Source organism: Nicotiana tabacum, chromosome 18, assembly GCF_000715075.1.
Source record: "Nicotiana tabacum cultivar K326 chromosome 18, ASM71507v2, whole genome shotgun sequence".
Lineage (NCBI taxonomy): Eukaryota > Viridiplantae > Streptophyta > Magnoliopsida > Solanales > Solanaceae > Nicotiana > Nicotiana tabacum.
In genome coordinates, this window is record NC_134097.1 from 127,072,787 (window position 1) to 127,144,875 (window position 72,089).

The following is a 72,089-nucleotide window of genomic DNA, read 5'->3' on the forward strand; positions in this document are numbered from 1 at the left end:
CTGTGACACACTCAACGCACCTGCGACACCGCACCTGTGGTCCCCAAACCGCAGGTGCGAAAACACCAGAAGCAACAAACTTCAGCAGCTGTAATAACCTTCCAACTTTTCCGTTAACCACCCGAAATCATCCCGAGGCCCCCGGGACCTCAACCAAAAGCACAAACATAATTCAATACCTTATTCAAACTCGTTCCAATCATCAAAACACCTCAAACAACATCAAATCTACCAAATCAAATCGGATTCAACCCTAAGTTTCTAAAAATTTCCGAAATACGTTTTCGATCAAAAACCTAACCAAACCACGTCCGAATGACCTGAAATTTTACACACACATCCCAAATGACACGACGAAGCTACTGCAACTCTCGGAATTCCATTCCGACCCCTATATCAAAATTTCGTCTACCAACCGAAAATCGCCAAAATATCAACTTCGCCAATTCAAAACTAATTCTACTTCGAACCTCCAAAACACATTCCGATCACACTCCTAAGCCATAAATCACCTTCTGAAGCTAACCGAACCATCAGAACTGGTATCCGAGCCCTCTAACATGTAAGTCAATATCCGATTGACTTTTCCAACTCAAACTCCCTTAAAAGAGACTATGTGTCTCAAACCTTACCAAAATTATTCCGGATTCGATCCGACCAACCCGATACCATAAAACACGGATAACGAAGCATAAAGAAGCAGAAATGGGAGAAACGGAGCGGTAACTCATAAGACGATTGGTCGGGTCGTCGTGCCTTTTAAACACCTTGTGCTGACATGGCAAATTAATTGTGCTTCACTAAGCATTGAGCGCGTGAGGACTCTAAATAATATTGTTTTCTTTTATTTTCAGCTCAAGTTATTTTTATGTGTGGCCCACACCACATTTTCCTTTTTTTCCTCCAAAAAACTTCATCGTCTCCCCCAAAAAATTCATCTCCACCAACCAATCTTTCTCCAACCTAACACCAGCAACTCCTACTCATTTTAGGGCCACCGTCTGCCATAAATCCACCACAAGATTAAGGAAACAAGCCAACATTCTCATGTGACCTCCGCCATAACAAAAAAGCAAAGAAAAAAAATTAGGCAAATGTATTGTTTTTCTATAATTACACAATCTATAAATAATAGCAAACTCATAATACCAAATTCAAAGTGTACAAAAAATTTCACCTTAAAAAGTAGAAATTCACGAAGAAGCATGCACTGCAATCATCTGAATTAAAGAATGAGAAAAGAATCAAATTGAATTCGCAGCAGAAGTAAATGACAAAAAGAATAAAATTTGGAAGAAGAAGAGGAAATAGAACAAAAACGGCAAAAAAATTCCTTTTTCCGGTGACGTTTGATTTTTCTGGCAAAAACCTTGTTATGGCTTATCATAATTCCATTCCACGAAGTTTGATTTTTTCGGAAAACAAGCATTACTTTAACTTAGGCTAAATCGATTTGAGTAAAAAAGATTAAATTTGGTATGGAGATTAAAAAAAGAGTGTTTGTGATGAAGGAGAGAGGAGGCCGTAAAGAAGAAGATGAGGGGGAGGGGAAATTCTGTGTTTGGAAGAATTGAAAAATTATGTTTTAGTATTTTTTAATTACATGTGAAATTATTTTTATTTAAAATTACATGTGTTCTTATCTAATTGGCTCATTTGTCATGTCAACAACAAGTGTATGTCATGCATGGGGTCTGCTTGACTTAAGTGTCAAATAAATACACTCCTGTCAAATAAAAGTGTCTAAATGCTCATTAGGTTAGTTTAAGTGTTCAAATGATCGTTGGGGACAACTTGAAGGGGCTATTTATGTATTTCATTTTTTCAAAATGCATCTTCAAGTGAAAATTGAAAATTTTATGAACAAATGCTGATTTCTAAAAAAAAATTAAAAAAAAATTGAAAAAAAAAGAGAAAAATTTCTTATGTCCAAACGGGCTCTAAAAACCCATTAAATTTTTGTAGTCGTAAACATCTCATTTCATTTATTAAAATAAGTATCATTATTGATAAAAGGAGAATATTTAAAAGAAAGTAAGATATATAAATTGAAATTGATAGGATAATAAATAAGATAATTGAGCAAGTTTCAAGAGAAGTTCATAACAAATGCTCATCTTAAAAATATTCTGTTTATAACAAGGAATCCTTTAATCACAAGAATCAAATGACTGTAACGGACTATAGTAATTGCAAAAGATAGGGAAGAAAAGTTTAATTTAAAGAACTAATTTTTCCCTTCATAATTTAAGCTTCAAGAATATGTCAGCGTTTTTAGGATCTAAACATTAATAGGTTTGATAAAAGAACATTAATAATTACTTGTCTAAAGTAATAAGCATCGACAAAGAACTTGTCTCCAATTTCCTTTTCTCTATCCTACTAGTATTTAAATTGGAAAAAAAAATTCAATTATTCATAAGATAAAATCTGTCGTTTGATAAGGTGTATAAGAATAATGCGGAATAAGGTATATTAGTAATGCATGGATTAATAATGCAAGCAGATATTATTTCTTATCTACTGTTTGATGTGGTGTATTAAAATTATAATGCATTGCATAATTTTTTTAAAAAATAGTTGTTTACAAAATGCCCTCCATATTCTCTAGCTTTAAGGTACTTTAAATACAATTATGTCTTTATATGTCTTTAACCATACATGAACTAAAAGCCTTAAAATTACTAATGTCATGATTTTCTATGCATTATTTATACATAGGATAATACCAAATATAATATATAACAAATACAAATACTTAATTATACACATATTAAAAAAATACCCCTTATTATCTTAGTTACTACCTTTAGGTTAAAATTCAACTCGGTTACTGTGGCAACAAGATATTCGATTAATTTTGGGCATAATTCAGTCAAGACTAACGAGGCATTTATATCTAAACTTGACCCGGAGTCAAGGACAAGCAAAAGTGTGGCCCAAATAAAAAATTAGACTGGACTTGGTGGGGTGCGCCAGGTCCGTGCAATTGTGCAACGCATGGCGACGCTCGAAAGCCCAGGTAACAAGTTACCTTGATGGACTTTTCCCCTTAAAGAATTGAGTTAATATCGTATGGGCCGATGACCTACATATCATATATTAAAAGAATTTTTATATTTCTATGTCATATAGAAAACTATATTACCCTCAATATTTAAGATTTGATATAATTACATTTAGTATACCTAATTATCAATTCTATACCATAAGGTGTTTTAACTGTACATTAATTATACCTTATATTACTCCTAAATTTATGGTACCGTATATTCCTCAAATCCCTACCCCCCACGTTTTTCTCTCCCAACCCCACACTCTCACCTACGTATCACCACACACCCACGTTTCAAACCATTATTCCCTCTGGTAAAACCAGAAAAACAATTGAAACCTTCTACCATTAACGTCCAAAATCAAGGTCTTTTCTTCTATAACCAGTCAAAATTGAAGTCAAATCTTCAAAGTTCATACACAGCAATAACTTTTGATGGTTATGATTTCGGGTTCCTTCAGTAATATAAGAAGGAAGGAAAAGAGAGTAGCAATTCCACCATTGACAACCATTAAAAAGCTTTGAATTCAAATTTGGGTTTTCAAAAATCATTATTTATTTGGATTGGGTGTTGTTGTAAATAATTGGGAATATGATTTGGAGTTTATATCTCAATTTTGAGGGGTTTTGGTGAAAATTAGACTTGGTTTTGGCTGAATTTCAGATTGAAATTCGAAGAAGAAGAAGACATGACATACATTATATTACAGTAATTGCAGATAAATTGTAGAAAAATTGTAGACTGTTGTTTATTTATTTTTGAGCTTTTGTAACTTTGTGTTAAAAGTTTTGATGAGGGCTTGTTATTCCACTTCGTCTGTTTTGGAGCTAACTTGTGCAGAGGAGAAGATGTTTTTTAAGTTATATATATTGCTATACCTTTAAATTCAAGAAAGTATGGTTGTATTGTATTTAAAGAGGCGTGAATTTGTAGAATAAGTTGAATGTGAGGAATGAGTCAAATAAGACTCACAATGGCTTGTTTTCTACATTTAATCTACAACAAAACTATATATCATTTGAAAAATTAATATGAAAATACAGAATTTCAATGTTTCTACAAATTATCTACAAACTGTTCTTAACAGAATTTATCTTTATTTACATACATGTTCGTCTGGAACACTAAAGTTACTTGATATGTCAACATCTCCCGTTATAGAGGAATACAACTTATCTATAATTTTCTACAACTTTCACACATTATTTTCACCCAGTGAAATACAATTACAATAACATAAAACTTGCATACAAATTTTATACAATATGTCTTTTGTATATTTTGTATCTGATTTATACATACTAAAAATAATTTTCATACAACTAATTATATATTATATAACTTATCTACAAATTATCTACAATTTTCGTACATTATTTCTACTAAGTTATATACAACTACAATATAATACCACTTAAATATAATTTTTATACAATGTTTGTCACACCCCTTTTCTACCCCCGCAAAAGAATGATATGTGTTAAGGATTGTGGGTTAAAGGGGTTTTCCAATTAAAGTGACAATTTTAAGGATTTGAAATGATATGTGTTAAGGATTGTTCAGAGTCGCCACTTGGAATTGGTTTTCGGTGTTCCAAGTCACCTTTTTATTTAAATCCCTAGTCAAAGGAAAGTTGACTCTATTTTTATCGGTCCGCGAAAATAAATTTCGGGTAAGGAATTATGTTGACCGGGGAGAAGGTGCAAGGCATTCCCCGAGTCCTGTGGTTCTAGCACGATCGCTTTATTGACTTAAAATTTGGCTTGAATTAATTTTGGACAAATTGATATTTATTTGCTTTTATATTTTTACCTTGCCACTTTGATATCCAGATTGTTAGGTAAATTAAAGAAAATTTTGAATAATAAGATGTCATAACCATATTACGCAAGCGAATGCGTGATCGAGACGAATTTTATTAATTTTAGTCATAACGGCGCAACGCAAGCAAATCCACAGTTATGACAAAGAATTATTAGCACGTTATTACTTTTGGATAATTTACTACATTTGAGAAAAGAGAGAAAAAAAGATAATGTTTGGAGTTTACTAAATGTCAAGTACCGTGCTACGCAAGCGAATCCCTGGTTATAAGAAAGGGATTAATTAATAATTAATTAAGCTATTGAAATCATTGAACTAATTTAATAAAAGTTAAATATCACGTTACACAAGCGAGTCCGTGAATGAAAAAGGGCTAAAGCGCGCCTACTAATTGCCTAGCGTTTAAATTAATTGTCAAAAAAAAAAAAGACTAAGTTATAAAGTTATTTAATTGTAAAAAAAAAAAAATCTAATTTGTTAATTGTCGAACAAAACTATGCACATGAAAGTTAGGCCCTAACTTGTTGTAAATTTGAGCCAACTAGTGAACTAACCTATTATTGTATTAGCGGGCCAACAATTTATTCAAAAGAAAAATTGGGCTATCAACTTTACTACACTATTCCTTGAGCCCAGTAGTTTTTTCAATTATTCTCGTAACTATACAACCCATTAACAATTACAAGAGCCTTTTTGCCAAATCCTCCAAGCACACACACGTCCAATTAGCAACTCATGCACCCAATTTAGGAGATTAACCAAGAATTGATAGCCTTCCATAATAAACTTCAAAAGTATTTGCTTTGAAAATATATTATACCCCAATCCTTCAGTTACCGACCACCCTTTACTTCTTAATAACATACTCCAAAAACTTTTAATTTGAATACAAGTTTATTTGACAAAATCATTAATCTATTAGAAAATCATGTCACCTAAAAACCTAGCATTCTAGCACTAACTTAATTATCCCAAAACTTTGTGTAAGATATAAATCACAAACAAGCATTTGAGGCTAAACTTCCGAAGCTAAATTGAAGTTTCAATGATACAAAGTGTTAACTTGTATATTGTAAGCATTTATTTTACATTGTCTTCAACATTAGGATAACCATACATGCAAGCAAAATTTATCTAGCATACTGACACTTGGCCTAATCTTCTTAAGTATTATTAATTATTAAGTATTAGACATTGATCATGAAGAAATAAAGAGCCACTGTTCTAATGATATTTTATTCTTTTGACAAATTAGCAAGGATTAAAGGGAAAAACTTCTCTGTTTTGGCATGGAGGAGATAAAAAAAAAGGATTAAACTTATTAATTACTACCAAAGCCTATAGCAAACTAAAGAAAATTCATGGCCTCCACATTGTAGTCCAATATAGCAATGTAAGAAAAACAACAACAAATAATAACTAACATGGCAAAAGTTTTTAACTAGAACAGAGAACAAAAGATGCATCCACGGTTTAGTGACATCGGAAAATCGATTCTTTTATCACTATATGCGTTTCTCTACTTGCACATAAACGTGGTGTGACGACCCCGGCCCGTCGTCACGTGAGTTACTACCCCGTTTTCCCCATTTTATGCTTCTTCATGTTTCGTTATTGGTATTCGGTGTGTTAGAGTTAAATCGGATTGGTTTAGATAGGAAAGACACTTAGTCTCTTTAAGGAAGACTTGTTTTGGAAAAGTCAACCGGATATTGACTATTGAGTTAGAGGGCTCGGATGTGATTTCCGGTGATTCGGTTAGCTTCGGGGGTTGATATGTGGCTTAGGAGTGTGATCGAAATCGATTTTGGAGGTCCGGAGTAGAATTAGGCTTGAATTGGCGAAGTTAGTATTTTGGCGAATTCCGGTTGGTAGGTAAGATTTTGATACGGGAGTCGGAATGGAATTTCGAGAGTTGCAGTAGCTTCGTTAGGTGATTTTGGATGAGTGTGCAAAATTTCAGATCATTCGGAGGTGTTTTGGTCGAGTTTTTGATCAAATGCGTATTTCGGAAGTTTTAAAGAAAATTTAGGCTTGAAGCCGATGTAATTTGATGGTTTTCGTGTTGTTGTGGTGTTTTGATGATTGGAACAAGTTTGAATGATGTTTTAGGACGGGTTGACACTTTTGGTTGAGGTCCCGGGGGCCTCGGGGTGATTTCAGATGGTCAAACGGACCAATTCTAACCTTTGGAAGTTGCAGATTTTTCAGCTGAAGTGTTGCAGACATTTGTTCTCTGCGATCGCAGGAGTGCAATTGCGATCGCATAGAAGGACTTTAGGGGATGTTTGGTTGTTCAATGCGATCGCATGATGGGGTTGCGATCGCACAGTGTTGTTTGGTAAGGCACTGCGATCGCATAGGGCCTGTTGCGATCGCATAGGGTAATTTGAGACCATGGAATTTTTGGTCTATGCGATCGCAGGGGCTTGAATGCGATCACATAGAGTTAGCTACAGTGATCCGGGCAGAATGTTAAAAATATTTCATCCGCGAACCCAAACCCATTTCCTCCATTTTTAAGTAACCTTGAGAGCTTTTGACGAGGATTAAAGAGGATTTTGACTGGGAATCGATTGGAGGTGAGTCCTATGGCCTAGAAACGTCATTTAATTGTAGATTCAACATCTAAATTCATGGAAATTTGATTAAAAAGGGAGGGCTTGACTTTTGAAATAGAAATTTGGGGGTTTGAGGGAGCATTTGAGCTCGGATTTTGGTAAATTTGATACGTATAGACTCATGGCGAGGTAAGGAATCCGGTGATGTAAATTTTCTGATTTTTTGAGAAGTGGGCTCGGGGCTCGGGTTTTGCCACCTTCGTGATTTTCGATATTTTTCGAGTCTTTTCGATTGGGTTGTATTCCCTTAGCCTATTGTAACGTATTACTTGTGGTTTTGATCAGATTCGACGCTCGAGGAGGTTGATTTGCGAGGCAAGGGGGTAGCGAGCTAGGATTTCGGCCTGCTTGAGGTGAGTAATGGTTATAAATGATGTTCTGAAGGTTTGAAACCCCAGATTTGCACAACGCGGTGCTATGTTGAGATGAGACACACGTTGTATGATGAGCGTGGGGTCTGTTACCACTGGGGATTTGGACTCGGTCCATCCCATTTGATGACTCTACTGTACTTTTGACTGAGACTTAATTAATATCATTATATTATGGGCTAGTTGCCATGTTTGGGGCCTTGTGCTGATCTGTAGAACCCTTAGGGGGCATTTGTATTGGTTGACCTCACCTTTTCTTGTCAAAACCATACTCTCAGTCATGTTCTTAACTGGTAAACATAATATGAACCAGCTTTAGAAATTGTTAAATCCTAATGAGAGTAACGTGTGGGTTGAGAACCCCGTCTTATCTTAGTGTGCCCGAGAGGCCAAGTCTATATTGACTGAGAGAGGTCGAGAACCCCATGGTGAGGGTATTTGATATGCTATGGATCGGGCTGCACGCCGCAGCAGTACATATATTTATGCGGATCGGATTGTACGCCGCAGTAGTATGTTATATGGATCGGACTGCACGCTGCAGTAGTATATTATATGGATCGGACTGCACGTCGCAGTAGTATATTATATGGATCGGATTGCACGCCACAGTAGTATAGCGCTTGGGCTGAAGGAGCCCCTCCGGAGTCTGCACACCCCTAGTGAGCGCAGTCGACTATTCTTGGATCGGGCTGCACGCCGCAGCAGTATATATACATATATATGGATCGGGCTGCGCGCCGTAGCAGTATACTATATGGATCGAGCTGCACGCCGCAGCAGTACAAATATGAATTCGGTTATCATGAGGAGTAAATAAAATGAATACTGGCTTAAAGGACTTTTAACTAACTTCTTCATTCAGTTGCTGTTTTTGATATTCTCACCATTTTAATATAGAACTGCGTAGTATTTTTACGAGTTTTATTTCCGTCAGTCATTATTTATTGCTATTACTCACTGAGTTGGAGTACTCACTTTACTCCATGCACCATGTGTGCAGATACAGGTATCCCGGAGGCATAGTTTGAGCTTTCTGCTGCTGTTCAGCTTATTCCGGAGTCATCGAGGTAGCTGCATGGCATCCGCAGGACCCGATTTCTCCCCTTATCCCCTTTACTTTCCGCATTCTAGACAACTCTATGTATAGGTTGCTACACAAACTTGTATTAGAGGCTCTTGGCTCGTGACACCAGATCGGTGGGATTTATATTGATATTTTATGGATTTTTCCGTACTGTTTATCTATTACTACAGAGTTGTAATCATGTTAATGGGTAATGAATTCTACATAAGGGATTGTAAGTGACGAATTAGTCGGGCTTGCCTAGTATCGTGTTGGGCGCCATCACGACCAGGAATTGGGGTCGTGACAAGTTGGTATCAGAGCCTAGGTTACTAGGTCTCGCGAGTCTTGAGCCGGTTTAGTACGAAGACGTATGTACTTATCCTCGGGTGGCTGCAGAACCTGTTAGGAAAATTGCACATTCTTGAAATTCTTGTCGTGCGAACTCGCTGATCAGAATACTAAATTTTTCTTTATTCTATTCTCTCACAGATGGTGAGGACTCGAGCTACCGGATGCACCATACGACCACCAGTACCACCTACTGAGGCTACTAGAGGCCGTGGACGCAGTCGTGGTCGTGGTAGAGGCAGAGCAGCAGGGGCAGAACTTGTGGATCCCTTAGTTTTCCCAGCTCAGGACCCGGCTCCAGCAGCACCAGTGCAGGCACCAGCTGTGCCCATTGTGATACCGGGTCTCCAGGAGGCCTTGGCACAGATCTTATCAATTTGCACTGGCCTGGCTCAGGCAGTTTCAGCCAGTACAGCAGTAGCTACTTCACAGTCCGGGGGAGCAATCAGACCCCCACTACTCGCACACTTGAGCAGGTAGTGTAGGGACTACAGACGCTGGGGGCATCTCCAGCTCAGCCAGTGGTACCCGTTCAGGAGTACAGGGTTCCAGTTATGCCAGACGATGAGCAGCGTCGTCTCGAGAGGTTCAGTAGACTCCAGCCTCCTTCTTTCAGTGGTGCTCAGGGCGAGGATGCCTAGGGTTTTCTCGACAAGTATCAGCATATGCCTCAGACAGCAGGGATTCTTGAGTCCAGCGGTGTGGCTTTTACTACATTTCAGTTTACTGGAGCGGCCTTCACTTGGTGGGAGGCGTATGAGCGGCGTAGGCCGGCAGGTGCAGCACCTTTGGCTTGGCAGGAGTTCTCCACTCTCTTCTTGGAGAAGTGGATACCGCAGTCTCAGAGGGAGGAGCTGCGTAGACAGTTTGAGTGGCTTCGCCAGGGAGATATGACTGTGTCTCAGTATAAGGTGAGCTTTTCTGAGTTGGCTCGTTATGCCTCATGGATAGTTCCGACTGATCGGGAGAGGATTAAGAGGTTTGTGGATGGTCTTAATTATCACCTTCGCATTCTGATGACTCGAGAGAGAGTTCTGGGTATTTCCTTCGAGGATACAGTTGATATTGCTCGTGATATTGAGATGGCTCGCCGTTAGGAGAGAGAGGAGAGGGAGGCCAAGAGGCCTCGAGGTTCTGGCAGTTTCAGTGGCGCTCCTTCGAGGGGCCAGTTCCAGCAGGGTCGGGGTCGTTCTTTCAGGCCCGCTCGGTCAGCTCGACCTGAGTACCGAGGTGGATCTTCTGGTCGTGGTTATCAGGGTTCTCAACAGAGTCAGCCATCTCTCAGCACTCTTCCAGCACAGAGTTCATCTCGTGCTCCATCTGCTTAGGGTTCTTCTAGGACGAGTGCATCAGCTAGCCACTCTGGCACGAGGGGTTCCCTTCAGTACCAGTTCCCAGCACCCGGGAGTTGCTATGAGTGTGGAGAGTTTGGGCATATGCGGAGGGAGTGTCCTCGCCGTGCTGCTAGCTCATCTCAGCAGAGGGGTCAGCCCTCGACTTTTGCTCCAGTTATTTCACCACCCACCCACCCAGCTAGGGGTGGAGGTCAGGCAGCCAGGGGTCACCCTAGAGGGTGAGGTCGATCATGGGGCGGTCAGGACCGTTTCTATGCACTTCCTGGCAGGCCAGATGCTATTGCTTCAGATGCTGTCATTACAGGTATTGTTTCAGTCTGCCACAGAGATGCCTCTGTATTATTTGATCCCGGTTCCACCTATTCCTATGTGTCTTCATATTTTGCTCATCATTTGGGTACGACCCGAGGATGTCTTGCCTTACCTGTTCATGTATCTACCCCGGCGGGTGATACCATTATTGTAGACCATGTATATTGGTCGTGTTTGGTGACTATTGGGGGTCTGGAGACCCGAGTTGATTTATTGCTATTGAGCATGGTGGATTTTGATGTCATTTTGGGCATGGATTGGCTATCCCCATGCCGTGCTATTCTAGACTGTCATGCTAAGATAGTCACTTTGGCTATACCAGGTGTTCCGAGGATCGAGTGACGTGGCGTGACTGACTATGTGCCTAGCAGGGTGATTTCTTTTCTAAAGGCCCAGCGTATGGTTGGGAAAGGTTGTCTATCATATTTGGCTCTTGTGAGGGATGTTGGAGTTGAGACTCCTAGCATTGATTCGGTTCCAGTTGTGAGGGAGTTTCCCGATGTGTTTCCTGCAGATCTACCGAGCATGCCACCGGACAGGGACATTGATTTTGGTATTGACCTGGTGCCGGGCACTCAGCCTATTTCCATTCCTCCATATCGTATGGCACCAGCAGAGTTGAAAGAATTGAAAGAACAGCTTCAGGAACTCCTAGATAAGGGGTTTGTTCGGCCTAGTGTATCCTCTTGGGGTGCACCGGTTCTAGTTATGAAAAAGAAGGATGGCACAATGAGAATGTGCATTGACTACAGGCAATTGAACAAATTAACAGTGAAGAACAAGTATCCCCTGCCCCGTATCGATGATTTATTTGACCAGCTTCAGGGGGCAAGGGTATTCTCCAAGATTGATCTTCGTTCAGGCTATCACCAGTTGAAGATCAGGGATTCAGATATTATGAAGACTGCTTTCAGGACTAGATATGGGCACTATGAGTTTCTTGTTATGTCCTTTGGGCTGACTAATGCCCCAGCCGCGTTCATGCATTTGATGAACAGTGTATTTTGGCCATATCTGGATTCCTTCATGATTGTTTTTATTGATGATATATTGGTGTACTCGCGTAGCCAGGAGGAGCACGCACAACATTTGCGAGTGGTATTACAGAGATTGAGGGAGGAGAAACTTTATGCAAAGTTCTCCAAGTGTGAGTTTTGGCTTGGGTCAGTGGCTTTCTTGGGACACGTGGTTTCCAACGAGGGTATTTAGGTTGATCCAAAGAAGATAGAGGCGGTTTAGAGTTGGCCTAGACCGTCCTCAGCCATAGAGATTCGTAGCTTTCTTGGGTTAGCAGGCTATTATCGCCGGTTTGTTCAGGGATTTTCATCCATTGCATCACCCTTGACCAAGTTGACGCATAAGGGTGCTCCGTTTGTATGGTCGGATGAGTGCGAGAAGAGCTTTCAGAAGCTCAAGACAGCTTTGACCACAACTCCGGTATTGGTATTACCATCAGCTTCAGGTTCTTATATCGTCTATTGTGACGCTTCGAGAGTTGGGATTGGTTGTGTGTTGATGCAGGAGGATAGAGTGATTGCATATGCTTCTCGTTAGTTGAAGCCCCACGAGAAGAACTACCATGTTCATGACTTAGAGTTGGCTGCCATAGTTCATGCTTTGAAGATTTGGAGGCACTATTTATATGGCGTATCTTGTGAGGCATTCACCGATTATCGCAGTCTTCAATATTTGTTCAAGCAAAAGGATCTTAATTTGAGGCAGCGGAGGTGGCTTGAGTTGCTCAAGGATTATGATATTACCATTTTGTATCACCCCGGGAAGGCCAATGTGGTGGCCGATGTGTTGAGCCGGAAGGCGGTTAGCATGGGGAGTTTGGCATACATTCCAGTTGGGGAGAGGCCCTTTGTAGTTGATGTTCAGGCTTTGGCCAATCAGATGGTGAGATTAGACATTTCAGAGCCTAGTCGGGTGTTGGCTTGTGTGGTTTCTCGGTCTTCCTTATATGACCGCATCAGAGAGCGCCAGTATGATGATCCACATTTGCTTGTCCTTAAGGACAGGGTTCAGCATGATGATGCCAGGGATGTGACAATTGATGGTGATGGCATGTTGAGGATGCAAGGACGGATTTGCGTGCCCAATGTGATGGGCTTCGGGAGTTGATATTGGAGGAGGCCCACAGCTCGCGGTATTTCATCCATCCAGGTACCGCGAAGATGTATTAGGATTTGACGCAGCACTACTGGTGGAGAAGGATGAAAAAGGATATATTAGGGTATGTGTCTCGGTGTCTCAACTGTCAGCAGGTAAAGTACGAGCATCAGAGATCGGGTGGCGAACTTCAGCGGATGATTATTCCTGAGTGAAAGTGGGAGAGAGTTACTATGGATTTTGTGAGTGGTCTTCCTCGGACTTTGAAGAAGTGTGATTCGATTTGGGTGATTGTGGACAGGCTGACCAAGTTCGCGCACTTCATTCCAGTATGTACTACCTATTCTTCGGAGCGACTGGCAGAGATCTTTATCCGGGAGATTGTTCGATTGCATGGGGTTCCAGTGTCTATTATCTCAGATAGGGATACTCAGTTTGCTTCGCAGTTTTGGAGAGCCGTGTAGAGAGAGTTGGGTACTCAGGTAGAGTTGAGCACAACGTTTCATCCTCAGACGGACGGACAATCCGAGCGCACCATTCAGATACTGGAAGACATGTTGCGCGCTTGTGTTATTGATTTCGGAGGTTCTTGGGATGAGTTTCTGCCACTTGCAGAGTTTGCCTACAACAACAGCTATCAGTCCAACATTCAAATGGCACCATATGAGGTCTTGTATGGGAGACAGTGTAGATCTCCATTTGGTTGGTTCGAGCCTGGCGAGGCTAGGATGTTGGGAACAGACTTGGTTTAGGATACCTTAGAGAAAGTGAAGGTGATTCAGGAAAGACTTCGTACAACTCAGTCACGTCAGAAGAGTTATGCGGACCGAAAGGTTCGAGATGTGTCCTATATGGTTGGTGAGAAGGTCTTGCAGAAGGTTTCGCCCATGAAGGGTGTTATGAGGTTTGGGAAGAAAGGCAAGTTGAGTCCGCGGTTCATTGGGCCTTTTGAGGTGCTTCGGAGGATTGGGGAGGTGACTTATGAGCTTGCTTTGCCATCCAGCTTGTCGAGTGTGCATCCGGTATTCCCTGTTTCTATGCTCCGAAAGTATGTTGGGGACCCGTCTCATGTTTTAGACTTCAGCATGGTCCAGTTGGATGATGATTTGACCTATGATGTGGAGCCAGTGGCTATTTTGGGTCGTCAGGTTCGTAGATTGAGATCAAAGGATATCGCTTCGGAGAAGGTGCAATGGAGAGGTCGGCCCGTGGAGGAGGCTACTTGGGAGACCGAGCGGGAGATGCGAAGCAGATATCCTCACCTTTTTGAGGCTCCAGGTATGTTTCTTGACCAGCTCGAGGACGAGCGTTCGTTTTAGTTGGGGAGGATGTGACGACCCGGCCCGTCGTCACATGAGTTACTACCCCGTTTCCCCCATTTTATGCTTCTTCATATTCCGTTATCGGTATTCGGTGTGTTAGAGTTAAATCGGATTGGTTTTGATAGGAAATGATACATTTAGTCTCTTTAAGGAAGGCTTGTTTAGGAAAAGTCAACCGGATGTTGACTATTGAGTTAGAGGGCTCGGATGTGATTTCCGGTGATTCGGTTAGCTTCGGGGGTTGATATGTGGCTTAGGAGTGTGATCAGAATCGATTTTGGAGGTCCGGAGTAGAATTAGGCTTGAATTGGCGAAGTTAGTATTTTGGCGAATTTCGGTTGGTAGGTGAGATTTTGATACGGGGGTTGGAATGGAATTTTGAGAGTTGCAGTAGCTTCGTTAGGTGATTTTGGATGAGTGTCCAAAATTTTAGATCATTCGGAGGTGTTTTGGTCGGGTTTTTGATCAAATGCGTATTTCGAAAGTTTTTAAGAAAATTTAGGCTTGAATCCGATGTAATTTGATGGTTTTCGTGTTGTTGTGGTGTTTTGATGATTGGAACAAGTGTGAATGATGTTTTAGGATGGGTTGGCACTTTTGGTTGAGGTCCCGGGGGCCTCGGGGTGATTTCGGATGGTCAAACGAACCAATTCTAACCTTTGGAAGTTGCAGATTTTTCAGCTGAAGTGTCGCAGACATTTGTTCTCTACGATCGCAGGAGTGCAATTGCGATCGCATAGAAGGATTTTAAGGGCTGTTTGGTTGTTCAATGCGATCGCATGATGGGGTTACGATCGCACAGTGTTGTTTGGTAAGGCACCGCGATCACATAGGGCCTGTTGCGACCGCATAGGGTAATTTGAGACCATGGAATTTTTGGTCTATGCGATCGCAGGGGCTTGAATGCGATCGCATAGAGTTAGCTACAGTGATCCGGGCAGAATGTTAAAAACATTTCATCCGCGAACCCAAATCCATTTCCTCCATTTTTGAGTAACCTTGAGAGCTTTTGACGAGGATTAAAGAGGGTTTTGACTGGGAATCGATTGGAGGTGAGTCCTATGGCCTAGAAACGTCATTTAATTGTAGATTCAACATCTAAATTCATGGAAATTTGATTAAAAAGGGAGGGCTTGACTTTTGAAATAGAAATTTGGGGGTTTGAGGAAGCATTTGAGCTCGGATTTTGGTAAATTTGATACGTATAGACTCGTGGCGAGGTAAGGAATCCGGTGATGTGAATTTTCTGATTTTTCGAGAAGTGGGCCCGGGGCTCGGGTTTTTCCACCTTCGTGATTTTCGATATTTTTCGAGTCTTTTCGATTGGGTTGTATTCCCTTAGCCTATTGTAACGTATTACTTGTAGTTTTGATCAGATTCGACGCTCGAGGAGGTTGATTTGCGAGGCAAGGGGGTAGCGAGCTAGGATTTCGGCCTGCTTGAGGTGAGTAATGGTTATAAATGATCTTCTGAAGGTTTGAAACCCCAGATTTGCACAACGCGGTGCTATGTTGAGATGATACACACGCTGTATGATGAGCGTGGGGTCTGTTACCACTGGGGATTTGGACTCGGTCCATCCCGTTTGATGACTCTACTGTACTTTTGACTGAGACTTAATTAATATCATTATATTATGGGCTAGTTGCCATGTTTGGGGCCTTGTGCCGATCTGTAGAACCCTTAGGGGGCATTTGTATTGGTTGACCTCACATTTTCTTGTCGAAACCATACCCTCAGTCATGTTCTTAACTGGTAAACATAATATGAACCAGCTTTAGAAATTGTTAAATCCTAATGAGAGTAACGTGTGGGTTGAGAACCCCGTCTTATCTTAGTGTGCCCGAGAGGCCAAGTCTATATTGACTGAGAGAGGTCGAGAACCCCATGGTGAGGGTATTTGATATGCTATGGATCGGGCTGCACGCCGCAGCAGTACATATATTTATGCGGATCGGATTGTACGCCGCAGTAGTATGTTATATGGATCGGACTGCACGCCGCAGTAGTATATTATATGGATCGGACTGCACGTCGCAGTACTATATTATATGGATCGGATTGCACGCCACAGTAGTATAGCGCTTGGGCTGAAGGAGCCCCTCTGGAGTCTGCACACCCCTAATGAGCGCAGTCGACTATTCTTGGATCGGGCTGCACGCCACAGCAGTATATATACATATATATGGATCGGGTTGCGCGCCACAGCAGTATACTATATGGATCGAGCTGCACGCCGCAACAATACAACTATGAATTCGGTTATCATGAGGAGTAAATAAAATGAATATTGGCTTAAAGGACTTTTAACTGACTTCTTCATTCAGTTGCTGTTTTTGATATTCTCACCGTTTTAATATAGAACTGCGTAGTATTTTTACGAGTTTTATTTCCGTCAGTCATTATTTATTGCTATTACTCACTGAGTTGGAGTACTCACTTTACTCCATGCACCATGTGTGCAGATACAGGTATCCCGGAGGCATAGTTTGAGCTTTCTGCTGCTGTTCAGCTTATTCCGGAGTCATCGAGGTAGCTGCATGGCGTCCGTAGGACCCGATTTCTCCCCTTATCCCCTTTACTTTTCGCATTCTAGACAACTCTATGTATAGGTTGCTACACAGACTTGTATTAGAGGCTCTTGGCTCGTGACACCAGATCGGTAGGATTTATATTGATATTTTATGGATTTTTCCGTACTGTTTATCTATTACTAAAGAGTTGTAATCATGTTAATGGGTAATGAATTCTACATAAGGGATTGTGAGTGACGAATTAGTCGGGCTTGCCTAGCATCGTGTTGGGCGCTATTACGACCGGGGATTGGGGTCGTGACACGTGGATAGCGAAAAAAAAAGATAATCTTAAGAGACCAACTCTATAACAGTCCGGAACCTTGTGATACGATATGTTTTAAAACAACTAATAGACTAACAAAATATTATTTCACCCAAAATATAAAGAGAAGTTAAAGTATTAACTAAGTTATTCCAGATTTTGTACACCGGAAACATACACGCATTATTCAAACACTCATTTCTTCATTAAGTCACAAAAAGCATGCTCAAATAATGGAGGCAGGTTGGCACCTTCCACATTCGACATTGAGAATTTGCAGTACAATAAGTTTAAAAGTTACCTGAATGGCAAAAAATCAAACTACAGCAAAGATGTAACTTCGAAAAAGCCGACCAACGAACACAATAAACTTTCAACAGCAAAGAAGGAACAACAACAGAACAGCCCAAACAACAGCGATCTTTTATAGCCGATACGAACCAGAAACTCAAACCAAATGCTCACCGACTTAGGAAATGAAGAAAGAACTCACAAACTTTCAGTTTTTTTCCAGCTTACTTTTTGATGTTCAACTGCTGACTTTCTTCAAAGTTTTGTGTTTTCTTCGAGTGTAACGGGTGATGGCTAAGTATGTTCGACTCCTCAAGTATGAAAGAATGGCCTCTTTAAGTAGGAAAAATAAGTCCTTTTGGACAAATTTTGATTCACCAAAAATCTGTCCAAAAGGACTGACTTTTGTGTGCCAAAACAGTCATATTTTCACCAAATTCTGACACAAAACAGAGCAGTTGCATTTTCAGCATGTTTAAACAGTAAAATACCCAACAAACACGTACTTTAAACTCAAGTTTTCAGCTTTTATCTATTCATGACTGAAATTCAGCTTATACACTCAAACTCCAACCAAATATGAACTAGCAAAGTAGAAACAAGACTCAAAATGCAATCGGACTAAGCATTCAGACAAACTAGATTAGAATGAATTCGATTTGTGCAAACCAACATGGAACAACAACTGAATTTCACAAACTATTGCTTGAAACAGAAATTAAATGAACATCGCTAAACTATCACAATTAAGAACAACTAAATATACGACTAACTATATAAACAATTGAACTAATCTTTTGGGTTTTTCATGAAATTAACATAAAGACTTAGCTATTCGACCGACTAGGTCGAAGAACTAAAAATTCAGACTTAACAACTCTATACAAAATAGTCGACCGATTAAGTCGAAGAACCAAAAATCAGAACTAACGGACAAACAAAAATAGTCGACTGGCTAGGTCGAAGAACTGAAAGTTCAAGCTTAATCAAATCCACACAAAATAGTCGAACGGCTAGGTCGAAGAACCAAAAATTCACGTTTATAAAGTAAAAATATAATTAAAAATTAATACTCATTGCACATAAATAACAGAAACATTAATGGAGATTAAACCTTAGAACTAATACTAAAACAAAAGCAAAAAATCAGAAAAGATAAAAATAGAGAAAGGAAATTGATGTTTTACCATACAGAAGGATTCGATGCCAAATCGAGCAACGAGACGGATGCCGGGGGCGATGAATGGTGGTTGTCCAACCTCAAAACGGATATTTCTTTTTAGCACACGCTGGATCCATTGGATTTTAGCGTCGTGCTAAAAAGAAACGATCGTCTGAGTCAGAAAAATGGCTTAAAATAGACCCTTCGCGGACAGGTGGTCACCAGCAAGCTTACCGGAAAATAGTGGTCGGAGTTTGGAACCGAAACTGACATAAAATCAATAGCTCTCCTAGAGATCTATCCAAATGTGTGTGTATTATGGAATGAGGATGGCTAGAAGCTGACCAATTTCAAAAGAAACAGGGGCTAGGGTTTCGGCCAAAATGGGATTCGTGAGGATGGACAGAGATTTAGGAAATTTGGGTGTTGGATTCAAAAAGAGGAGGTTGAGATGAGTAGGGGTGAAATTTTGGTAGTGTTTGGAGTTCGTCTGCCGGCGGTGGCGATTTCCGGCCGGCGAAATTGGGGCGGCGGGCGGCGGCTTGAGAAAGAGGAGAGATGAAGAGATGGGTCTCTAGGGTTTGGATTTTTAGAGAAAAAATGAAAAAAAAAAATCTGATTTTAAAAGGCTTTTATACCTCAAAGGGAATAAATGAGGGTCGTTGGATCAAAAATTATGGATGGATGAGATCAAGTCTTCAGGTTACTAAATGAAACGACGTAGTTTTTATCCAAAACTACGTTGTTTGGACCCTCCCCTGGCAAGACCTCTTGTGGACTGGGTTTGGACAAAATGAGCTCAAAGTTTGGGCCAATTTTGGCTCAATTTTAATTAAAATACACTAGTCCAATTCCTACCCCATTTATCAAACCATTAATCAACTCTTAAAACCTATACATACACAAAAAAGAAAAAACACACACACTCATACACACACGCACACATATATACATATATACATATATACATATATATACATATATACATATATACATATATACATATATACATATATATACATATATACATATATATACATATATACATACATATATATATATATATATATATATATATATATATATATATATATATATTATAATATAATGTAGAAGAAAAAATACAATTTTTTTACAATGTTGTTCAACTTTCATACAATAATTAATTGAATAAAAGAAAAATAAATAAACAAAAGAATACAATTTATCTACAATTTAACTATAATTTATTTACAATTTTTCTACAATTTCTGCAATATAATGTATGTCATGTCTTCTTTTTCTTCTTCGAGTTTCAATCCGAAATTCAGCCAAAACCAAGTCTAATCTTCACCAAAACTCCTCAAAATTAAGATATAAACACCAAACCATATTCCCAATTATTTGCAACAACACTCAATCTAAACAAATAATAATTTTTGAAAACCCAAATTTGAATTCAAAGCTTTTTAATGGCTGTCAATGGTGGAATTGCTGCTCTCTTTTCCTTTGCTTTGTATTACTGAAATTTGGACATAATTGCGTTTGATGTAGAAGAATTGTAGAAGATTTAGTCGTTTTTGATTTGTGAATTGTAAAAGAATAATCAATTTGTTTTTGAATTGTAGAAGAATAATCAATTCATTTTTGAATTATAGAAGAATAATTGTGTTTGATATAGAGACGCTACATTTGAAACGAAACTGACGATGAAGTTTAATGTGCGTGATTTGCATTTGGAAAATCTGGAAGAATATTTAATTCCTCAATTTTAGCGCGCCTAAATAAGAAAGCCTACAGCTACAATGATTCCTTATTTAAATGATTCCTTATTTAATGCATGGTCTATATTTTATAAAAATCCTTATTTAATGCATGATCTATATTTTGTAAAAATACTATTAGCATGAAGAGTAATATGCAAACTATGAACATATTTAATAATATAGTTTTCTATATGGTATAGGAACAAAAATTTTCCCATATTAAACTGATAAAAACAGATACTACACTTATATTAGCCAAAAGGCCGAGAAAGGTATGCTTTAAATTGTATCATCCGGCCCTTTATATACACTGCTCTTTGCTCCAGCCTTTATCTAAATACCGATGTGGGGAGCAGTGCAGAGAACAGAGAGTAAAATCATATGCTCAACAAAAGAAAATATTTATTCTCTTTTTTTTCTTTCTTTAGAATATATATATGTTGTCCTGCCTTATTTAGAAAATATGCTGAAATATATAAGTTTCAAATTTTCAATATGATTTTGGATATCATACAGTAAAATCGGGTGAGCTATACTTACATAGTTAATGTTTCATAGTTTTTCAAATACTTATGTCTGTATGTAGTTGATGTTTTTGCCTTTCTTTTCAACGTTATGAACTTTTGAAAGAGTGATGAAAATTGTCAAGGAATTTATTTTTCCTCTGTTTCATCTTGAAAACAGTGATGGAAAAGAAAAATGTAAGACATAGTTTTTATATTCTTGGTAAATTAAATATTAAGGTTTGGAAAATCGAATCAACAATTTTTCTCTGTTCAGCTTTAGACCCTAGTTTGTCATAAAGGGCTAAGTGGCTTTATAACAGCCCAATATGCAAGTAACTGACTTTTTTGGTAACTTCTGATTGGGTTTAGCAAAAAAAAAAAAAAAAGACATTTTTACATGCCTAACCCTTTATTTAGTATTATTTTCATTAATAATATTATTCTTCATTTATTTCATAAATGGTAATTTCTTTTATAATTCTAGCACATTTTAAAAATAAGCTGACCCTCAGATTAAGGAGTTAGTTTTATTCTAATAATATTGATATCATTTCTCTCTCGTCATTATAGTAAAATTTTCCTTTTTTCACTCTTTTGTAACGGCACTCCCCCCTCTTCCTTTATTGTTGCTACCTTCTATCTCCATTCTTGCATATAAAAATCAAATTTAAATATTTTTACTTATTATTTTATACAAGCAATATATATATATATATATTAAATTTAAATTGTTCATAATGATTATACGACAAATATACACAACAAATATACGTTATATATTTTCAACTAAAATATGCATACATTTTTTGTTTATATTTTGTATATTAATATTAATAATGTGATTAGCTGGAAATTTTTCTTATGGCATGTTCATGGTATGTATAAGATATAAAATATTCTATACCATAAATATAAAAATCTTCAAGAAAAAACCTATGCATATACTAGTATATTTGTAGAATATTTACAGTATAATACTTAATTACTCTAAATATACACTATATATATTTAATATATTTGTAAAATATTTACAATGCCAATTAATATACTTTTTATATATCATTAATATTAAAAATATACACACATGAAAGAATCAAAAATCAAATAATATAAAATTAGTCAAAATACATGTTAAATAATAGGATTAGTTACCTCCTATAGCAAAGGTTGATACCTTATTTATTTTAAATAAATACCATTTAAAAAAAATTATATTCTATAACTACCTTTTGATTTTTATAGCCAAATACCTATTTATGGTCACCTCCTACCCTTAAGCCATAAAATACGTTGCCCTCTCTCTCATAAAATACGCTGCCTCTCTGGCTTGACCCTAATAAAGGCAACGAAATCTCCATGGAACTCCAGTATGTTTCTTCTTCTTCTTCCTTTCCGATTTTGATTGTTTTCTTCTGCTAGTATATTTCTTCTTCTTCTTCTTCTTCTTCTTCTTCTTCTTCTTCCTCCTTTCCATGGCAAGGAATTTTTTGGGACTTTAACTTCTTGGCAATTTTTTCTTCAGTGGGTGCTAGCAATTTCTTCCGATTCGTTACCAGCGGGTGCTAGCCAAATTCAGTTCTGGGACTTTAACTTCTTCAGATGCGTTACGGATGCTAGCAAATTCTTCTTCAACGATCTTTCTCGTTTTCTTCTTCTTTCTCTCATCGCTGCTTATGGAATCATGGCCGGAATCCGATGGGTCATCGAAAAATCGTCGACTAAAATAGGTCGTCTGAAGTTTGGGGTTGAGCAATTTGAAGATTCTGTTACCTTTTTTTTAGAGCATTTCAATGTATCTCGCTGTATTTCTATGTATTTCATTGTATTCACTATCTTTTTTCCCATTGTAATTCAATGTATCTCGTTGTATTCGGTGTTCTTTTTCTCATTGTATTTCAATGTATCCCGTTGTATTCAATGTATTTCATTGTATTCACTGTCTCGCTATATGCCATGAATGTATTCATATGTTTTTTTAATTAATATAATTTATGTATTCAGATGTATTATATAATTCTCTGAAGATTGCTATATTTTTGGGGTATATTTCGGTTGAGAATCTTTTTTATAACTGAAAAATACAAAATTTATGTGTTATAATTGAGTTTGTTGAGTTATATTAGGAGTCTATTATGTTAATTGATTCACTTTCCGTTTTAAAAATAGTGTAATCACCTATTTCACGCGTGAATACAGTCGAATACAATAATCTGTCCAGCTTTAACCCCATGTTTCACTCCATGAATATAGTCGAATACACTCGAATACAACAACTGATTAGCTGGACTTCCCTGATTCACGTCTATTTTTGCTGTTGTATTCATGAATACAATAGCTTAAATACATCAAATACATCTTATAACCACATAAAAGGTATCTATAATCCGTAATATAGCAAATAATATCTATAAATGGCTAATTACTACTAAAAGATAGTCCTTTATAAAAATTTCTCTAAATAATATTATCCAAAACGCAAAAAGTAATGAAATCGGTAGTGTTGGGGGATTAAGGAAGTATAGGAGTTAAATAAGGAACAAATCCTTATGTTACAAAGGTGCGAGATTTTAGGCATATTGTTGGGGTTTCGGTTTTGGTTAGAATATGCTATAGAAGAAATATTTTTGCTGCTACTAGTGATATATTAAGTTTGTTGCTACCAAGATGTATTATGTTTTTAAATATTGCTTAGTTATGTAAAGAGCCCAAATTCCTAGCCCAATATTTGTTAGCTTTTAGCTCTGCATCCAATTGTTCTGATAAAATAGATTATTTCAACTGACTTTTAAATTGCCTAATTCTGTAACTTTATACTATCAATAGATAGAATTTAAACTCTATGATAAATAAAATCATAACAAGAGGGTTAATTATCAACAAAAACTTGTTCTCCAGAGTTGCTTCTGCTTCGGTTTTATAATTACCTTGTTGTTATTATTGCTTCTTTTTTCCCATTGATTTCTTCAATAGTGTATTTCTTTCTCCAACTGTTATGACTATGCTTGTCGTGAGTTGAGGTTCTATCAAAAACAGTTTCTCTATATATAGTAGGAGTAAGGCGCGTACACACTATCCTCCGCATACCCCATTTGTGTACGTTGTTGCTTGTTTTCCAGAGTTTGTATCCCTTTTGATTCAATTTATTATTAAGTTTAAATTTTATATTCGTCCTTTGCCATGTATCTCGGTCCTATTCTTTTCGCTTGACAAATAAATTAAAAACAAATATAGAAAGTCAAACTAGGTAAAAAAATCAATGCGACAAACATTCAAAGCAAAAAGTGGTTGCAACTGTATTTTAATTGAGCAGAAAAATAATCTCAGTTATCCACTTTCTTCTCTATTGATTCATATTAGCTGAATTATCTTCTTCTCTATTGATTGATCTTAGTTGAATTTTCTGCTCTACCAGCTCAGAGTTGAGAGCAATAAATAGTGGGTTTTGATTTATTTATTTATTTATTTTATTTTTTGGAAAATCACAAGGACCACTTTCCTACTAGGGACCAAACTAAGACATAAATATTCCTTCCCTTTTAACGTTTCACATGCATTTTCTTTTGTGAATACTGCTCGTATATTTTCCAATCTCCTCTTTTTTCTGTTTGTTCTTTTTCAATAACATGACCAAGTTTTGTCTGTTTTATCTATGATTGGAACTCTACAAAAAGATATTAATGTCTTGATCTTAAAATCTTTGTCATGTTCTATAAGAGAAACCTAAACTAGTAGTAAGATTTACACATTTGATGCACCGATGAATACAAACAACTTTTTCTGTTTTTTCCTTTTACTTATGTGGAATATTTTTATATTTTAACGTACTATTGAAGTGAAACTTTAATTAAAAATGAAATATTTTCAAGATTCCTTCTTTCTTTTCTTTTATGGAGAACTTGCGACACTTGAAGGGAAAAGATCAAAAGCTCATATCTCAATATTCAAAAACATACAAATCTGACATTTCCAGTCCTATAAAAATGAGCATAAGAAGCAATAATGCATGCATAAATTACTTATCTACAACAACAACAACAACAAAATTCGTGTAATCTCAAAAATGAGGTCCGGGAAAAAGGTAATGTGTATGCAAGTCTTACACCTACCTTATGAAAGCAAAGAGACTATTTTCAATAGACCCTTTTGACACATAAATTACTTATCTATATATGTACAGTAATAGAGAATTGAAAGTAGGTAAATACAAATTTCTTAGTGTATTTGGGAAAACAATTTTATTGGTTCTTGAGAGTAGTTGACCACAAAACTTCTATTTCTAGACGATTTCAATTAAGATTGCATCTTTTGAATTTTTATCCAAGAATGCAGTTCAAAATCCGTGAGCTAAATGGACCATGAAAGTAATGTTGCCAAGTAGCTACATTACAAATAAATTTATTAGAAAATCTCAAGATATCAATATAGATAATCTTGTACTGATCTACCAGCTCATAGAAAGTGAGGACAATTGTATAAACTAGAAGAGAAAAAATAAGGACAAATTGATGAAAAGGAGGGCTCATCAATCATGCATTGATCAAAGTGTAGCAAGTCAAATTGAATGAAGAAACTAACCCCTTCTTTTTATCAATAAAAGTCAGAAATTTCAGGCCAATTTTACGTTTTTTTGTTTTGTTTATTTATAGCATCATTCATCACAAGACCATGCAAATGATATGTGTTTACCTAATTCAAATGAAGAGAAAAATGCAAGTTTGGATACTGAGAAAAGAACAAGGCCTACTCATTAATTATTAGTGATAGCTATTAGCTCTACAGTTGCACGACACTTTGAAGGTGACCACTAGTCGATATTCATGACAATTGACCCCATTGGTACAAATGATTGTACCTTCATTAATGCTAGTTTAGCCGTTTGGTTAAAATAATTTGGAAAATATTGTACAGTACAAGATTTTATTTGTTTTTTGGATAATTAATTTAGGTACTAGCTGTAACAGGGAACAACTATGTAATAATGATACTAGCTATACGGATTTTATTAATTTCCATATAAATTTTTATGTATTATTGTTACGACCCAAAAAGCATCCTAACTTATACCTAAAGAGCTACAACCCAGTAAGCGAATCCAAGTATTTTTAAAGTAAGATTATGTTCCACGAATCTATAATAGAACTTCATGCTATAGATAATAATATTTCAACGTCCCATAAGTAGCTCTAAAAGTGCAATCTTACCTGCTCATTAGGGGAAAATCTTATATTTACCTTTAGGGTGGGCATCGTTTGGGCAAATCCTAAATTAAAACTAAAATTCGATTTCTTTAGATTTTTGAATTATGGATCAGAATTTGGATTTAATTTTTAAAAATTCTGAATTTCATATTTCAGATTGGATATTGATTTGGTACTTCAGATTTTTGGGTATCCGAAAATTTTTATACTTTATATTTAGTCTATTATACTATATGTCAATAGTAATAAGTTCAATACCCTATCTATTAGATATTATCTCATATACTCAATATTAATCAGTACTAAGTTACTATCAAAATATTTTCTATTTGAACATGATTTTACTATTGCTACTTCTTATCGGCCGTATTAATGTCTCTGTTGTATTTTTTTATAATAATTTCACTACTTGAATACTTTTTTTTGGATGATTGTGGCAAGAATGAGGAACTTTTCAGGTAATTGAACATGAGTACTTCATTGGATATTCATTTTTGTAAAAAGTAGAAACATCTCAACTTATACGTTCAAAATCGAAAATCCATAATGTTCAGACCGATTAGTCTGAAACCGAACTTAAAAAATCCGATCCAATCCGAGCTATTTGGATTTGATTTGAATTGACATTTCTTCAATCCGAAAATCCAAACCGAAATTCTCACATCCAATATGAACTACCCGAATGCCCACCCAATTTGCCTTTGGCTCAAGAAAAACTACAACCAGGGGATAATTTTAAATCATAGTCAAAATTAAGAAGTACATATGAATCTTTTCTCGAAAAATTTGGACATATGGTGTCCAGCCACGTCATGCCAGAGCTCTGTTAATGATAGGACAAATACAAAAATAATTTATTAACAATAAATATTATGAATTGACCATAAATTTAACGAATGATAGCCCACCCACGTCATGCTAGAGCTCTGTTAATGATGAGGACAAATACAAAAATAATTTATTAACATTAAATAGTATGAATTGACCAAAAATTTAATTAACGAATGATAAAATTAAATAATTTCAAATAGTACATGAACAAATTTTAACCTTTTCCCTCTAAAATAATCACATATTCGGACATTTAACGTGCGTTTCACATCAAAATGAGTCCACCAAACCTTTTCAATAATTCGCAACGTTTTCTGAATGAGTTTGCTTGGTACACTGTTTTAAGTTGGAGCTTGTATTAAGGCACTTTTTTGGAATGTTCTACGGAAGGAGCATAAAATTTCTACAGAAATTTCAATTACCAAACATTTATTTTCTAAAGCAAATTTTCTCTCCAAACATCTATCCGGCAAAATTTTCCAGAATATTTGTAGGGCCACAAGTCACCTAAATTAGAACAGTGGGAGGACTAATTGGGAGATTATCTGATGGCCAACATTTAAAGGGAAAAAAAAAAACACAAAAGAAAAAAATCGACTGTATTATTCACCGACAACTTTGGTTGTTGTCCATTAAAAAAATTGTGTGTTTTTATTTTTCATTCGATGTTCGATATATGCTTTTGAGATTTGATGTTTGATATTCGTTCTTGAGATTAGACTAATTCAAATTTGCACCGAAATTTTTTATGAAGTAAAGTATTCCCTACCTAAAACATTAAAGTACTAATTACTATTCATTGCGGCCTTTGATGGTTCATCAAAAACCTGTACCACAACTACTGGGTTCACATATTTTAATATTATACGGTTGAAAATCTAGTCCAAAAAAGTATTCGACAGTGACAAACCTAACCTCGATCCTGTTGTAAAAGAAAATAAAAATAAGTTGCGGTAAAAGAAGCTAGCAACCCTAAAATGGCAAGAATATTTCTCATTTTCAATTTCTAGGAAAATATGATGGAGTACGTTAAGACATAGATTAATTATTAGTTAATTGATGAGTTAGCTTGTTAGTTAGTAGTTTGTTAAGTTTGTTAGTTAGTTGTTGGTTGCCAGCTGTATGGCAAATAGCTGCCAACTGTATTAGTTGTAATATTTCCTCCTTAATTTGTATGTAACTCTCTATCTGAAGCATCAATAGATTGAGATTCATTTTCCCACTTCTTTCTTCTCCTTCTTATTGTCTCTTCTTCTTCACACAACTGCCACATCTAGAAGCTTCCATTGAATCTCCATTGGAGCTCAGCTCGAGCTCATCTCCAGTTGGCCATCCAAGTTTGATATGGTATCAGAGCGTGGAAACTTCATCTCCGATAATTATTGTTCTATTTTAGATCGACCAATTTTTTTATTCTACTCGATACATGCAAACCTAAATTCGAGTCATTTGGGATTCGTCTACTGCGATTCACAACTTTCAGTTGCAAATTACTGGTTTGTTCCTTGACACTTCAACTTAATCGATTTAGTCATGGCAATTTTGGATGAGAATGAACATTCTAGTGGTTTATAAGCCAATTTGCCAGCTGATTGTGGTCAGTCCGACGTGGATTTGAGTAGTCATTTCTACATGCATCCCTCGGACAATCTTGGTGTTATGTTAGTATCAGTTCCCTTTAGTGGTGTTGGTTACAGATCATGGAAGAGGAGTGTGTTACGTGCCTTTTCTGTGAAGAACAAAGTAGATTTCATCAATGGGGAATGTAAGAGGCCATATTCAAATTCACAGAAGCTTCGACTGTGGGATAGATGTGACGATATGGTAACCTCGTGAATTTTGAACTCATTATCTTAAGAAATTGCAGATAGCATCGAATATGTAAATAATGCGACAAAATTGTGGAAGGAGTTAGAAAACGATAGGACCAGACTAATGGTGCAAAGTTATATCAGATTCAGAAGTAAATCAATGATCTTTCCCAAGGATCCCTTGATATCACAGGGTATTACACTAAGATGAAGAAGTTGTGAGAAGAACTAAGCAATCTAAGTGCTAAAAATCAATGTACTTGTCATTGCACCTGTGGGGCAAAAGAGAGTATGCACAAGGCAGAACAAGATAGGCGACTAACATAATTCCTCATGGGCCTTAATGAGGTCTATATTGTGGTGCAAGGCAGCATTTTGATGATGAATCCATTGCCTTCAATGGCGCAGGCTTTCTCTTTGTTAGTCCAAGAGGAGAAACAAAGGGAAATTAGACCTAGTAATCAGCTTGCTTTGAAATCGACCTCCCTCAGTGTAAACACCTCAAAGCAGAAGAGTTACAGGACCAATTACTCCCCTAGCAACAATTATAATGGTGCAAACAGGCCGAGGCCAGTGTGTGTATAAGAAACAATGACACACCAAGGAAAAGTATTACAAACTACATGGATATCCTCATGGTTCAAATTAAAACTTCAAGAGGAATAACAACTTTGGCCAGCACAATTCAAATTAGAATTTCAAGCCCAACAGTGGCTTTAACATGGTGAACAGGACAGTTACAAATGTACATGGACCTCAGGTGAATATGCCACCACACGATGAACTTAGTGCACACAAGGATAGTCAAGGTGTTAATTTGACTCAGGAGCAGTATGGGCATATCATGAACCTACTACAACACTTTCGGATGGAAAATGGAGGAGAGAGCACAAGCAATATGAATCTAGCCTGTGCAACTACCAACTCTGCAGGTATTGTTGCATGCACATCTTTTATTGATTTTAGTAAACTATCATGTAATTGTTTCAAAAATAGAGCTGACTCATGGATATTAGATTATGTAGCTTCTACTCACATGACCTTTAACAAATCCTTATTGACCAAAATTATAACTTTGTCATACCCACTCTTGTCATTCTCCTAGATGGATATAAAGTAAGGGTAACACAGACTGGCAGTGTGACACTTGCACCTGAAATTATCCTGGAAAAAGTGTTGTTTATATCCTCTTTCAAATACAATTTGATTTCTGTTCACTCTCTAACTAAACCTGAACGCTTAGTTGCTTTCTCTAACAATTCATGTATGTTTCAGGTCCCTTCAATGAAGAGGCCTCTGGTGATTGGTAAAGCCATGTATGGCTTGTACTTGATATGCCAAAAATGTTTGAAGAGCAAACAATACAATACTACAGTCAGTGTTCTTCTTATGTCAGGTTGTTGTAGTGCTTGCAACACTCAGTGTCATCTTCAAAGAACTATAAATAAGTCATTATTCATGAATAAGTATTCCTCTTTCAACTGTAAATAGTTCATCTGCAAGCAATAAAGAACAATATTTTACTCATATACCTATTAGAAATGATGTGAATGTTCTGTGGCATAATAGACTTGGCCATGTGCCTTTTGTCAAAACGGGAAACATTACCTCAATACCTACTAGTTTTTCATCCAAACAGCCTTTCCTTTGCTCTATTTGCCCCATGGCCAGACAAGAAAGATTTTTCTTTTCCCCAAAAGACCAGCATTACCACCAAAATATTTGAATTGTTGCATGCTGACCTGTGGGGACCTTATCATGTTACAACACATGATAACTACAGGTACTTGATCACCATAGTGGATGACTACAGTAGATCCATCTCGACTCATCTTTTGTCATGTAAAAGTAATGCCCTCCAAACTATTAAAGCCTTTGTAGCCTTAATAGAAAACCAATTCAAAATTAGAAACAAAAGCATTAGATCAAATAATGGCATGGAGTTCACTAATAGAGAAGCCAACCTCTTTTTCCAATCCAAAGGTATAATACACCAAAGAACATGTCCCAATACACCTCAGCAAAATAGCATAGTGTAAAGAAAACATAAATACCTATTAGATATTGCTAAAGCCCTTCTTTTCCAATCAAAATTGCCAACTAGGTACTGGGGTGAGTGTATTCTTTGTGCAACCTACATCATAAATAGACTCCCTTCTAATAGCCTGAACAACAAATGTCCATATGAACTCCTATACAAAAGGAAACCTAAGTACTCACAGATGAGAAGTTTTGGGTGCATGTGCTACCCTACAATCCCTAAACCTCACAGAGACATGCTTGAACCAAGAACTACCTCTTATGTTTTTGTTGGCTATCCCTTCAACACAAAAGGATACAAGGTCTTGAATTTGGCCACCAGGAAAATACACATTTCTAGAGATGTCACCTTCAATGAGTCTTTTTTCCCTTTGCCATGCATAATGGCACTGCATCTTTTCCATCAGTCCTCAATTCCATTCCTTTCATTGATTGTTTGAAAATTGAGCCAGAATAACACACTGATCAGCAGAGGTTAGGTGTCAGACAACCTGCAATGCCCTCAAATCATTCCTCTCCTATCACATCCTCACACGACCAATTTCCTACATCTGACAGCTCCTCATCAACGGATCAGTGTTTCCCTACAAAAGGTGATCCTATGCCCAACAACCCTGCACCATCTGCACCACATATTGGACTTACAAAATCCCTTAGAGAATATAAAACACCTTCACACTTAAAGCGAAAGGATGTTGCCCCTACATGTCCTGATAAACTCTTTTTCACTTAATGCATTATTATCCAGTCACAACTCCATATCTATTAAAGCACTAACCCATGATAGTCAAGCTCTTATGAGAAACATTTGTCATGACAGGGAGCCAATTTCATAAGAGGAAGCTGTTATCAATCATGCCTGGCAGGAAGCAATGACTCAGGAATTTGATGCTTTATGCAGCAATCACACATGGGACCTAGTATCTTTGCCCCTTGGCAAGAAAGCCATAGGATGTAGATGGGTATATAAAATAAAGTATATGATAGATAGAAGTGTTGAGAGGTTCAAGGCAAGACTAGTTGTGAAGGGATACACACAGCAAGCTGGAATTAACTACACATCAACATTCTCTCCTGTGGTAAAGATGACCACAGTCAGAGCTTTGATTGCAACTGCAGTTAGGAAAGGATGGTTTTTGTCCTAACTTGATGTCAACAATGCATTTCTCCATGGTGATCTTCGTAAAAAGGTATACATGGAGATCCCACCAAGATTGGAGGTCACTAAGCCAGGACTAGTTTGCAAGTTAACCAAGTCCTTATATGGCCTAAAACAGGCAAGCAGGTAGTGGTATGCCAAGCTGAGTGAAACATTGTGCTCGAGAGGTTATACACATTCTATGCTTGATTATTCACTATTCTATAAGAAAGAAGGCATTAATGTAATTTATGTGGCAGTTTATGTAGATGATATAGTTGCAATAGGCACTGATGCAGTGGCATTGGATAGACTGAAGACTTCTATTCATGCCAACTTCAAAATTAAGGATCTTGGTAAGTTGCACTACTTCCTAGGAATGGAAATATTGTATAAGGCAGATGGTGTGGTGATATCACAAAGAAAATTTGCATTAGACCTATTGAAAGAGTATGATCGTTTATCCCAGAATGGTTTCTCTTCTCTATTGGATCCTACTGTCAAGTTGAAAGCCAAAGAGGGTGCCATATTACAAGATACCCCTTACTATAGAAAGTTGGTGGGTAAGCTCAATTTCTAACCAACACCATACTAGACATTGCCTATGGAGTTCAATACTTAAGCCAATTCATGCAGGACCCAGGGAACCTCATCTTAAGACAGCTTTTCACATGTTCAATATTTGAGAACTGATCCAACATTGGGGATATTTTTTTCCAAAGATGAGGACTACACTGTGAGAGCCTATTGTGATTCTGATTGGGCATCATGTCCAGATTCTAGAAAGTCTGTTAGTGGTTATATTGTCTTACTAGGCCACAATCCTGTCAGATGAAAATCCAAGAAGCAAGAAACTATTTCATTATCTTCTGCAGAGGCAGAATACACGTTACTTAGAAAAGTTGTAGAAGAATTGGTATGGTTGACCAGACTATTTGGAGAGTTGACTGTCCCTTTTCCATAACCAATTGATGTCTACCGTGACAGTCAATCTGCACACCATATAGCCAGGAACCCTATTTTTCATCAACAAGCCAAACATATCGAGGTCGCTTGCCACTTTGTGCGTGATAAACTTCAAGAAGGACTCATCTCCTTGCACCACATCACTACATGTGCTCAATTGGCAGACATCGTGACCAAGGCCTTCACAGGCATCAAACATTCTACCATATTGAACAAGTTGGATGTGTTTCCTTCACTTCCAACTTGGGGCCCCCCCCCCCCAAGACATAGATTAATTATTAGTTAATTGATGAATTAGCTTGTTAGTTAGTAGTTTGTTAAGTTTGTTAGTTAGTTGTTAATTGCCAACTGTATGGAAGTTAGCTGCCAGCTGTATTAGTTGTATTATTTCTATCTGAAGCATCAATAGATTGAGATTCATTTTCCCAATTATTTCTTCTCCTTCTTATTGTCTCTTCTTTTTCTTCTTCACACGACTGCCACATCTAGAAGCTTCCATTGAATCTCCATTGGAGCTCAGCTCGAGCTCATCTCCAGTTGGCCATCCAAGTTTGATAGAGTAGTTTCTTATTTTTAAAATATTTTCCATAAATCCAAACGACAAAACTTTTGGCTACTATAGTCTTTTGAGCCGATGACATAAAATATTTTGATTTATTGAAGAAATTATAAAGAAATAAGAAAGAAATTGTATCACTATAACGGAGTAAGTATTTGCACGGAAAGAAATGATAACAGAAGGCAGAGACAGAGAGCCGCCCACTCAGACATACCTAAAAAATTAGTGATGAGCCAAAAAATTTATTAAGGGGTGTCAAAATATAGAAAAGTAAACATCACGAAAAAATCAAAGGATATAACGAATATTTTACCTACCTACACAGTATATTTTTCGCACAAAAAAGGTGTCAATTAACACTCCTTGCTATAAGGTAGCTCCGCCACGGTACGAAATTAATGATAAACTGGAGAAAACTAAAAAACTGAAAACACTACATATTAGAATTGTATGAATGCAAAACCTACAATGTCAACAAAAACAAATCGATTTAAGTATTTGAACAAGATAGATTATGTACACAATAATTTAAGGGGTCGTTTGGTTAGTGATAAGTTTTATCGAAATTATAATGGCGAAGTTATATCGGATTGAATTGATCTCCCAGCTCATAGAAGAAGAGGAGAAATCAGAAAATGATGGCTAATGAGTCATCATGCAAATCAAAGTGTAGCAAGTAAAATTGTATGAAGAAACTAAATTAATTCTTTTACTTATTTTCAACAAAAAGCAGCAATATATTCCACTTACATCCTTTTATTTATTGTTATTTATCATGATCGATCACAAGACCATGCTAATGATATGCGTTACCAAACTCAAATGGATAGAAAATTCAATATATAAAAGGACAAGGCAAGCACATTAACGATACTCCTATCTATTAGCCAAACTAAAGGATAATGCAAGTCGCAGTCAAGGTCACCATCAAAGGTTGTGAGAACGGTAAGTACTGCTCTATCTTGAACTAGAGAATTTGGGTATGAACTTTGGTTATGAAGTCATCTTTGATAAGAAGCAATTTGTTTGCATAAACTTTTTCAGCACGAATTTAAATTAATTAGGTCCCAATGCGAAAATAAAAAATATTGGGTTGAAAACTAAATAAAGTATATAAAAAAGTCGCATTCAAGACCAGCTGCACGACCCGTTGAGTGCGACTCTGGTCGGTCTTTATGATACCATAGGTCTTATATCATTATGCCTTTCATTAATGCTACTTTACTATTCAGTTATTAATCTGTCAATTAGAGGCTAATTCATTGTCGACGAATAATGCATAGCCAATCACCTTATCGACGATTAATTTTGCTAAGATTAAACCAATAATAGGGACTAAATTACCAATCAGTTGGGGATGCAAAATTAATCTTGTAGTGATCAATAACATTCCACATTGAGTTACGAGTCTTAAAAATTATACTAAGTGACAGTGAATACAAGTAATTATAAAGAGATCTCGATTATCCATTTGGAAATGTTTTAGCAAAGAGAAACTTAATCTTGTGATTAACAAGTAAAGGAAGAAACACGCACCTATATAACCTAGTATAACCTAGTGGTCAACAAATGAGCAGAAAATTATGAAATTTTAAATTAAAAATCTAACGGACATAAAATTTATTGGGTTATTTCTTTTTATCAGTTTAAGTTTTAACGACAGAATTATCTGATACTTATACTAATAAAAAATTAATAGGTATCCGGTAAATTTAATTGAAATCCACGCAAACTCGTTCATACATTAACATTATAATTTATAAGGAAAAAAACACTGAGATAGTAGGTAAAGGTGGAACAAGTGAGCTTACATACTGACTTTCTAGAATGTGTGGAATCATTACCACTAACCAAATGTTGTACTACTACTTAACAAATAAGTTGGCATTTGTTGTTATTACCCACCGACAGCTATGGGTGCTGTTCACCAAGACGATATTTGTGTATTTTAATATTATAAGGGTTGACACATAGTCAAAATGCACTAATATTGTAATCAACCTTAACCAAATCTATATCTGATTGAGTAATTATAACTATCTGATACACTACACTTTTATTCAAATTTCAAATGTCGAATCTCGGGATTCTTAATAGAAAACTCTCATTGAATTTTCCAAAAAGAAAAAAAGGCAAAAAGGGGTCTTGGGATTACTTGGGTAAGAATTTTGTCGAGCTGTTCGAACACTTTTTCTTCTTTCTTCAATTTTTTATTGTTATGATCAAGAATGCAGAATTAATGTAATTCTTGTTCTAAAATAAAAGCAATGCAGTAAAATATAAATAAGAAGAGATAGAAAAAAGGGAAAATTGTTTTCTTCTTTCACTTTGGTGTATTTTTCCATTGCAATTACATGACCTTTTATATGCATAAAAAGCAAAGATGATGGACATAAAATAGGAGATTTAATCTTTAAGTTATTCAAAACATGGGCATCCAATGTAGCATCCAATGTACAAACTATTCATAACACTCCCCCTTGGATGTCCATGTAAGATAATGTGTCTCATTAAGAACTTACAAAAAAATATTGGGATATACATAGTTATTTATAATATGCATTGCTTGCTGCCTCATCAAAAACCTTACCAGGAAAACCCAGTGGGACAAAACCTTGGTTAAGGAAAAGAGTGCAGCGTGTAGTTACTCCCCTGATGAAAAATCACTTAATATCTCGAAGACGACGCATTCCAATCTTATATATCAGCTTTTCAAATATTGAGGTTGGTAATGCCTTAGTGAACAGATCAGCCAAATTATCACTTGAACGAACTTGTTGTACATCTATTTCACCATTCTTCTGAAGATCATGAGTGAAAAAGAATTTTGGTGAAATGTGTTTTGTTCTATCTCCTTTGATATATCCTCCTTTCAATTGAGCTATGCATGCAGCATTGTCTTCATACAATATTGTTGGAATATTCTCTTTTGAAGAAAGACCACATGTTTGCTGAATGTGTTGAGTTACAAATCTCAACCAAACACATTCTCGACTTGCTTCGTGAATAGCTATTATCTCTGCATGATTTGAAGAAGTAGCAACCATAGTTTGTTTTGTCGAACGCCATGATATGGTTGTCCCTCCACTTGTAAATAAATAGTCTGTCTGAGATCGACCTTTGTGTGGATCAGACAAATATCCTGCATCTGCATAACCAATCAATGATGGCTTGGATTCATTTGAATAAAATAAACCCATATCAATGGCCCATTGGAGGTATCTGAATATATGTTTAATACCATTCTGGTGTCTTTGTGTTGGCGAAGAACTAAATCTTGCCAATAAGCTTACTGAGAAAGCTATATCTAGTCGGGAATTATTGGCAAGATACATCAATGCCCCAATTACACTAAGATATGGTACTTCGGCACCAAGAAACTCTTCATCATTTTCATGAGGTCGGAATGGATCTTTCTTTATATCAAGTGATCTCACAACCATCGGGGTACTCAATGAATATGCTTTATCCATATAGAATCGCTTTAAAATCTTTTCGGTGTATGTTGATTGATGGACAAATATTCCATCTTTCATATATTCAATTTGTAGACCAAGACAAAATTTTGTCTTTCCAAGATCTTTCATTTCAAATTCTTTCTTCAAACAGTCTACTGTTTTTGGAAGCTCCCTAGGAGTTCCAATGATATTTGAATTATCAACATACACGACGATTATAACAAATTCAGATCCAGACTTTTTATAAAGATACAAGGACAAATTGGATCATTCTTGTACCTTTCTATCAACAGGTATTCACTCAGGCGATTGTACCACATACGACCTAATTGTTTCAATCCATATAAAGATTTCTGAAGCTTTATTGAACAAGTTTATCGAAAACTTTTATATGCTTCTGGCACTTTAAATCCCTCAGGTACTTTCATAAAAATTTCGTTGTCTAATGATCCATACAAATAGGCTATAACAACATCCCATTAGATGCATATCAAGTTTTTCTTGCACTACCATATTTATGAGATACCTGAAGATGATAGCATCCACTACAGGAGAATATGTCTCCATATAATCAATTCCAGGCCTTTGGGAAAAACCTTGTGCCATAAGTCGTGCTTTATATCTAACGACTTCATTTTTATCATTTCGTTTTCGCACAAAAACTCATTTATACCCTACTGGCTTTATGCCTTCAGGTGTTCAAACTATGGGTCTGAAGACTTCACGTTTTCCAAGTGAAGTTAACTCTGCCTGGATAGCATCTTTCCATTTTGGCCAATCATTTCTCTATCTACATTTATTGACAGATTTTGGTTCAAGATCCTCATCTTGTTGCATTATTTCAACAGCAACATTATAAGCAAAAATGTTATCGATAACAATATTATTTCGGTTCCATCTTTTTCCGGTTGAGACGTAACTTATTGATATCTCTTAATTCTTATTATTTTTAGGTACTTGAACCTTCCATAAGGTCTTATCATTTGTTATGTCTTGGGGCTCTTCTTGAGCCACTACCTCTGTGTTATGTTCACTTTGATCACTTGCTCCTTTTCTTCTTCGAGGATTTTTATCTTTAGAACCGATTGGTCTACCACGTTTCAAGCATGACTTAGACTCATTTGCTTTAATTAATTGTCCTGCTGGGATATCAACTCGAATTGGAGCATTAGCAGCTGGAATATGTGACTTAATCACCCTTGGTAGGTCAGTGAATGCATCTGGCAATTGATTTGCAATATTTTGTAAATGAATAATCTTTTGAACCTCTTGTTCACATTGATTTGTTCGAGGATCTAAATGAAACAGTGATAATGCATTCCAATCTATCTTATTTTTTAGTTGCTTATTTTCTCCCCCTAATGTTGGATATAATGATTCATCAAAATGGCAATCAGAAAATCTTGCCGTAAATAAATCTCCAATCATCCGCTCTAGATATTTTATAATAGAAAGAGATTCATATCTAACATATATCCCCAACATTCTTTGAGGACCCATCTTTGTGTGTTGTGGTAGAGCAATTGGAACATATATCGCACAACCAAAGATCCTAAGATGGGAAATATTTGGCTCCTGACCAAAAGCCAATTACAATGGGGAGACTTTATGATAACTTGTGGGCTTTATCCGCACAAGTGCTGCTACGTGCAAAATAGCATGACCCCATACCGAAACGGAAAGTTTTGTTCTCATAAGCATTGGTCTAGCAATTAATTGGAGGCGTTTGATCAATTATTCTGGTAGACCATTTTGTGTATGACATGAGCAACCGGATACTCAATTGTTATCCCAGTTGAAATACAATAATCATTAAAGGCTTGAGATGTAAACTCACCAGCATTATCAAGACGAATTGTCTTAATTGCATAATCTGGAAATTATGCTCTTAGCTTTATTATTTGAGCCAACAATCTCGCCAATGCCATATTGCGAGTTGATAGTAAGCACACATGTGACCATCTTGTAGATGCATCTACCAAAATCATATAATATTTGAATGGTCCACATGGAGGGTGAATGGGCCCACATATATCACCATGTATACGTTCCAGAAATGCAGGGGATTCTATCCTAACTTTAATAGTTGATGGTCTAATAATTAATTTTCCTTGAGAACATGCAGCACAAGAGAATTCCTTAAATTGAAGAATCTTCTGATTCTTTATTGAATGTCCACGTGAATTCTCAATTATTTTACGCATCATATTAGAACCAGGATGGCCCAACCGGTCATGCCAAATAATAAAATTATCTTGATTAGTAAACTTCTCGTTTACTACGGCATGTGTTTCAATCCTACTAATACTTGTGTAGTATAAGCCGGAGGAAAGAGCAGGTAACATTTCAAGCATATATTTCTTACCGGACATTATTGTAGTAATATAAAGATATTCAATCTTTTCATCATTTGTAGTCTCAATATGATAGCCATTTTGGCGAATATCTTTGAAACTTAATAAGTTTCTTTGAGATTTACTACAATATAGTGCTTCATCAATAGCCAAATTTGTTCCTCCTGGTAGTAATAAATTGGCTCTTCCAGAACCTTCAATTAATCTTGTACTACCGGATATTGTATTAACATTCACTTCTTTCATTACCAAATAAGAGAAATTTCTCTTATCTTTTAAAATAGTGTGTGTTGTAGCACTATCCAGAAGACATATATCATTTTTATTAATCTTGAGTCCAATTGAAGACTGGGAAATTTTCATATTCTTCATAAAAAAAAAAAGACAAATAATACATCATAAGAAATATGAAAGACAAGCAGAAAAAAAATTAAGAAATACATTAGGAATGTAAAAAATAGCAATACATGATGCATTAGGAAAATACACTCAAGAAAAATAAACTAGTTGCAAACATAAAAATAACAACTTTTATAGCTTCATTCCCTAGTAAGATGATTAGTTCTTCAGTCAATATCCTCAAAGAAGTCTCCAGCTTCTAAATGAGTAATATTTGTTAGACCTTCAAAATTATCATCTTTATATGCAAGATGTGCCTTAGAATCATATTTGTTTGAGGGACAGGCTTCATCATCATTATTTTAAAAGGTCAAGTGTGCCTCCACATTATTTTCTTTTTTCCTGAAGGAGGCTTGATAAAGTTTGACAAAATATTCTGGCATACGACAAATGCGTGCCCAATGACCTCTCATACTACATCGGTGACACATACTAGTTTTACCTTTTGAATGATTAATTTGAGAACCCTTATTGTTCTCCAATTTATTTCTACCATAATAACGATAATTGTTTCGCCCCCTGCCACGTCCACGTTTACGACCATGTCCACGACCACGGTAATTATTTTATTTTCTTTCAAACTTATCATATGCTGCTACAACATTCACTTCCGGAAATTAAGCTGACCCAGTGGGACGGACTTCATGATTTTTCATTAATAGAGTATTATTCTGCTCTGCCACAAGTAGGCATGTGATTAACTTAGAATATTTCTTAAAACCTTTTTTTACGGTATTGTTGTTGTAGCACCACATTTGAAGCGTGAAAAGTAGAAAATATTTTTTCCAATAAGTCCTCATCTGTGATAGTATCTCCACATAATTTTAATAGAGAACTTACTTTAAAGATAGCAGAATTATACTCACTTACGGTTTTAAAGTCTTGCAACCTTAAATGTATCCATTCATACCGAGCTTTCGGTAATACCGTAAGTTTTAGGTGGTCATACCAATCCTTCAAATTAATCCATAATTCAAGTGGATCTTTTACGGTTAAATATTCAGTTTTTAACCCTTTATGTAGATTATGACGAAGGAAAATCATGGTCTTCGCTTTATCCTGATTTGATGCTTCATTTCCTTGTATAATAGTATTTCCAAGACCTTTAGCGTCAAGGTGAATTTCAGCATCAAGGACCCATGATAAATAGTTCCTCCCGATGATGTCAAGTGCCACAAATTCAAGTTTTGATAAATTTGACATAGTGAAAACTATCATAAAAGATGAATAAGTTAGAGAAATAATTATAATAATAAACAATTAATAAAAACAAAACGATTAAGGTAAAAGAAATGAAAATAGAGCTATATCATGTTAACAATCTACTATTTCATTTTATTCTTGCCATAAAATAGAAATTACATACTTATTTCATTTCACTTTATATTATTGATATATATGTGTTAATAGAATTGAACATGACTAACATTATTTATATGTTCCAATAAATATAAAGTAATTAAACTATAAAATTATTGCTTATCAATTCATTTCTCATAGTTCTTCAAAATGCCTTAAAGATATGTTTTGATTGAGGGAGTCCATGAAAATTATGACATTAGTGCATAGTTAGTTTGATGACTTTGAGGTCCTCTAAGAGTTGAGCACGGAAGAAAATAGTTATTTTATCACTGCAATGTACTTAAACTATTTAAGATGTCCAAGCGCACAAGTAATCTGCAAACAATGAGCATATGATATGTATTGCTATAAATAAAATGATTATAATGATACATACCTTAATAAAATATGGCTCAACTTAGCGGGAGTTAAGAATAAAATTAGAGCTTCGTGCTGATAACGTGTTCTAAAATAAAAGCAATGCAGTAAAATGTAAATAAGAAGAGATAGAAAGAAGGGAGAAGTGTTTTCTTCTTTCACTTTGGTGTATCTTTCCATTGCAATTATATGACCTTTTATAGGCATAAAAAGCAAAGATGATGGAGATAAAGTAGGAGATTTAATCTTTAAGTTATTCACAACATGGACATCCAATGAAGCATCCAATGTGACATCCAATGTACAAACTATTCATAACAATTCTGTCTATTCCTTGACTTTTGTCTTAATTTATGATTTTCTTCTTTTATTCAAATGCAAGAACAAAATGCTATCATATTCGAGATTCTTTTGGTAAACCAATTTGAAAAGGCTAAAATCTAGTACCTGGTAAGAATTTTCTCGTTCGCTTCACAAGAACGTGATTTGTGTGTAAGATGGAATTTGACAGCACAGAAATGGCAGAATTATTACTTCATCCATTTTAAGTCATGTGAACTTTTTTTTTTTTTAATTTATGCCAAAAAAATGATCTATTTCTATCTTGGAAATAATTTATCCTTATGTAGTGATTTATAGTATGCGCATTATTTTACACCATAATTTTAAAAATCTTTTACTCTATACTCAGTTAAATATGCTTACATAAATTAAGCCGTAGAGAAATTATTTATCACCTGGGGAAAAGAAAGAAGGGAAGAGGTCTCAATTTTCTGTATAATTCTTGTTAACAAATAGTTTCATATTTGTCCTTGTAAGTTGTAACTAATGTCCTCTTAACGTGAAATGGATGAATTCTGAGTGTTCAAATTTTTCGAGAAAAGAGATCCAATGTATACATGACAAAAGAGGGGCGGACTCCCAATGTTGGTTGCGAATTTGTCTGAACCCATTAGCTTTTGTTCAAACCCTATATTTGTATTAAAAAATCTAATGAATATGAATAAATTATTAATTTAGAACTCATTAACTTAAAATAATTATAATCCACAATCTATAAGATTCAAATTCTAACTCCGCCTTTCATAACAATCATTAAATTCCACAAGTTGCAAAACTTTTTGTGTAATTTTATTCAAAACACATGATTTCGTCATAGTTCTAATGATTGGAATACCGATAAGAAAATAACGTAGTTCCCGCGATCAAAGGTTTATAGATTAATCGTTTAAATATAAAATTAAGATTCCATATTACTTTTTTTCCCTCCATATTACTTCAAATACTGTTATTTTGAAGTTTCACATCAAATAATAAAAAGAATTAGTCTCTGTTTTGTCACGCAGATTTCAATCTTGTACGTAGGGGGCGTTCGTGGTTGGGTTTGAGTTGTTTTTTTTAAAAAAGAAACCAAACCAATTAAGTTAAGTTTTCAAATATTAAAATCAAATTACCAAACCAATTAAGTCAAACTTTTATTGGTTTGGTTATATCGTTTTATCGGTTTTATTGGTTTTTATTTTTTTATATTTTTTCGAGTATGAGACATACACAACCAAGTACATATTTCATGATTATATTTTAATACAACACTATCAAACCAATTATTTTTGATATTATGTGTCATTTACTAAGATATCCCAATAGTATTTGAATTAAATAGTGATGAATAATTAATGGGTCAATTAAAAATACGTTATTTTTAACATAAAATAAGTTTTTGGACTTAGAAAAATAAAACTATCAATTAAATTAGAATACAAAGGTAAAGTACTAGATTACTATAAAGGCAAAGCACTAGACTACGAATCAAGAGAGTGCAAACGGTTAATATAGTAGTACCATACATTTTAAATTTTTCTTATTAAAATGTACATATATGTATGTTGTATGTAATAATAAATTTTAAATAGGTATTAAAATAGTTGGTATGATTCAATTTTGTTTCGTTTTTGCTTAAATTCAAACGCCAAATTAAATTTGATCAATTTTTAAAATTCAAAACTAAAATCAAATCAAATGAAATATAATTTTTTTATATCATTTGATTCGATTCTTGGTTTGATTCAGTATCTCTATTTTACGTTAATCTTTTATATATATATATATGGTTCAAATGATAATATTGTCACATAACAAATTTTGCTAGATTATTCCAACTGAGTATTTTGAGGATTATATAGTGTAAGGAACATACACATGTCTATTTGAAATTAATGTTGCAAAATGCCAAAAATTTCATCTGCCATCTACCAAGTAAAATTTCATTATCTTACCATTGAAGAGTGTAATTAAAGGTGTTAATCGGGCCGGGCTGACCCGCTAACAACTCGGGCCAGCTCGGTCCAGCCCGTTACTGTGCATATGTGTGCGGGTTGGGACGGATTGGACGGGGGGCGGGCTAGTAACGTTAAGTTTTCGCCAAACGGGTACCCGAACCCGCCACAACCCGTTAAGGGCTTAACGGGTTCTTAACGGGCCTCAGCCCGCGACAGCCCGCAAACCCGCCTAAATTTTTTTTTTAAAATTAAATCTGACTGTTGCCAACGGTCAAATTTCAAAAATGACCGTTGGCCAACGGCCAAATCTGTCAAAAACAGCCAAAATTTGGTATGACCGTTGGCCAACGGCCAAATCTGTCAAAAACAGCCAAAATTTGGTATTTTATTTATATTTTAGCTCTCCCTTTATAATTTGTAAATTGCAATTGAATTCTTTTAAAAAACTATAAATACCCCCTTTATTTTTCATTATTCCTCACAATTATCTCTCAATTCTCTCTAATTATCTCTCAATTCTCTCTTGATAATATTCTCAATTGCTCATATTTCAAGCTTTCAAGTTTCAACTTACAAGTTTCATACTTTCATTACAAAAGTATTATTATCATAAATTTCTAATTCAATTATTCAAGTGAAGTGTGACATCAATTATCAAGTTATCAAATATCAATTGAAGATTTGAAGTTTGAGTTTCTACTTTCTCGTTTCTATATCAAATTTAGTGCGGCATTCGGAATCCCGGTACACTCGTTCCATCCCTTTCTCTTTATTATTTAGAATTATTATTTGAATTTTTTGTTTTAAATTAGATAATGGATTTACTTAGAGCGGCCAAAAAAGCTTGCACTAGTAAAGGTGGTAGTAAAAAAAAATCCAAAAGAGTAAGAGGTGGTTCTTCTAGTAGTGCAACACATGTTTCTAAAAGTTCACCCGAAAACGTAAATGTAGATTATGAGTTACTTCAAAAAAAATTTGGTATTGATGATGATTTAGATGATATTTTAGATGATATTCAATCACCCGATAATCTTGAAACACCACCACCTACACCCGGTAATGCTAGTCAAAATATTAGAGGTGGAAGTGTAAGTAAGCCTCCTTTGCCTATTAAGAAGAATAGAAGATTAAGAAGTAAGTGTTGGAATTGTTTTGATAGACTAGAAAATGAGAAAAATTATGTAAAATGTAAAATATGTAATGAAGTTTATAAACACGAGCCCGGTAAGAATGGGGGAACGGGTCAACTTCGTAGGCACATGGAAGAAATTCATCCTATTGATTGGGGAGTAGGCGATGAAGCTGGGCAACAAAAACTTAACCCGGTCACTGGGGGGTTAATGGGTAAATACGATATTAAAAAAGATCGAGAAGAATTAGCTAAAATGATTGTTTTAGGTTGTTTACCTTTTAGTTTTGCTTCTTCACCATATCTTGTTATTTATATTCAAAGAATTTATAACCCTATGTTTTAAGGTATTCCTAGAAGTACTTGTAGATATGATATCTTTAGGCTTTATGAACAATATCATACATATATACGTTATTTGTTCGCTAGTCTTTCTTGAAAAGTTTCTCTTACTTATGATATTGGTCGTGCTGTAAATGGAAATGATTATTTAACTGTTACATGTCATTGGATAGATGATAATTTTTGTATGCAAAAACGTATTATTGCTTTTAAATATGATGAAGATTAAAGTCATACCGGTGCATTTATAAGTGCTACTATCCATGAAGTTGCTTTATTTTATAATCTTTCTGAAAAAGTTTTGTGTATGTCATTTGATAATGCTTCTAACAACACTTTTGCTATTATATTACTAAAATTGCATCTACGCCCACCACTTCCTGAAATATTTCATATTAGATGTGCATGTCATATTTATAACTTGATTGTGAAGAGTGGCCTTGACTTATTTCACAATGACATCACTTTAGTTAGAAGAGCTGTTGGTGTAATTCAAGGAAATAATAGAAGTGCTAGATTAAATGCATTTAAGGAAAAATGGGTACACTATGGACTAAAACCAAGACTCATGCCTGAAGAAATAGTTACTAGGTGGAATTATACTTATTTGTTCCTAAGATGTTGTTATAAATATAGAATGCCTATAACTGAAGTTGCTAATTCTCATTGTACCGATCCTAACCGTCTGTTAACATCTAAAAATTGGGATGTCATTCATGATGTTGTACAATTTTTACAAAAATTTTATGTGGCTACACTTCAGTTTTCTAGAGCTTATTATCCTACTATTGTAAATGGTTTAGTTTACATTGCTGAAATTTCTCTTTTACTACATAAGTTGAAAGCGAAAGAGGGATATACTAATGTTGTTGAAACCATGCTAGATAAGTTTAAAAAATATTTCTTCCCAATTCCCCCTATTTACCTAATTGGTGCTATTTTAAACCCTACTATCAAAATGATAAAGTGTCGCCAATTAATCAGTGCTTTATATACTTATATGGATATTGGACCAACTGAAACTCCTGATATTGAGACTTGTATTTCTGATCTGCACAAACATTTATAAATTTTATATAATTATTATGCTAACATTGTTGATGCTTCTTCGGTTGTAGATGCAAATATTCCTTCAAGTAATACTTCAACATCTGGAACAAATTTGGAAGATGATGATAATGTTCAAGATTATTTGATTTGGTCTACACTAGGAGAGCATCAACAAACCAGTAGCCGGAATATTGATGAACTCTAATTCTACTTGCAAAAGTCACCGGAGCCCCTCACAAAGGATTTTTTACCTCTGAGTTGGTGGAGGAGCAACGCAAATCAGTTTCCTGTTCTTTCGGCCATGGCTCGAGACATTCTAAATGTGCCTATTTCAACAGTCGTACCAGAGAGCGCATTTAGCCAAGCAAGACAGCAGCTAAGAGATACCCGTCATTCATTGGGCAGCAATGCTTTGGAAGTTCTAGTGTGCTTCAGAGATTGGATTAGATCAGAACGGCGAAATCAAGGGCGCGACGAGGTAGATGAAGAGGAAGACCAAGAAATTTGAGATATAATGGTTTATGGTACCGATTATAATACCGAAAACCAAGCACCTCACATTGACATGGAAGAGCTTACAAAGATGATGCAAAACATTTGATTTACTATTACTTCTTTTTTTTTTAACAATTGTTGTAAACTTTTAATTTGCAAGTTCAAATATTTAAAAAATCAAAAAAGAACTTGCAAATTAATTAGAAGTACTATATATTATTCAATAAAAATATCAAAGTTACTTAAATATTGTGAATTTTTTATATTGCATAATGTCTTATACTCTTATTCAATATTTTTTATATAGACTTATGCATTTATGTTAATATGTTTTATGTTCTAGACTTTTAGTTTCCAAATTTTAGACTTTTAGTTTGTTCTTTTAATTCTAACTCTTAAAAGTTCAATTCTAATCTTTAATTTTAACCCTTAAAAGTTTGAAAACACTTAAGTACTTAACTATCAATAACATTGAAAAAGAAAAATATAAGATAGTTAAAAATAAAAAATAAAAAAACGAAAGCCCGACCCGCCCGAACCCACTAGGCCCGAACCCATACGGGCCCTATAGGACCCGAAAAATCCCAGCCCGCCACCAGCCCGTTAACTCCAGCCCGCTAACAACCCGCCCGTAACCCTAACGGGCTGATCATTTTTGTGTCCCGCCCGTCCCAGCCCGCCCGATAAACACCTTTAAGTGTAATTAATGAGATACGTAATTAGAATCTAGCTTTACAAGAGATATCGAGAACAAATCATTGTCCTTTTCACACGTGTCTACCAATCCCAGAAATGAATTCTCACTCACATCACAAACAGTACGTAAATCGAGGTGGATTTAAATTTTACGAATTAATTTTTAAGATTTTTAGTATTAAATTAATCTCTCTCTCTCTCTATATATATATATATATATATATATATATATATATATATATATATATATATATATATATATATATATAAACTATTTTTATCAACTTTAATAATTTTTACACATAAATTATGCTCCGTATAAAAAATTATGGATTCAATTGAACCCGTTATTTTAATACTACATACACTTGACCAATGGCGGAGCCACCTTATAGCAAGAAATTATAACGACCTGATCGGTCGTTTTAAGAATTAATGCCCCGATCTCCCTATTTACTGCTTTCCCCGTGTTTGTTTATGCTATTTTAATTTGCCGGGAAGATTTGTTTTGAGTTTCGGAGTATTTTGGGACACTTAGTCCCTAAAAGAGAGCTTAAGCTTTAGAATTTGGATCGTAGTCGGAGCAGTGTGAAGACGGCATTGGAATGGAATTCTGCCGGTTCCGTTAGCTCCGTTGGGTGATTTCGGGCTTAGGGGCGTGTTCGGATTGTGTTTTGGAGGTCCGTAGCTTAATAGACTTGAAATGCCGAAAGTTGAATTTTTGAAGTTTCCGGTTTGGTAGTGAGATTTTGATATCGGGGTCGGAATCGAATTCCGGAAGTTGGAGTAGCTCCGTAGTGTTGAATGTGACGTGCGTGCAAAATTTTAGGTCATTCGGACGAGATTTGATAGACTTGTTTATCGATAGCGGAACTTGGGAGTTTTTGAAGTTCTTAGGCTTGAATCCGATGTTAATTTGATGTTTTGATGTTGTTTTGAGTGTTCCGAAGGTTTGAACAAGTTTGAATGCTGTTTTAGGATTGGTTGGCATGTTTGGTTGAGGTTTTGGGGGCCTCGAGTGTGTTTCAGATGTTCAACGGGTTATTTTTAGACTTAGAGAATTGCAGAAAATGCAGCAGATCTCCAGTTCTGGTTTCCTTCTTCGCGTTCGCGAGTGGGGTTTCGTATTCGCGAAGAGGAGCTGGGGCTGGTGGAAGCTTAACGCTTCGCGTTCGCGATGATGAGAGGTCTGATGCCTACGCGCTCGCGAAGAAGGTCCCGCGCTCGCATAGGAGGGAGAAAGTTGTTATCGCGTTCGCGATGAAGGAATTCTGGGCCAAGCGAAGTTGTGTTTCGCGAACACGATGGGCTTTCCGCGTTCGCGAACAAGATTTACCTAGGCAGATTATAAAATTTCAAAATCGAGGGTTTAACCATTTTTATCAAAACTAGAGTTTGGGAGCTCAGATTTAAACGAGTTTTTGAGGGTTTTTCAGAGATATCAATTGGGTAACGATTCCTAACTCCTTTTTGTTTATAACCCATTAATCTAAACGTGAATTCATCATCTAATTTCGTATTTGGGGTGAGAAATTGAGGGAAAATTTGGAAAAGTTCTTAGGACTAATTTTCGAGTTTTGATTGGGAATTTGACATTAGATTTGGATAATTTTGGTATGGTTAGACTCGTGAGTGAATGAGGGTTCATAATCCATAACTTTTACCCGATTCCGGGATGTGGACCCAGAGGACTTTTTGGGCAATTTTCTTAATTTCGCATGTTAGCTTCGAATAACTTAGTGGAATTAGTTACTTGAAGTTATATTTACATTATGCAATTGATTTGAATAGATTTGGGCCATTTGGAGTCGAGTACTCGTGACAAGAGCGTGATTTCGGGTTGATTTTTGAGCCGGTTCGAGGTAAGTGACTTGCCTAACCTTGTGTGAGGAACTCCCCTTAGGATTTGGTACTGTTGATATATGAAATGCCTTGTACGTGAGGTGACGAGTGCGTACATGTGCTAATTATTGAAAATCCTGTTTTCATTAAGTAACAATAACTGTGTTTTCTTCCGTGTTTATACTACTTATAATTTAAGCCTACTGTTAGCGTAGGGAAGCATGTTTAATTGACTTAATTGCTTTACTTGCTCAAACTGCTTTATTTGAATTCTGTGCAGCATGCTAGGTTAGAACTACCTATTTTACTTTGGTATAAAAAACATTCCACGTTGAGTTACGAGTCTTAAAAATTATACTAAGTGATAGCGTATACAAGTAATTATAAAGAGATCTCAATTATCCATTTGGAAATGTTTAAGCCAAGAGAAACTTAATCTTGTGATTAAAATTTACATATATGTATGTAATAATAAATTTTAAATAGGTATTAAAATAATTGGTATGATTCAATTTTCTTTCGTTTTTGCTTAAATTCAAAAGTCAAATCAAATTTGATCAGTTTTTAAAATTCAAAACTAAAATCAAATCAATTGAAATATAATTTTTTTATATCATTTGATTCAATTCTTGGTTTGATTCAGTTTCTCTATTTTACTTGAACACTCCTAATTGTACGTTAATCTTTTATATATATGGTTCAAATGATAATATTGTCACATAACAAATTTTGCTAGATTATTTCCAACTGAGTATTTTGTGGATTATATAGTGTAAGGGACATACACATGTCTATTTGAAATTAATGTTGCAAAATGCCAAAAATTTCATCTGCTATTGTTTTACCAAAATTTCATGCGAATATTTTGAATTTCCAATGGAAAAATCCGCAAGTAATTTACGTGCGAATTTAAAACCCTAGGTAATTTACATGCGGATTCAAAATTCCCAAGTAACTTACCTGTGGATTTTTAAAATTCGCAAGTAATAATTAACTACGAATGTTTTTCCATCGAAATCTTTTCGGAAGGAAAATCCGTAGGAAACTTATTTTCTTGCGAATTTTCCTATATTGGCGAAATGGCTTTGTGGCCACTTAAATTTGTATGAGATTTTAAAGCCGATATTTAAACTTTGAATTTTTCTATTTTAGCACCTCAATTCAATCAATTGAGTATAAATAAACCCGCGTGTAACTCAATTGCCTCAAAGAAGAACACGTCAAATGTTAAGACCATTTATTATTTTATATGTGTCATCTGTGGGTCCCTTTTTTAAAGTTAATTTATCAAAATTTCTCTTCTTATTTTACTTCTTTCACTATTTCTTCTACATATTTTAGCACTGCCATCGGAAAAAAAATCACAACCACCACTTGACTGACTCAATCAGCCATGAACTTCCATAAAATTCATTCCATCTTTCACTTCTAACAAAATTCACAAAATCCATACCCCAAGTCAAAGAGTCGATGAGTCACCTACTAAAATTCCGTCAAGGCAACAAAAGAGCCGGCGAAGCTATGCCAAAGAAGGATACGAATGGTGAAATCAGAAAGAGAGAAGAAGTCGGATTGCATAAGTAGAATTTTTCAACCAAAATTCGTCAATTTTCCGATAGTCTTTCTCTTTTCTCTTGCTATCTTCCAATTTGAGATCGATACAAAAAGGAGAGAGGGAGAGGGAGTTAATGTGAAAGAAAGGATTGACAAATTTTTTTGACAAAATCTATTGTTTTTCTTTACTATTGGGATTTGGAACAAAAAGAGGAAGAAGCGGGGAAAGATTGGAGGGGGGGGGGGGGGAGAAAGAAAAGAAAAGGGGAGGTGGGGATTACTTGCAGACGTCAATGGGGAAAGGGGAAAAGAAACATAAAGGGGCCAGGGGAATAAGGGTATTACTTATTTTAAATGGGGGCTTATTTTTTTCTTTTTTATTTGTAATTTTTTTTCTTCTGATTTTATATTTTTTTAATCAAAATTATTGTAGTTACGCGCTTAGTTTACGTGACTTGCACACACTTTGTCCACGTCACCTCTGTCACTGCACATGTGCATGGTCATCAGTCAAATATGTTTATTACTTACCAAATATGTAAGTTTGAGTATTCAAATGGGAACAATATAAGTTCGTGTATCGACTTTACAAATGAAAGCAAGTTTAAGTGGCCACGAGGCCATTTTGTCTAGTTTTTTTACACATAAATTTATATTCCGCATAAAAAATTATGAATTCAATTGAACCCGTTACCTTAATACTACATACACCTGACCAATGGCGGAGCCACCTTATAGCAAGGAATGTCGCCTTTACCCCAAAAAATATACTGAAGGTAGGTGAGAAATTCTTTTATTTATATATATTACTATAGGTTGAACCCCTTAATTTTTCGTAATATTTACTTTTTTATTTATTATCACCCTTAATAAAAATTCTGGACTAGTCATTCTGTCAGCACTATCAGCGGTAACATAATTTCCACTGTTCATGCAAAACATTCAGTAATATTATTTCCTAAATAATACCCAGAAATCTAAACGGCAAAAATGCCTACTCTTATAGTGTTTCGAGCCGACGATATTAATAGTAGTACGGTTTATATTGAATAAAAAAATTAAAAAAAAACAAAAACAAAAATCTTATCTCTCTAGCCAAATAATGCCATTTTGCATTGAAAGAATTGATATAAGCTCATCCTCTGTGATAATGCTAACTGCTTAAAGCCGTCCCACTTACAGAGAATGATGAACACCACGACGACATTACAACGTCATAATTAATTATCACAGAACAAATCTTAACGTTAACAGTGTACAGGTGTCGTGTCGTCTCCGGCCTATAATAACTTCATCCTCTTCTCTATATTTTGATTCCCTTTTCAGTTTTCATATTAATTCTTTTAAGCAAACTACTACAGTAATAATATACCTGAAAAGTGTCTGCTTTTATTGTATTTTGTGTATAAAGAAGAAAGAATTTTGATTAAAAGCATCATCTGAACTGAAGCAACCGTAAAAGCTGCAAAAGCAAAACCCCAAAAACTCTGCTTCTAAGAAACAGATTTAATACTTACATTGTTAGTATAAATATTAGGAGTTTAGTTCCGGTGATAAATGAGTTGATCGGAAAATCTATAATTTGGTCGGAAAATCAAGAATGATGGGTTTATCGGTAATGCTAGTGTTTGGAGGGGTGGTGTTGCATTGTTTGGTGATGACGTCATTTGCCGCCAATGTGACGTATGATCACCGGGCGTTGGTCATTGACGGCCAGCGTAGAGTTCTGATCTCCGGCTCCATACATTACCCTCGCAGTACTCCTGATGTGAGCCTTTCTAACTACTTTTTCTCTCTTCTGTGTGTGTGTGTGTGTGTGTAGTTGCATTTTTTATAATTAAAAAAAATCATTTTTTTCTTTTGAAATAATATGCAGATGTGGCCAGACCTTATACAGAAATCTAAAGATGGAGGATTGGATGTAATAGAGACATATGTTTTCTGGAACATACATGAACCTGTTAGAAATCAGGTAATTTTATTTCAGTTTTAGTTTTTTTTTTCTTGTTTGCTATTCTTTGCTTCAGTATGGACCAACAAGAAAAGAATGAAACTTCCTACCTTTTTTACTGTTTCTTTATCTTGAGTGCCAAGTACTTGATTTCATTGAACATATAATATAAAGTAGTGAATTGTTTTTCTCAGGTTTCTTTTCTTTTTAATAAATTTAGAAATGTTGAACTAAACAAAATCTATGTTGCTCGGGCTTTTCGAAAATGTTGCCGGCCCTGTTGGGTCCTTCCAGAAATACACTACTTTTGGGTCCTTGCCGGCGACATTTTTGAAGAATCCGAGCAACATAAGATAAAATTGATTGAAAACTTGAGAAGTCCATTTGAGTATCAAGGAGTGATTTTCCATTTGAAGAAAAGAACAGAAAAGGATGGAAAATGGAAGAACTGATAAGATGAATACATTTGCAGTATGATTTTGAAGGAAGGAAAGATTTGGTTAAATTTGTGAAGTTGGTGGGGAAAGCTGGCTTATATGCTCATATAAGGATTGGGCCTTATGTTTGTGCAGAATGGAACTATGGGTAATTTTTCTTTTTTCCTATTTTTCAAATCAATGATTGTATTGTTTGTAATTTATTGATTTTGTTTTTTTGTTCTTCCTTTACTGATAATCAGTGGTTTTAATCTATTTTGAGACAGTGGGTTTCCTCTTTGGTTGCATTTCATTCCTGGAGTTGAATTTCGAACTGATAATGAACCATTCAAGGTTTTCCCTTATCCTTATTAGTTATTTTCCTCGGGATACTGGTTTGCTGAGTTCATTAACATGAGGGCTTCCTGTTGCAGGCAGAAATGAAGCGATTTACAGCCAAAATTGTTGACATGATCAAGCAAGAAAATCTTTATGCATCCCAAGGGGGACCGGTTATTTTGTCTCAGGTTAGTTTATCATAGTGATTTAGTACACTTCGGAGTACTAAGAAGCTATTCGATATTGGTTGCTCTTTGATATAGTTTGAGTAAAGATGCTTCATTGACCAAGCAGATAGAAAATGAATATGGCAATGGTGATATTGAGTCTCGTTATGGTCCTCGTGCCAAACCTTATGTCAACTGGGCAGCAAAAATGGCTACATCGTTGGATACAGGAGTGCCATGGGTTATGTGCCAGCAACCAGATGCCCCTGATCCCATAGTGAGTTTCCCGTCCTTCCCTTGTGCTTTATTCATAAAAAAAACACCTTGAGAACTTTTGATAGACTACCAAATAATTTTGAGTTGAACAGATTGCCAATAAGGTAAATTAACTTTGTGCGTGCTTTGATAATGACAGATAAACACTTGCAATGGATTCTATTGTGACCAATTCAAGCAGAATTCTGATAAGACACCCAAGATGTGGACGGAGAATTGGACTGGATGGTAATGCATTTGGTTTTTAGTCCTTTAATATGCAGGTCCAATACTTGCTGATACTAATTTAAAATGTATCTGAAATTGCCCTTATTGAGTGAGTCCTCTCTTTTTGAATTTTTGGGAACATTAGGTTTCTTTCTTTTGGTGGTGCTGTCCCTTACAGACCTGTGGAAGACATTGCTTTTGCTGTGGCTCGATTTTTCCAGCGAGGTGGAACCTTTCAGAATTATTACATGGTACTGTATCAATTTCTAACCAAGTGACTCCAGCTTCTTTATCTGTAGCACTCTACTGCAATGACAGCTGAACTGAATCTTAAAATGATATTTACTGCCTTTGAACAGTACCACGGGGGAACTAACTTCGGCCGGACCAGTGGTGGACCCTTTATTTCAACTAGCTATGACTATGATGCTCCTTTAGATGAGTACGGTATGTTTACTCTTAATGGCTTATCACTTCACTTGCATATGTTCAAGTGTATTCTCCATCGCTTATATCACGATGTCAAACCATTCCATTCTTTGATTTTGATACATAGCTAAGGCTTAAGTTTAATTGAGAAATGCAGGCCTTATAAGACAACCAAAGTGGGGTCACTTGAAAGATCTCCATAAAGCCATAAAGCTGTGCGAGGCTGCAATGGTGGCAACTGATCCAACTATCACTTCTCCAGGCTCTAACATAGAGGTATATTCAGAATGAATTGTACAGATAACATTACATTTTCAGGAGAGCTTCACAGTATATCTTACAAACTTCGTTTTCTCTTTCAGGTCAGTGTTTATAAAACTGGATCGGTGTGTGCTGCATTTCTTGCCAATGTGGGTACGCAGTCTGATGCAGCCGTGACTTTCAATGGAAATTCATATCATTTGCCTCCTTGGTCCGTGAGCATCTTACCTGATTGCAAAAATGTGGCATTTAGTACTGCAAAGGTTTGGTTCATAATCTTGTCCACTTTGAAACTTCGAAACTTAGCTATGTGCTTGTTGCCAATCAATCTGCTTCCATGAATTGTCTGTCTTTCCTTCTCGATTTCTTATTGGCGTCCGCACGTGAAAGTTGATAAAGTTGCAGTTCCATTCACTTTCTTTCCATAAGTTAAAATTAAAGCAAGTACAATCTTTCCTTCCACATCCTATTGTAAAGCCTAGTGGATGATAATGCCAGATTAGCATTCTTTGCCTTGTGAGGTTAAAGGTTTGCGCATTTCATTTCATAATGGCCAGTCTGGAGGTCAATGGTTTCGAGCATGTGTTGTCTTTGTATTCTTTCATTCGCTCTTTTCTTTTTAACAGGATATATAAAGGAATTAGAGTGCTTTCCCACTTAAAAATCTTTGACACACATCTTGAATTAAATGAAAAACCATATCTGTTTACAGTTAGTTATAAGTTGATTGTACGAGGAATTGACTCTCTGCGACATTAAGTGGGAAGAGCAAAAGCATAACAGCCTTTATCATTATTCAATCAAACCAAAGTGTCCTCTGTAAATCTGCAACTCATATGCTACTAATGAGACCTGGTTAATCTCTCAAATGACAGAGAGAAAAATGATACTACCATTATTGGTACAAACCTCCTCATTGATAGAGGAAATTAGAGTTAGAGAATTACATTTACGTGTGCTCTTCTAAGCTGATGGTTTTACATTTCTTGGTGACAGATTAACTCGATGTCAACAATCTCAAAGTTTGTTACTCAGTCTACGGAAGCTGATGGTTCTGGCGCATCCTTGTCAGGTTGGACTTGGGTTAATGAGCCTGTAGGTATCTCAAGTGATAACGCGTTCACAAAAACGGGTTTGATGGAGCAGATAAATACTACAGCAGATAAAAGTGATTATCTTTGGTACTCTCTGAGGTAAAAGCAGATAAATACTACAGCTAATTACATCATATCCACTTTCTTAGTTTCTAATCAGTAGCATTTCTAGAGAATATCTAGTGTTCTTTGTTTGCACTCATGATTGTGATCTGCTCTGAAGTTCGTCATTCTGAAATCATTTCCAACTTTTCTTCCAGTGTTAATGTAAAAAATGATGAGCCTTTCCTTCAAGATGGATCTCAAACAGTACTTCATGTGGAATCACTTGGCCATGTTCTTCATGCTTTCATTAACGGAAAGCTATCAGGTAACGAGAACGAATGACGTTTGATGAATACATACTAGTTGCCTAAAAGAAAGAAAATATACTGTCATAAGCTATCTTATGGATTCCATACATCCATAAATAAAGCTATAACGATTTATAGTAGATTATTCAAAGTGCCGAATCGAAAAATTTGCTGAAGCATATTAAGTGATGATATTGCATTTAGCATGTTTCTTGAAGTTTGTTGAAAGTGGCAGATGAGTCATCCTTGTGTGGAACTATAGATAGTGGAATAGGTACATTTTCACTGCGGTCTAGTATAAGTTTTATGGTATAAAGTTGCTTTACTTTGGTTAACATTTGCCACACTTTGTGATTGTTTGTAGGAAGTGGGAAAGGAAACAGTGGAAATTCTAAAGTTACAATTGATGTTCCTGTCACCCTTGTACCTGGAGAAAACAAAATCGACCTGTTGAGTGTGACCGTGGGGCTTCAGGTGTGAATTTTGGTTTCTCCAATCAGATTGAGTGGAAGATTTGTCATCGCCACATATTCTCTGCTATTTGGTTCATGATTATTAACTTTTAATATCTATGAAGAACTTCACATTGTTGTATGTTCCATTTTAGAAGCATGATCTAATACACACCTGGTATTTGACTCCAGAACTATGGAGCATTCTTTGATCTTAAGGGAGCAGGTATTACCGGTCCTGTGCAATTGAAAGGCTTCAAAAATGGCTCTACTATTGATCTTTCGTCAAAGCAATGGACATATCAGGTTAAGTCAGCTTTCTAAATACCATAAGATAGGTTCAATAGTATTTGTTTCCATTATTAGATATTTCATTTCCTTCTATGTTTTCAGCGAATCTCTGGTAGCATTAGGTTTTCATTCTGAAGGATAATCGCATTGACTTTGCCTGTCATGTTGTACTGTGTCGGTCAGGTTGGATTGAAAGGAGAAGAACTGGGGTTATCTGATGGAAGTTCTTCGCTTTGGAAGTCACAATCTGCATTGCCTACAAACCAACCATTAATTTGGTATAAGGTAATCTTTGGTTTTTTTATTTCATATATATATATATGCAATTTCAGGATAAATTTGAACATTTGCGACTAAGGCACATCAACTATGTAACCTTGCTGGAACATTTGCGACATAGTGAACAAAATATTCATTATGGTTTCATGCATATGCAACGCCAGTACGTGTATGTACTATTGGTGTAGTTCTGAATAACCAATGGGGATGAAGTAACCAATTCCAATTAGAGAAAAAAAATTAATGAAATCAAACATTATGTCCCAAGAGAAGGGTGAGAACAGAAAAACAGAAAGAGCGGACGAGTACTGATTAAAAAAAAATTTAGAAAGAGTGAACGAGCACATACATTAGGAAATTTCTATATTTCTAGACAGACAAAGAACCTATGCCTCTTGTGTGGTCTACTGTAATACAAAAATAAGTGATATCATTTCACAACCTATGACTAATAGGAACTTGTTTGAAAGGACTAGTATGTCTTATTCTTTGTCTTTTCATATACTTATGCTTGTAATTATCCTAATTAGTGCAACACTAGTCCAAATCTTTCGATAGTGACGACTAAACCACGGCTTTTTTGTTCATTTAGGCAAGTTTTGATGCCCCTGCTGGAGATACCCCTCTTTCACTAGATTTTACTGGAATGGGAAAGGGTGAGGCATGGGTGAATGGACAAAGCATTGGTCGATTTTGGCCTACCAATACTGCATCAAATGGAGGTTGTACTGACTCCTGCAATTATAGAGGATCTTACAATTCTAACAAATGTCTCAAAAATTGTGGAAAACCATCCCAGCTGCTGTAAGTCTTCAGTATTATCTTAAATTTTAAGTCAAAAGTTTGCAGCGACGGTATCTAGTGGAACTTAATATCAATTCTAATTAATCAATCTTGAAATGAAACTTTCATATATAAACTTTTGCAGATACCACGTTCCTCGTTCATGGCTGCAATCCAGTGGAAATGTCATAGTGTTGTTTGAGGAAATGGGAGGGAATCCAACAAAGCTATCTTTTGCAACAAGAGAGACAAGTAGTATATGCTCACGAGTTTCAGAGGCGCATCCACTTCCTATTGACAAGTGGACGTCGGATGATGATGCACGAAAGAAAGTAGGGCCAACTCTGTCTCTTGAGTGCCCTCGTCCTGATCAAGTCATTTCTTCAGTCAAATTTGCAAGCTTTGGCACTCCTCATGGTGCATGTGGAAGCTTTAGCCATGGTCGATGCACGAGCAGCAATGCTCTTTCCCATGTAAAGAAGGTTAGATCCAGATTATTTTATAAAAGAAAATATGTTAACCCCCCCCCCCCCCCCCTTCTAGTAAAATGTTTCTCTTATCAAATTTTAATTGGAACATCTTTACAGGCTTGCATTGGATCGAAACGCTGTAGTGTTGGAGTTTCAATAGATGTATTTGGTGATCCATGTATAGGAGTCACAAAAAGTTTAGCCGTAGAAGCTTCCTGTTCGTGATGCATCATAGAACTGTTGGACTAGGCGAAAGCCTCTTACTACGTAAGTGTAGAAGTGGTAGAAGGTCAGATAAACTACAATAAATTTCAACTTCAGGAAGATATTTTATGTTCCCTATACTTCTTAGAGAAAAAGAGCACTTTGGCTTCTCTTGCCGATTTGATGATATTATGAAAAAAAGAAAGAAAAAAGATTTGCCTCAATAACTTTTACAAGTCTAAAAATATTACCTCATTGATGTTTCTGTCAAGCAGAATATACCACATTCATAGATTGATATATCATCATTCATGTAAACTCGAAAATTTCTCTGTGATTTCCGCATCCTTTATTCACATATAATGAGATTTATAGCAATTATTTAGTTAACATACAATAAAAAAACTATTGGCTGAACGAAGTCCAGTACTACACTCATTCGTTAATATCTTCATCAAGATCATCATCATATTGAGGCAACACCGGCGGATCTTTGGAACCTGCATTTTTTGCAGAGAGCTGAATGCAGTGCCGGTGTCTGATATTTGTCTTCGCCACCCATGATTGGCATCGGCACCCCTCGCTTGACTGGACTTACGTAGCCTGGCTGGTAAGTCTGCCCCAGAATTCCTTCAACATCTTTGGATAGATTGAAGAACTTAAACTGTGTCTCTAGGTGAGCAAAAGAATCATCTGCTGGTATTTGATAGTTGTGAACCTTATTTTCTTTCTCACCTATTGGTACTACCTTCACATCCAATTGCAACAGTCCGGAAACTGTGACCCTCACACTGTTAAGATCATCTGTCCTTTCAACCACAACTGCTCTCTCAGCAGTTTTAACACTCCATTCAGCATCTCCATCTGTCGGGACATTAACTGTCTCACCGTTCCACTGCACGATAAGAGCATCAATCTTGTCATCCCAGTGTGACACCTTCTTTGCTCCTAGGACTAGTGTATGGATGTCAAACATGACTGACAATGCTTGCACCCATGTGAAGTCGCGCTTCCTTCCCTCTGGTCGAATCCCTATTAGATGTGCATTAATGTGGAGGTTGTCATCTGAGACAATGGCAAAGTCAGTATCTTTTGCTCCATGGAAGTAGAACATCACCCCGTCGCCACCCACAAATCTTGGATCATAGCATAGAGCACCATAACCATCGCACCTAGGTAGTCTCCCTGTCAAAAGTAGGGAAAACAGGAGCAAACTTTGAGTTCATTTAGAGGTTCAATAAAATAGTGTCATACTACAGTGTACTACTTTTGTTTCATAAGTTTATTTAGATGGAGTGTAAGTTTCATGCATTGACGGTGTAAAAAGTGTATACACAATCAGGTCACTTATAAGGTAATTACATATGAATCTTTACGATAAGCATTAACTGATAACTAACTTGCTATCACAGGTTAAGATTCACTGATAGTGTAAAAGATCATTACATAGTCAGTGTATATAACTTAAATCCATTTATATATATGGGAACATTGCAAGAGGTGGTAATAGTAAATGAGCATGCTTACACTTGCAAGTTGCTTCACACTTGCTGGTGCAATCAATATAGCATCCTTTCTGCTTCTTGTTCTGTTTAGGCTTCCTTTGTGGGCACTCTGTTGGGCAGGTGAGGGTTCTGTAGTAGCAAATTCCCGGAACGGTGCAGAACGCTCGTTCTTGTCCTGTACCTGGCAATGGATCCAACACAACATAATCAGGATTTTCAGTGACTGCATTTTCCTGCGTGCCATCGCCTTCGGTTTGAGCAATGGTGGCTTGTGAAAAAATGGATAAGAGGAGGAGAGCTACTATTAAGAACAAGTTTCTCCTCTCCATCTTTACTATTACTCTAGCTAGAAAATGTTTGTTGAAAGATTTTTGTTTTTTAAATTTCTTTAGACTGAAGTAGCAGTTATGGTAGGAACAGGAGTTGCTGGGGTTGATATATATAAGTGTGGAAATTGGACTAGGGACTTGGAGTTCGGCTTAATTCATGGGGTTTTAGCTTCTTTGACGTGATAAAACAACTAATGTTGCACAATATGCAATGGGCCATGAGTTTGACTAAATGAATAACGGATGTCCTTAGAGGTTGTTTGATTGGCCACACCAGGAAAATAATTTCGACATAAAATTTGGCATAACTCCTTGAGCCGAGGGTTGATCAGAAACAACCTCTCTATCCGTATAATGTAGGGGTAAAGTTTGCGTATACACTACTCTTCCCAGATCCACTAAGTTTGTTGTTGTTGTTATTATAAAATTTCGCATAATTAATTCCATTTCTATTATTATTAATCGAATAAGAATCTCCACATTATCATTCACCACTTTATATTCCCTATATTATTTTTTGTCGCGCGACAATCAAATTTATATAGAAGTAGTTTGTGGACCAAATGATTTGTGATATATCGAAATAAAGATCTAAAAAAATTCTTACATTGCTAATCTTTATGTTACAATCCCAACATTATTAATCTGTGCATTACTTGTCTCTAAATCGAACGAACCCTATTACGTAAGATTGATATATCACAGTAGAAAACGAGTAAAGTGCAAAGAGTTAATTTGAAGACAAATTTTTGACAATAGAAACATTCTGAAAAGATGAGCGTACGAGAGAGCATTGTGCATGGCGGGTGTTTGACCCAAAAGATATTAAAACCTTTTTGATTAAATTAATTAAAAAAGATGAAGAGGTAAATCTTAGTCAAACGTAATAAACTCCAGATCTATAAGCAAATCAGAAAATAATACATAAGACGAAATAGGGGCAATCAATCTTATTGATGCTGTTCGTTTTTCCATTGTTAAATGATGAAGATAACTATTTTACATCTCCCATGGGAGATTGCTTTGTCTTCTTTTTGCTCAGGAGATTACAAAGGAGAAGAAAGAGAAATAGAGGAAGCCCCCTTTTCTAGGAAGGTTCCCTCCCTATATATAGTCATGGAATCCTTATTGTGTTCTCGGGTCAACATACTTTCATACCACGCCCACCTTCGTCGTTCCCTGAATGTTGTTTTTTGACTTGTCGGGCTCTATGAGGGCGGGGTTTGGAGCAAACCATGTCGTCATCCACTGTCTCGCCGCTTGGACGGGATCTCGGATGGGTCGACCATAGCAGTCAGATTTTGACCAATGCAGTTAGTCCCTCCATCTGCCGGGGTTGTCCTTTGTCGGGCCTGGCAGACGGATTATGATTGATACATATCTGAGAGAAATCTGACTTCCTACCCCTTGGGTATGGTCCTTAGGTTTCAAGTGACATAGCAGCCCCTTTCGATATCCTTGGACCGTTGTGGCCGTTTCGGAACCAAAACATCGTTTAACTTGAAACGCTGTTCGTGGTTGCCGCCATTATGACACACGTTCCCGGGGGATTGAACCGTTTCATGCCCTATCAAATTCGATTGGCGACTCTTGGGTTTCGTGCTTGGGGGATTTATGTCTCTTATAAATAGAAGGAATGCACCATTTGATTGACACACTTCTTTGCCTTTTACTCGAAAGAACTTTGCGAATCTTCTTTTCTTCTGATATTTCGGATTTTTAGTTTTCTCCGATTAGCCAAGAATTTTTTCGTCTCTCCCTTTCTTTATCCCTTTGTTTTATCAAATTGACACAAATGACTGGCGATTCTTCTCGTGCTGACCTCCCTGCCACAATTCCGACGCCGAAAAGCGATGTTCTGGTCACTTGAGGAGCAAAAATGGTGGAAGATGAGGATATCCCGTCGGGGGATGAGATCTTGCCTCGCCCTGGGAGAGCATGGAATGATTTCCATAGTCCCGCAGGGGAGGAGCCGAAACCTGCTCTCTCTGTTATAAATGAAGAGGGGATCGCGGAATTGAAGGCTAGGCGGGGAATCCCTCGCTATGTTGAAATACTGTCGGCGGTGGGGAACGACATAGTCCACTTCGACTGCCCAGGGTATTGCGCATTCTACGCCTACCTATTTATTGTGGGATACACACTTCCTCTCCCTCTCTTGGTGGTAGATTTTTACCGCTTTTGCGAGGTATGCCCGGATCAACTTTCGCCGTACCTGTACAAATTGTTCCTCATGGTGCTCAAGTTTGCGGAGCTTGACGATCGTGAGATCACTTTGGAGCACATACTCAATATCTTCGCCCCTCAACTCATTCGTGGCAGGATGATTCACATGCGTCACCGAGGGTCGAAGAGTCAGGTGGTGAAGATGGACGATAGGGCCAACCATCGCTTCTACGAGAATTACTTCTATGTACGGACCGAACGCCTTGTGGAGGATCCTACGGGGTTCCCTGAGAAATGGAACTTCGCACGTAAGTCTCTATACTTTTTGTCGGAGTTATATCCGACCGCTTTCTACTGGGTAGTACTAAACTGTTTACGTTTTTACAACCGCGAAACTAACCCCTGCACCTGTTGATGGTATCCGCGAGTGGGTGAGCGCCATCTTTCCTCATACGGTGGGGATCCACACATGGTCGTCCTTCTATGAGAGATATGGACGCAAGCCCCTTACTGGTGAGTGAGACCATTTTTGTTGGCTATTCTTTCCCTCTTTCCTTTTTACTCGATTTCTCACGTGATGTTCATCAATGCTAGGTAGAGTGCGGAGAACGAGGGCTCCTCCACTGGCTTTTCGTCAGTCTACATCGTCCGCTCGCCTTGCTTCAGTGCCTATTGCTCGACCTTCATCGAGGGATCCTTCAGTTGAGTCTACGACTGTGGGCCATACACACGGAGGTCGCCCCTCAAAATGAGATTCCGACCCATATTGCCTATCCATCAAGTGAATCCTCCCGTGAGGAAGAGGAAGGGCCATCCAAGAGGCGGCGAGTGGAGTCCGAATCGGCCCCTTCGATCGTGGTACATATGGAGGAAGACCTTCCTTTGACGGGGTTTGAGGCGGGGATTGATACCACTCCGCCCGTAGAGCCAGAGCCAACCGTTGTATCTGCCCCGTCGACGGAGATCCCCGCCGCTATGATCGATCAACAACCTGACACGATGGGGGGTCAGGATTTTGAGGCCGCTGTTACTATTTTGGACGAGCCTTCGTCCTCGGTGCCTGGTCGTGCTTCTTCCTCGACCGCTGGAAAGGGAAAGGGTGTCATGGTCGATGACTACGAATCTGAGTCTGACCTTGATCCTGATGATGTTAGGAAGTTTGAAGAGGGTCTTACTCGCTCGGTGGTTCATATGGGAGGCCCGTCCCGTATTCTTGAGATCTCATTAGATATTAATCCCTTGGGGGACACAGAGGACCTGGTGCTGCAGTTCGACATTTTGTGTTCTGCTGCCGAGAACGAGGCTCTTCGAAACATTCCTGATATTGACTTGATGCATAAAGTGGTTGCTATGGGCTTAAGGGTACGTTTCCGCCTTTCTTTCAGTTCCTTTTATTTTTCTGGACGATATGATCTTAACCTATTTTTTCATTTTTCAGACGTACATGGTGGAGATTGAGAGCGCTCGTAGGGCTGACATTCGAGCCAAGAATTTCCTGAAGATGTTGGAGAAATATCGGCACTATCACAATTAGTGCCGTGAGATGCATAAGCGGCTGAAGGAGAATCCCGACGCTCGATCCCTTGGCGAGGAATTGGAGAAGAGGGACCAACAATTGATGGAGGCCATTCACAGAAGTAGCGTGCTCGAGGAGCAACTTCGTACGAAGGACGAAGAGCTTGAGTTAGGCAAAGGGGTTGCTGTAGAGTGTGAATATCTTCAGGGGAAGCTGAGGTCAATGCAGTCTGAGATGGATCAGAACCTTATCCGGGTCGAGGCAATGAGCGCGAAATGGATGGGAAATTGGCTGAGTTAGAGAGAAAGGTTGTCGGGTTAGTAAAAACAAGAGTGCCTAGTCATCAGCTTCAGCAAGGGCGGCGGCTCTGGAGAACACCATCCGCATCCTCCAATCCGAGTAGGAATCGGAGAGGGCGATGACCACGCTAAGGGAGGCGAGGCTCGAGGAACGCATTGGTGAGATTGACCGGGAAGCATCGACCTTGGGGGATCGGGTCGCAGCTTTGGAGGACAAAAAGGAGCAACTGTTGGCTCAAGTCGAATCTTCCTCCGCAGCTGTTCCCCGCCACTTGCACGAGCTTTGAGTTCATGTTGAAACCCAGCGGGACATATATAAGAGTTTGTGAGAGGCGTGCAATGTTACCAAGGCCGCATATGAAGGAGCAGGGGCGAAGGCACGAGAGGCTCGTGTTAACTGTGGATATGAATCTACGACTCCGGAAGTTGGTGAGGGCGCGGACGGTGAGGGATGACTTCCTAGAGATGGTGCCGAGTGAAAGAATTGCTATCTTTGTCTGTTTTTGTTGTTGTTGTTGTCTTTTATTGTTTTTTCTTGGACTCCGTTGATTTTAGTTGTATATAATCTGTGGCTGTTTGCGTAGTAGCTTTGTGTAAAGAGGGATTTTCCATTGTCATATGCTCTGTATTTCTTTTCCCGTTTTGCTCTTCATAATTTTGGTGCAAAGTAGATTTCTGTGTGATGAGTTCCCGACTCTTGGGGAATTTAATATCACATGGGTTGAGTAGGGCCCTGATAATGACTTTAACTGATGAGACAGTGCTTTTGGGCTTATGTCAAGGTACTATCCCATCATAGTCCGAAAGATATCTAATTCTTATTTCCAATAGCGACCTTTAGCTGTAGGGATGTTACTCTCGAGCCTACACAGAAGTATTGTCCTGTCGTGAGTCTCAGTTTTCTTCGGCGATGGTCTTTGGCCTTAAAGGTGTTATTTCGAACTTTCGTCGAAATATTAACCCGTTGTTGTTCGATCGAGGTCGAACTTTTCTTTGTGGCGAAGGCCCTTGGCCTTTAGGGTGTTATTTCGAACTTTCATCGAAATATTAACCCGTCGTTGTTCGATCGAGGTCTGACTCTTCTTTTTGGCGAAAGCCCTTGGCCTTTAGGGTGTTATTTCGAACTTTCGTCGAAATATTAACCCGTTGTTATTCGATCGAGGTCGAACTCTTCTTTTTGGCGAAGGCCCTTGGCTTTTAGGGTGTTATTTCGAACTTTCGTCAAAATATTAACCCGTCGTTGTTCGATCGAGGTCGAACTCTTCTTTTTGGAGAAGGCCCTTGACCTTTAGGGTGTTATTTTGAACTTTCGTCGAAATATTAACCCGTCGTTGTTCGACCGAGGTCGAACTCTTTTTTTTGGCGAAGGCCCTTGGCCTTTAGGGTGTTATTTTGAACTTTTGTCGAAATATTAACCCGTCGTTGTTCGATCGAGGTTGAACTCTTCTTTTTGGTGAAGGCCCTTGTCCTTTACGGTGTTATTTCAAACTTTCGTCGAAATATTAACCCGTCGTTGTTCGATCGAGGTTGAACTCTTCTTTTTGGCGAATGCCCTTGGCCTTTAGGGTGTTATTTCGAACTTTCGTCGAAAGGTTAACCCGTCGTTGTTTGATCGAGGTCGAACTCTTCTTTTTGGCGAAGGCCCTTGGCCTTTAGAGTGTTATTTCGAAATTTTGTCGAAATATTAACCCGTCATTAGTCCCGGTTTTCCGAAGAGTTGGGTATCTTCTCGGGGAGTCCCAGTTCGCCTAATTTTATTTGTGTCGGAGAATGTGGTGTTGGAGAGCAGAGAACGTTGCTGTTTTGCTCGCACTCGTTTCACGCACCTATTGGAGTGTCCACTCGTCGGTCTTTTGATCTTGGGGAGTTCTCCCTCGTTGGCCCGGTCTTTAAGTTCCTAGGAGGGCTTTCTCGGGACACCTTCTCGGTGAGGGAGAGGGGGTATCGCTCAAGGGGTATCATTTCCTAGGAGTTGTGTTTGTCTGGCGGACGGTATTTTGGTCGCTTTGTAGCAATTACCCATTCTTTAGTTGGGATATTTCCTTGCTTGCTTGCCCGCGCGATGCTTGCGTTCTTGTTTGAGCAAATAACAGAAGGTGGATCTGTGGCATTGCTCGCTTTGCTTTGGAATTTAAATGGTTGATGGGGGAGATGTTTTCTGAACTCGGCAGCCGTATTCAGCTCTTTTTCCCTTCCCGTTTTTTTGTGCCTTCGTCCTGCGCGGGCTAGGCTCGTTTTGGTTGGCTCGTGGGCTGCCCGGCGTGCGAGGGAGGATGTTGGTTGCAACTTTTGCTTGTGTATAGCATCATGATATGGGTTGGTGTGTGAGGTTTATTTACATTCATTCCGGTGGGTGATCGTGCTTCCGATTTTTGATCTGGAGGAGACTAAGAAGTTTTCACTAAGAAATTCCCACAGACGGCACCAAATTGTTTGGCCTAAAAAATATTGAAACATTTTTGATTAAATCAATTAAAAAAGATGAAGAGGTAAATCTTAGTCAAACGTAATAAACTCTAGATCTATAAGCAAATCAGAAAATAATACATAAGACGAAATAAGGGCAATCAATCTTATTGATGCTGTTTGTTTTTCCATTGTTAAATGATAAAGATAGCTATTTTACATCTCCCATGGGAGATTGCTTTGTATTCTTTTTGCTCAGGAGATTACAGAGGAGAAGAAAGAGAAAGAGAGAAAGCCCCCCTTTCTAGGAAGGTTCCCTTCCTATATATAGTCATGGAATCCTTATTGCGTTCTCGGGTCAACATACTTTCATACCACGCCCACCTTCGTCATTCCCTGAATGTTTTTTTTTGACTTGTTGGGCTCTGTGAGGGCGGGGTTTGGAGCAAACCATGTCGTCATCCACTGTCTCGCCGCTTGTACGGGATCTCGGATGGGTCGACCGTAGCGGTCACTTGCTTAATTTACAATAGTAATTGCATCCCTTTCTATTTTAATTTAAGGTTGATGTTACATTAGGTTTTGAATTGGAATGTATGATACAACGACTCATAAAAATCTTAATTATATCTCATTTTTCCACAACGGAATTATTAGTAATTGTCACACCTCCTTTTTTCCGCACCCGAGGGGCGCAAGGGAGTTTTTTCCAATTAAAGGACAATCGAAACGGGATTTGTTTATTTATTTCAGAGTCGCCACTTGGGAGATTTAGGGTGTCCCAAGTCACCAATTTTAATCCCGAATCGAGGAAAATAATGACTCTATATTACAGTCTGCGTACCAGAAATCCGGATAAGGAATTCTGTTAACCCGGGAGAAGGTGTTAGGCATTCCCGAGTTCCGTGGTTCTAGCACGGTCGCTCAACTGTTATATTCGGCTTGATTATCTGATTTTATACAAGTGTGAACTTATGTGCAAAATTTAACTTTTAACCGCTTTTATCATTTTACTGTTTTTATCAAGAATTGCAACGTTGTGAAAATGTATCTCGAACCGCGTTACAATCAATGTACCCGTGGTCGTCGACACACTTTGACTCCGTTGAGATTTGGATTTGGGTCACATCAATGTGCACCCGAGTTTAAGGAAATTAAATTATTAAAGACGCGCCTAAAGTGACTAGCGTATTTATTTTGGGTAAGACCGTGAAATTTTACTAAACGGTCCATCCCGAAGTCCAAATAATTTTTAAAACAAATATTTACTGAGGGCCCCGCAATTTGTATTTTTATTTGGCGAGGCTCATCTCATTCTTATTTTTTAAAAATGAATTTGCAACGTCATGGACATGCATCTTGAACCACGTCACAATCAATGTACCCGTGATTAGAAACACATTTCGACTCCGTTGAGATTTGGATTTGGGTCACATAAATGTGCACCCGAGTTTAAGAAGGTAAGATTTATTAAGGCGCGTCCTAGAGAGTCTAGCGTATTGTTATTTTAGGAGGGTTGTGAGATTTGCTAAACAACCCGTCCTGGAAACTAAATGCTTCGATAATATACATTTTAACAAGGGCCCCGCATCTTATGCGTTTTTGTTTGTCGAGGCTCATCTCGTTCTTATTTTTTGAAAGGATGTCCTATGACAACTACGTTTCTTATCGCGTTTGTCTCTACTAATTGAAAACAGTAGATAGTCCTAATTAATTACATGCTTGCAAGTTGTTTGTAACAACATTCAGAAATTCTTAAAAAAAAAAAAAAAAAAAATCAGCAATGAGGCTACATGCATAGTCGGCCGAACAAATAATCATAGGCCCAAATCCAGCCCACGCATGATTGGCCAGACCTGGGCCGCTGCTTGTTCGATGCGAGCCTGCTGGGTCTGTTTTGACCCGGGCTCGACCCTCGTGGGGTTGAGATTGTAAACCGTGTTCTTTATCTAAAAATGGTTTTAACAGTTATATATGAAATTTATTGGAAAGGAAAGAAATTAATTTACAGTATACGATTTTCACGCTTGGCATACATTACATGCTTATACTGCACCATTGCACTAAATCTGAGATACAACCTATTACCTTGGGCATGCTCTTATCACCATCCTATATACACAATCTAACATTCAACTACCCTTCATTGTCAGTATTAGGCCTGAAGGTTATCCCCAGCATCCAAAACAAGCATAAAATTTTCTACATTACATGATATTTAAGGTAGCAAATTATGTATATAGAAAAAAAAACATTCTTCAGGTCTTTTCATTTGCATTCACACTCAAACTTCCAGCTACATTTGACAGTGTATTAGGTGTGTACCTGGTATAGAGGAACAGAAGAAGAAGGAAAAAGGATCAGCTGAGTAGCACACAGCAAACAACAGCAATCAGCAGATTCACAGCAACAACACAGCAACAAACAACCAGCCAATAATGATGAAGCTCAGCAAAGAGTCGGACAACAAATGAACAATCCCAGTGGTGTCCACAGTCCACAGACAAACAACAAATATTTCCCAGAACCAAAGAGAACCAGCAAATAGTCGAGTACCAAACCAGTGAACCCAGAAAAGAATGATGAAACAACAGCAACAACAGAGTATTCAATGCAGCAACACTACCAATTCAACAACCAGAAACAGTTCAGTCAGTGCAAACACAGAACTTGGCCAAGACAGCTTGACCAAAATGCACTCTTATACAACTTTCCGACAGTGTTTGGTTGCAATGTCTTGCTGGAACTCTCTTATGTTTTCAGTCTTTTCTTTTAACTCACAAACCTTTCTTAAGACTTAAAGATTCCAGCCTCAAGACTCAAAATTCTTTCTTTTTTTCTGAAGACTAAAAGTCCAGCCCCTTTTAAGTTCTCAAATGGCCTATTTATAGGCCAAATGAACCAGTGCAGCTGAGCTGCCTCCCCTGCCAATTGGCAGAATACCCATACCCTTTAAGCCCATGCCTAAGCATCTTTGGTGCCAGCCCCTTTGTTTCCCACGCCTGGTCTTTTGTTTAATCAAGAGTTATGGGCATCCTTTTATTATTCATTTCAAGCCCCATACTCTTATGTCTTGCTCCCCATTGGTATTAGTTTAATCCTAAATCAGTACCCTACTTGTCAGCTCATTTAAACTAATCTTTCTGCCCTTTTTAACACCCTAGAATACCCCTGCTTAACCTTGATTATTACTGCCCTGCCTATTGCAGCCTCAGGGCATTTTTGAACTGGCGAAAGTTCAGATTTAAGACTGCCTGGACTGAACCTTTTCAGTCATTTTTACAATGCAAACCAACCATTTTAAACAATGCTGGGGCATTCAGTTAGTGGCAATGTTCAATTAGTCATGCGACCTTATTAGCTCGTTCGATTCATTAGTTATAGAAACTAATCAACGACATTTATCGAGTCGACTATACTAATTATAGCAGGTAATAATCAGTCGCTCATATAAACAATACGTTCGGGGACCTAAAGGGCATCAGACAATTTTGTGTTCAATTACTGGGAACCTATATAAGTTTATTCATGCGACGACTATACTAATCGGACATGCTTATCATAGGATACATTTAAATCATACACAGAACACAATCGACCAAATAAAAGGTCTTTACAGAGAAGAAAGAAATTAAGAAACTATCAGGAAATAACAAGCAATTACCACAAAGCATGCTAATGGCTTAATCAGAACCAAACAAAGAGAAAAGGAAACTTACCGAAAAAGTTTGAAATCAAAACGGACCCAAATCTGACTCGACTTCGAACTCTTGAGGCCGAACAAACTTTAATCAGGGTGTTCTCACATGAGAACACCTTGATTAAGGTCTATTAGACCTCAAACCCTTGTCAAGACCGGCCGGATTCCAAGGCTATTAGTGTTCTAGGTTTTGGATCCCCAGATCTGATTTTTAGGGAGTTGTGGGTAGATTCGGACCAAACCAAGCTTGGTTTGGTCACGAGGAAGGTCAGGGGAGTGGCTGATACAAAGATGGTGAGGTTTGGTGTAGGTCCGGGTTCGACTCAAATCTTCAAATGAAGATTCGAGACGAACGAAAGTGATTCGAGGCAAATGGATAGTAGATCCATGTTCAGGAGAGTGAGGGGGTCTTAGGGTGTTCAGGAGGTGGTCACCGGCGTTCGTGCCGCCGGCTTTAATGGCGAAGGAGACTAGGGCGGCTGCTAGGGTTCGGGGGGTTTCAGGTTTGAGTTTGGGGACGATGAAGGGTGGGGTTGGTATAGGGGGTGCGGGGTAAGGGCTGAGTTTATATATGGGGAGGTTGATCGGATCTGAGCCGTTAGATCATATGATCTCAACGGCTTGGATCTGAGGGTGGGAAATGAGACGGGGTCGTTTGGTAGTTAAACGGGGTCGTTTGGTTTAAGTGAGGGGTTGGGTCGGATTGGTTATTGGGTCGGGTTTGAACACGGGTTGCTGAAAATGATCCTGGACCGTTGGATTGGATTGATTGGAACGGCTGAGATGGATTGGCCTGAAACGGTGTCGTTTCAGGAGGTGTCTGGGCAACCGGATTTGGACTGGGCCTGAGTGCCGGTTGGGCCAGTTATTTTGTTTAATTTTTTGGCCCAAACCGATTTCCTTCACTTTTGTTTTCTAATTTCATTTTTTTTCTTTTAAAACAAAAAATAAAAATAAAAATAATAAATAACGAAATTAAAACTAAACAACAATGCAACATTTTAACACAATTACCACAAAAATTATTTAAGTAAGTTAAAAACCTAGAACAAACGATGCACACATATATATCTATTTTTTGAATTTTCTTTTACTGACCGAATTATGGTTTAATCATCCTGACATACATATTTTGTTTGTTAATGATTAAATGCAAAAATGGACAGATCCACAAATGACTAACAACACATGTCACGAAAACTCAAACATTTGTACAGCGAAACCATTTGTTACTATTTTTATTTTCTTTTGGAGCGATTGCTCGTAAAGCAAAAATCACGTGCTTACAGCTGCCCCTCTTTGCACGAAGACACGAAGGGTTTTCGCGCAAAGATAAGCGAGCGATTTTTGCCCGTCCGAATACTCCGTGTGAAGCATTTTTTGAAAAAGATTTGACCGAACCTT

The 72,089-nt window shown here is 37.1% G+C and overlaps 2 protein-coding genes and 1 long non-coding RNA gene across 4 annotated transcripts; 2 read left to right on the forward strand and 1 right to left on the reverse strand.

The window, feature by feature from the left end:
• Positions 1 to 22,226: 22,226 nt before the first annotated feature.
• Positions 22,227 to 22,854, forward strand: LOC142172832 (uncharacterized). Its single transcript, XR_012701799.1, has 2 exons — positions 22,227 to 22,299; positions 22,455 to 22,854. It is a non-coding gene; the product is annotated as an uncharacterized LOC142172832 (long non-coding RNA).
• A 28,173-nt stretch (positions 22,855 to 51,027) lies between these two features.
• Positions 51,028 to 58,988, forward strand: LOC107832203 (beta-galactosidase 8-like). 2 transcript variants are annotated; one of them, XM_075237250.1, is made up of 19 exons: positions 51,028 to 52,560; positions 52,669 to 52,764; positions 53,216 to 53,328; positions 53,447 to 53,513; positions 53,594 to 53,686; positions 53,793 to 53,942; positions 54,081 to 54,169; positions 54,294 to 54,399; positions 54,508 to 54,595; positions 54,735 to 54,853; positions 54,940 to 55,101; positions 55,835 to 56,031; positions 56,193 to 56,302; positions 56,650 to 56,759; positions 56,930 to 57,043; positions 57,212 to 57,313; positions 57,900 to 58,111; positions 58,236 to 58,572; positions 58,678 to 58,988. In XM_075237250.1, exons 1-19 carry the CDS (start codon positions 52,393 to 52,395, stop codon positions 58,783 to 58,785), a joined length of 2,541 nt encoding a protein of 846 aa, XP_075093351.1. In that variant the 5' UTR covers positions 51,028 to 52,392; the 3' UTR covers positions 58,786 to 58,988. The 2 variants fall into 2 exon arrangements, with proteins under 2 accessions (XP_075093351.1, XP_075093352.1); XM_075237251.1 differs by lacking the exon at positions 53,447 to 53,513 and having other exon boundaries at positions 51,992 to 52,560; positions 53,216 to 53,366; positions 53,535 to 53,686.
• Positions 58,989 to 59,078: 90 nt separating this feature from the next.
• Positions 59,079 to 60,747, reverse strand: LOC107832202 (uncharacterized). Its single transcript, XM_016660018.2, has 2 exons — positions 60,292 to 60,747; positions 59,079 to 59,949 (listed from the first exon to the last, which is right to left on the reverse strand). The coding sequence occupies exons 1-2, from the start codon at positions 60,596 to 60,598 to the stop codon at positions 59,231 to 59,233; spliced, it is 1,026 nt and encodes a 341-aa protein (XP_016515504.1). The 5' UTR covers positions 60,599 to 60,747; the 3' UTR covers positions 59,079 to 59,230.
• Positions 60,748 to 72,089: the final 11,342 nt, after the last annotated feature.

Bases quoted from the DNA above. Each gene is read 5' to 3' on its own strand.
- LOC107832203 (XM_075237250.1), top strand. From the start codon at position 52,393: ATGATGGGTTTATCGGTAATGCTAGTGTTTGGAGGGGTGGTGTTGCAT. The intron at 53,687-53,792 runs GTTAGTTTATCA...TTGACCAAGCAG, and splicing joins GACCGGTTATTTTGTCTCAG to ATAGAAAATGAATATGGCAA. The intron at 56,032-56,192 runs GTAAAAGCAGAT...CTTTTCTTCCAG, and splicing joins TATCTTTGGTACTCTCTGAG to TGTTAATGTAAAAAATGATG.
- LOC107832202 (XM_016660018.2), bottom strand. From the start codon at position 60,598: ATGGAGAGGAGAAACTTGTTCTTAATAGTAGCTCTCCTCCTCTTATCC. The intron at 59,950-60,291 runs GTAAGCATGCTC...TACTTTTGACAG, and splicing joins GTGTGAAGCAACTTGCAAGT to GGAGACTACCTAGGTGCGAT.